Source organism: Medicago truncatula, chromosome 1 (assembly GCF_003473485.1).
Source record: "Medicago truncatula cultivar Jemalong A17 chromosome 1, MtrunA17r5.0-ANR, whole genome shotgun sequence".
In the NCBI taxonomy this organism is placed as follows: Eukaryota; Viridiplantae; Streptophyta; class Magnoliopsida; order Fabales; family Fabaceae; genus Medicago; species Medicago truncatula.
Window position 1 is genome coordinate 3,901,382 of NC_053042.1, and position 72,089 is coordinate 3,973,470.

The 72,089-nt window shown below is 31.7% G+C and overlaps 5 protein-coding genes, 1 long non-coding RNA gene and 1 pseudogene across 6 annotated transcripts in view; 4 read left to right on the top strand and 3 right to left on the bottom strand.

The window, feature by feature from the left end:
* The first annotated feature begins 4,568 nt into the window (after nt 1–4,568).
* LOC11431926 (cytokinin dehydrogenase 7) lies at nt 4,569–10,037 on the top strand. The gene is made up of 4 exons (XM_003588883.4): nt 4,569–5,381; nt 5,624–5,899; nt 6,943–7,205; nt 9,525–10,037. Exons 1-4 carry the CDS (start codon nt 4,707–4,709, stop codon nt 9,838–9,840), a joined length of 1,530 nt encoding a protein of 509 aa, XP_003588931.1. The 5' UTR covers nt 4,569–4,706; the 3' UTR covers nt 9,841–10,037.
* Nucleotides 10,038–25,923: 15,886 nt separating this feature from the next.
* LOC11432407 (F-box/LRR-repeat protein 15) lies at nt 25,924–34,417 on the top strand. Its single transcript, XM_003588886.4, has 17 exons — nt 25,924–26,565; nt 27,624–27,861; nt 27,988–28,120; nt 28,308–28,404; nt 28,478–28,675; nt 28,758–29,028; nt 29,128–29,226; nt 29,315–29,403; nt 29,554–29,653; nt 29,739–29,909; nt 30,536–30,688; nt 31,260–31,420; nt 31,498–31,696; nt 32,538–33,004; nt 33,084–33,147; nt 33,794–33,880; nt 34,005–34,417. The coding sequence occupies exons 1-17, from the start codon at nt 26,219–26,221 to the stop codon at nt 34,089–34,091; spliced, it is 2,961 nt and encodes a 986-aa protein (XP_003588934.3). The 5' UTR covers nt 25,924–26,218; the 3' UTR covers nt 34,092–34,417.
* A 3,234-nt stretch (nt 34,418–37,651) lies between these two features.
* Nucleotides 37,652–38,341, bottom strand: LOC11436017 (uncharacterized). The gene has a single exon (XM_003588888.4). The coding sequence runs from the start codon at nt 38,235–38,237 to the stop codon at nt 37,902–37,904; it is 336 nt and encodes a 111-aa protein (XP_003588936.1). The 5' UTR covers nt 38,238–38,341; the 3' UTR covers nt 37,652–37,901.
* A 2,908-nt stretch (nt 38,342–41,249) lies between these two features.
* LOC11436018 (F-box/LRR-repeat protein 15-like) lies at nt 41,250–47,683 on the top strand (annotated as a pseudogene).
* Nucleotides 47,684–48,426: 743 nt separating this feature from the next.
* On the bottom strand, nt 48,427–48,765 carry LOC120578041 (uncharacterized). The gene has a single exon (XM_039830127.1). It carries the CDS (start codon nt 48,763–48,765, stop codon nt 48,427–48,429), a length of 339 nt encoding a protein of 112 aa, XP_039686061.1.
* A 1,954-nt stretch (nt 48,766–50,719) lies between these two features.
* LOC11436020 (50S ribosomal protein L33) lies at nt 50,720–53,617 on the top strand. The gene is made up of 2 exons (XM_003588891.4): nt 50,720–50,889; nt 53,243–53,617. Exon 2 carries the CDS (start codon nt 53,251–53,253, stop codon nt 53,422–53,424), a length of 174 nt encoding a protein of 57 aa, XP_003588939.1. The 5' UTR covers nt 50,720–50,889; nt 53,243–53,250; the 3' UTR covers nt 53,425–53,617.
* An 18,425-nt stretch (nt 53,618–72,042) lies between these two features.
* The window catches only part of LOC11432408 (uncharacterized), a 692-nt gene continuing 645 nt past the window's right edge, over nt 72,043–72,089 (bottom strand). The window contains exon 2 of the long non-coding RNA XR_003010337.2: nt 72,043–72,089. This exon is cut by the window's right edge and continues 249 nt beyond it. This is a non-coding gene — a long non-coding RNA (uncharacterized lncRNA).

Sequence of the window (72,089 nt, forward strand, 5' to 3'; positions counted from 1 at the left end):
TAACTCACACTTCATACATTAACGTATTTTAATCAAGTGTGTGATTTTATGCATTCATAATTATGTGACGTAGTCATAAAAAGTAAAATAGAGACACAAACATGTTCAAAAATATGGGTTAGTGGTGATTTCATGGATGTAGGTTGATGTTCCTTTCTTTCATGAGAAGGGATAAATGAAATTAGAAGCAAAATGAGTACGAAAAAGGACATTGAATATGAGAGAAATGATAAGAGAAAGAGATATGTAATGTGTTTTCTATCATGAGTTAGAACCTCTAAATCCAAAGTTTGTCTTTTTACCACTAGATTAAACCCTTAGAGTCGAAAAATCACAATGAACTAGAAAATGCATTTTTAATTCAAATTAATCATGATAAATAGAATATTCATTGTACATGAACCATCTCTCATCTTGATTTTTTACTGAAAATTTTTTACTGGTTTAATTGTTCTTGATTATTAGAATTACACGATCAAACACATTTTTCAAAAGTTGTTGGTAATTTTATGAGTTTCTTGAAAGGGTTGAGAATTTCTCGATAATTAATTTACCAAAACATTTGACTCAATTAAAAACACACCGCATCATTTAAAAACGTATAATAAACATGTAGGTTGTCAACTTAGCATAACATAAAAGTGCTTTTCCAAGGTTAAATCGTACCAAGGACCAAAAATAAAAGAATTTGAAATAATACAAGTTGAATGAAATAAATACTATGAAAGAGAACGACATGGAAAGACTTAAATTTAATATTTTCCAGAAGAAAAATTAGAGTAAACCAAAAAAGCGTCGCATCATTTTAAATTTTTTAATAAGCATGTATTTTATCAATTTAACATAATACATATGCATTTTTCTAATGTAAAATTCCATCAAATGCCAAAAGTAAATGAATTTTAAAAAAAAAATTAAGGTTGAATAACCAAAAATATAGCATTAAAGCGAATGACATCTAATAACTAATATTTAAGATAAAAAAAATCAAACAAATGACATTCAAAAACTAACAAATCAGTTTATCATAATGTTAGGCTTTCCAATATAGCCTACATTAAGTAGGATAATCACGTTATGCCAGTAGCAACCAAACAAGTTAGATTGACACAACGTCTTCACATAAAACCTTAAGGCACTAGGTAAATGGGTCATCTCATTTCTATCTTGATCAAAATCTACTCTTTCATCCAATATGTAGAATGTTAACACACACATGAAAATGTTACCATATTTTAACCAATTGTGTGATTACATGTGTTCTTAATTATGTGACACAGTCATGGAAAGTAAAATAGAGACACAACATGTTCAAAAATTTGGGTTGATGATGTTTTTGTGGATGTATATTTATGTTCCTTTCTTTCACGAGGAGAGATAAAGAAAATGAGAAGAAACAAAATGAATACGAAAAAGGACATTGGATATGAGAGTCAGAGAAATGATAAGAGAAAAAAATATGCAGTGTGTTTTGTCCATAAGAGAACAGTGAATAATACGAGTTGTCGTTAATTTTATAAATTTGTTGAAGGATATGAGGAATCTTGTGTAATTATTTTACCAACAAATTAGACTTAATTAAAAAAAACTCTATCATTTTAAAATGTTTAATAATCATGTATTTTGTAAACTCAGCATAACACATCTGCATTTTTCCATTGTTGCATCCCACCAAATACCAAAATTAAAGGAATTTAAAAATAATAGAGGTTGAATAAAAATATAGCATGAAAATAAATTTTAACATAAGAGAAATGATAAGGGGGAAAATAAGAAGTGTGTGCTTTGTCTGTGAAAATATACGAAATATATTGAGTTGTTGGCGGACTACCGGGGATCCAAAAACTAACAAAAAAATTCATCATAATTTTGGAACTACCGGGGAATGCTACACTGGGTATGATTTCCATATCAGGCTAGAAATCACACGAGTGAGATTGATACCACATCCTTACAAAAAAAATCTTATAACATCAAGTATACGAGTCTTTTTACTGATACCTTCTTCAAAATCTACTATTCCATCCAACATAGAACTTTAAGGAAATAGCTAGGTATATGGGTATATCATTTAAATGTTCTTTAAAATTTATTCTTGCGTTCATGCAAAACTTTAACTTACACTTGACACATTAACATCTCGTCCTCAAGTATGAGACTCTTTGTATCTGTGATCTACCACCTTGAATGACTCCCGCTTTCCCCACAAAATTGAATCGAATAGAGAGGAACCACAAAAATAAGAACGATACCACATTTTCATCCAATATTTTAAGGCGCTAAGTGTATCAATTTTTTCACTTATATGTTGTTCAACCTTCAATCTTCTACTCAATGTTAGACTATAACTTATATTTGATATATCACAATATTATCTTCCTCTAATATGAAGAAATTCTAGCCCGTGCTTGGCACGGGTATCCATACTACTGATATTTTAATTTAATTAGAAATAAAGAGAGAGATAATATTGACATCATTTGTTATGCATATTTTTTAAATGTGTGTAAATTGTAGTAAAAGTTAACTTGTAGTAAAAGTTAACACCAACAAAACATTTAAGGGTGACAATGATTTCATGATTTAGTTCCTAAAAATGATACTATAATTTAATTAGAAATAAAGAGAGAGACAAAATTGACATCAATTTTTATGCATATTTTTTAAAGAGACAAAATTGACATCAATTGTTATGCATATTTTTTAAAGGGTTATGCTAACTGGTGCCCTCGGGGTACTGATTAAGCATACTAAAAAAAGGAAATTATTGCCATAAAAAAAAATTGCTTTTGACATTTTATAAATTAATTACACAATTTTAATGCATTAACTATTATATAATTTCCTTTTTAGTATGCTTAACCAGTGTCGCGGGGGTAGGGATGGGAATAGGCCAGACCGGCCTACAGGGGCCTCGCCTATGACAGTTTTGGTCAGGCTAGACTTTTTTTCTTAAATAGAGAAGGCCTAGGCTTTTGTTTAAGCCTATTTAGCTTAAAAGGCCAGACCACATGTCTCTCAAAAAGCCTTTTAAGCCTATTAGGCCGGCCTATTTAAGTAATATGAATAATATTATTATTATTTGTCAAAAAAAAATTATTATTATTATATTATATTTTGTACTTTGAATTAAAATATAAATTTGTAAACTTTTTCAATAATTTAAGTTTTATTAGTATACATTAATTTTTTGCATATATAAATGTATTATTATAAATTAGAATAGAAATATGATACAATATATATATATATATATATAGTCGAATTTCCTAAAACCTCGCGTTGATTATCAAAAGTGAGTTTAATCTAATTGAACTATTAGTTCGTTAGTTTGTTTAAACTTAGATCACATTGCTTATTTAAAGATGTTCATAAGATATAGGCTTTTAAACAGGCTATCAGGTCGTATCAGGCTTTAAGAAGGTCAGACTTAGGCTTTAGAAAAATATGGCAGGCTAGGCTTAGGCCTTGCAAAGCCTAGCTCGGCTTACCCTATTCCCATCCATACGTGGAGGTACCGGTTAGCATTTCCCTTTTTTAAATGTGTTAAATCGTAGGAAAAGTGAGATAGAAATAAACATGGGATAGTCTTGTATGGTCACAAAATTAATGGTTAGGCGTACACACACTAAAAGGACACTTTTTTTTAAAATGCCGAAATTGTAAGGTCGGATGTCGTGATACGAGTTCGAACTCTGGACCTAAAATATTTTGAGGTGCTTCCTTTAAGTGCGCACACATAATGAGGTGCTTCATCATAGCGTGCACACATTTTATTTTATTTTGTCTTTTACACAAAAAAGAAAAAGAAAAGGACAAGAATTGCTCGATAAACATACAATATTTATATTTTGATGTTTAAATAACAATTCTAAAAACAATTTATTAGAAGTGTTTAAGTTTCCAAATTTTAAATTAGAAATAACTATATAATAACCTTTGTAAGAATATAAATTTGTTAAGATTTATTGAGGAAAAAAACACATCCTTCAAGGAGTAGTTGGTGCCTTAACATGTGTTCATTAAGAGCAAATGTTAGCATTTCTCGATAAATTAGAGGAGAATGTTATCAATGCAAAATTACATTTTTTTTCTTCCTTTAGAGTACACATTAATAAAGACCTTAAATTAAAAAATTATGCTAACAAGTGTCCAAGTTTCATAGGAATATTTGTTAAGAAGACAAAAATAAAAATAATTGATAAGTTTAATGAAGCAAAAATCAATTTAAAGTTTTAATGTAATGAAGGTACAATTTCCAATATAAAGTTTTTTCATTAAACTTTTTATCAAGTTGGGATTTTTTTTTTTGTTGGTTGAAAAAAGATTACACACACAAGAGGAGGTACCGAGATTCGAACCCCATCATGACATCCAGCCTAACAATTTCGACATTTTGCCAGTTGAGCTAGGACTTCTTAAATTAAAGTAAAAATTGAAGAAAAATTAAGAAATTTATTAATTTAATTTAATTTAATAAAAACATACACGTCACATGCTAATATCTTTGATTTGATTATAGAATCTCAACAATTCACAAATTCCCATAATCTCATTAGTCTCTTTTATCATCAGAAAATCCAAAACAGCAGCTATTTAAAGACCAAACCAGTCCTACAGCAAACCACTTCACTTACTTCTCAAACTCAATCTCTTCAACTGAAAAAACGAAACTCTTCTTCATCTTCATTTCACACAACTCAAACATGATAGCTTACCTTGAACACTTCGTTCATGGAAACGACACAGAATCACCACCAAACGACGACGTTTCATCTCTCCAATCTTCTTTCCATTTCGCCCCAAATTCCATCGCTAGTAAAGACTTCGGCGGCATGAAATCCTCCACTCCCCTCGCCGTACTCCGCCCTTACACCACCGCTGATGTTGTAAAAGCCGTTAAAGCAGCAGCAACCACCACAAATTTAACAGTGGCGGCGCGTGGTAACGGTCACTCCATCAACGGCCAAGCCATGGCGGAGAAAGGACTCGTCCTCGACATGCGAGCCACGGCGGCGGAGCCTTTTCAACTTCTCTACGTCGACGGCGTTCCACACGTCGACGTTTCCGGTGGGGCATTATGGGAAGAAGTGTTGAAACGCTGCGTTTCGAATTTTCAGCTTGTTCCGAGGTCGTGGACGGATTATCTTGGGTTGACGGTTGGTGGAACGTTATCTAACGCCGGTGTTAGTGGTCAGACTTTCCGTTATGGTCCTCAAACGGCAAACGTAACGGAATTGGAAGTTGTTACTGGTAAAGGTGATAGTTTTGTTTGTAATGATAATCAAAATTCTGATCTTTTTTTTGCTTCACTTGGTGGTCTTGGTCAGTTTGGTGTCATCACTAGAGCCAGAATCGTTCTTCAACAAGCGCCCGATATGGTAACTCAAATTATAATCATCAATTAATCTAAATAATTTTAGCTCAAGAGACATTTGACATGCTGAGACGCTAGTTATTTGAAATTCTAGCTAGCTGCGAAACTGGTCGAGAATTGCAGTCAAAATGTCTCTGCAACTAAGTTTAAATGAGTTGGACTCCGAGAACATATCTCAAATCTTTCTTATTATTGTATGAAGTAGTTTATGTTTTTGGATTTTAATATTAGGGTGATTAATTATAGGTGAGGTGGATAAGGGTAATTTACTCGGAATTTGAGGACTATACTAGAGATGCAGAGTGGCTGGTGACTCTACCAGAAGGTGACGGTTTTGATTACGTGGAAGGGTTCGTTGTGGCTAACAATGATGACCCATGTAATGGTTGGCCCACAATTCCGATGGGTTCGAACCAAATTTTCAACCCGGTTTGTCTTCCTTCTTCAGCTGGACCGGTTCTCTATTGCTTAGAGCTTGCTCTTCATTATCGAAAAACCGCTCGATCTTCTGAAGTTAATACGGTATTTAACCAACTTAACTAATTAATCAATTTATTTATCCATTTGTTTTTATAACTTTTTCAACAAAAATGAATTTCAAACCACTTCCAGGTTCTTTTGTCTTTTCTAATATTTGGAAATGGTACGGATTAGGTCAGGAATGGAAAACATGTTTGGTGTCTAACATGTGTTGGTTTCCGAAATTTTACTTAACACCGGCATATTATATATTCGACTAATTCATTTTTCCAAACTTTTACCAATATCCGAATGTCTGAATTAGTGTCGTGTTTGTGTGAGTACTTCACTTCGTAGACAATGACTCATTTTTGACCTTGAAAGTTGCTAAGTACAACTTTAATATTGATTGACTTAGCTTGACCATAATTTTTTTTAAGAAAAACTTGGCTTGCCAATTAAGTTGAAGTTAAAAATTGAAACTATTATTGGTGTAGAAAAACAAATTTGGGTGGGACCCAAGTAAAAAAGTCAAATATACGTAGATTTCACCTACACATGTACGAAATTGAGATATGGAAGAGGCTTATTTAATTCTCTTCTGCAACAAGTTCTATCTATAGATAACGTCACATATCATTTGGGTATAAGTGTTGGTTTTGGAGTTAGAGATTTTATTTTTATCAGTTTAGAATTTGAAATTTTTTTGCCAATGGTCGGGGGAAAACTGACTACACGGTCGTAATGTATCTTCCATTGGATTTTCTGACACATTACTTGTTACTAAAAAGCTTGAGTTGTTGGTTTCAAATTACCGAATAAGACACTGTACTTTGCTTAGTTCATACCTTAGCTATTAGCATAAAATAGTAACATTGAATTTGAATTCCTTTATGGTTAAGGTTAAAATAGTCATGTAACATTAGTGAGTGCTCCATTTGCTCTGATCATTGAGATCTTGCTGACGTTTTGGTCCCCACAGTTCCGTAAATGGCCAAAAAACCATCATTTTCTGGAATCTGTAGTATTAATATTTAAAAAAATTATATTAAAAAATATTCATATATGAATTTATTGAATGACGTAAATATCCTTGATATTTGTAGAAAGTGGATAGATTGCTTGGAGGGTTGAGATTTGTTGAGGGAATAAAATTTGAGGATGATGTGAAGTACATGGATTTTTTGCTACGTGTAAAGCGTGTGGAAGAGGATGCTAAAGCCAAAGGTATATGGGATGCACCTCACCCATGGTTGAACATGTTTGTGTCCAAGTCCGACATTGCTGATTTTGATCGTGAAGTGTTCAAGAAAATCCTCAAACATGGGGTTGGTGGTCCCATTCTAGTGTATCCACTATTACGAAGCAAGTAAGTACACTAGACACATTTCTACTTTGCAACTACTTTGATTATCACTATGTTACATAGAAAGGTTTAATCTTAGTAATTTTTTAATAATCGAATAAGCTAGATTTGGCAAGATATATATATTTTTTTACCGTGAAAGAGAAGGAAAGCTATGATTCACAAAATTTTTATAAATGCGTTAGTTGGGTTGGTTGTGTGATTTTGACATGAACTGCTAAGGTTGGCTGTGTGATTTTATCATGATTATGACGAGGTTAATTAATTAAAAACTAGCTACCACTAGTGGTAACATATGAACAATGACAATTTTGTGTGACACACAAAGCAAGAGAGATATGGACCAAGGGGTCCACTAGGAACACCCAACTGTGACCTTGGTTGCAAAGTATATGAATCACCTGAGGCATTTGCCTCTTTCACCCTAATTTGCTTCAAGGACCACCAATTAACGGGGTGGGTAAGATTTGGAGGGTGGGTTTTTATTGATATTGCACTTGTGTTGAACTAGAAAAGGTTAATAAGCCAAAATGGGACCCCATTTCCCATATACTTCACCATCTATCTATTGGTCGTATGGTAACCTCAGCTGTTTCATCACACTGCGGTTGTACCTTGTTTATATCAGTTTGTTGGTACTTTATGGCACCTATATGTTTAGTATTTTTTATCCAATTTTAAAAAATTTCCCTGATTTTTTTTAGTTAAATTGCTTCTAAAATCAGTAGTTTGTAATGGTTAAAAAATTGATTGTTGAGTGTATTTTGTATGCATACAACTTCAACTATTTATTTGTTTATAAGTGTTAATTTTATTATCCTAAAAAGTGTTGCCAAAAAATTACCCTAAAAAGAGTAAGATTTTCACTTTAAAGTAGCCCAATTTTTTAATAAAATCATTTCTCCTTTTCTATCTGTTTTTTTTTTATCACATTAATCATCAAATCATTTTATTCTATTATATATATATATATATATATATATATATATATATACGACAATCTTTGTCATGTACCTATTATTCACTATCACTCCTTGCCTGTGGTTGGCCAATAAGGCAACTGGGAACCTACATTCCTTTCCGGTAGGACAGCCATAAACAAAGCTAATTGCACAATGCACATAAAAATAATTATACTAGTTGATTACTATCAAATGTGAATGAGTGATAGAAAAGTTAAGTTTTCTATTTTTATATTAAAAGGTGCCCCTTTTTCAACTTTATCTATCTTAAATTCTGATTTTTCAACGTCAATTTGAAAATCCTGGAGCCACTTTTTTCTGTGCATGGCACTATGTGCTTATTTTATAAAGCTAGCTATTGTGTACTTCCAAATGTTTTAAAATCTTTTTTTTTGTTAGTGGAAGGAAATCTATAGTAATCAGGTTTTTCTGGAGAGTTTCTTTTTGGTGGAGCTCATTAATCGTAATTTGTTGGTTAAATGTTTAAAAATCTTTTAGTAGTGAGTAATCCTTTGTGATCGATGAAAACGAGATAATGGCATTAATTTTGCATTCCAACAACGTATCTTTCATGGTCAGTTTTGCCAATAAGAATGGACAACGATATTTATTCGCCAACCAGATTACAGTGACACCAGGTTTTGTATTTTCTATTGAAATGGGATTTGATTTCTGACAGACAAAAACAAAATCTCCGTTGTGGTTCCACATACACAGGGATATTGATGCTGCTTTTTCTAAGGATTGGAATTTGGTTCCCTCTTCAAGGGTCCCCTCCCCTCTCCCCCACCTTGCCCAATCTGCAACTGGTTTAAGTCATGCGCGACCCATTAACTGACCTCATGCATTAATTCCCCCATCAACATTAATAGCACATTGCATCGCGTAGGATCGAAACCATAACCTCCTACATAATATTCCTTTAGTGTCTCGACTTAAACCAATAATACTAGTAGCAGGATCGAAACCTGACGTCCTACATAATAGTCCTTCAATGTCTCGACTCAAACCACTAGGTTACTCTTTCGAGGTGTGTGTATGTATTATCAAAATATCAATATTTTAGAGAGCCAATTAAGATAATTACAAAGCTTTATTAAAAAAGACTAATATAAATTGAGTGATATATAGTATCAATGATGAAGCCAGCTCCTTACTGTTTCATTATGTTCCTTAAAATGATGAAAAGTATGTGCAGTATGACTTATTTTACTCTAGGTGGACCAAGATCCTGTTTTATTTTCCCTCTAGAAATTTGTGAAATCAATACTACTATTCTTGTCATGATGTACCATAAATTGTGATTGCAATTTTAATTGATTGATTAATAATTAAGGTTCTTGTTTTTATGATTAATCAGGTGGGATGATAGACACTCGGTAGTGGTGCCAGACAGCAACATTTTCTACATAATAGCATTACTCCGATTTATTCCACCACCACCTAAGGGACCACCTACTGATAAATTGGTGGCACAAAACAATGCAATTATTCAATTGTGCTACAACAAGGGATTTAATTTCAAGTTATATCTTCCTCACTACACGTCTCAGGAGAATTGGATGCGACACTTTGGGGATAGGTGGACTAGATTTGTCCAGAGAAAACAAAATTTTGATCCAATGGCTATTCTTGCACCTGGACAAAAAATATTTTCAAGAAACCAACTTAAATAATATTAATTAGATTATTAGTTTTATTAGCTAGATAGATTGTTTCTCAATTAACCTTGTAATTTTGTTTTGATATTTTTTTTTCCTTATTGATCTTGTTGTTTCTTTCCCCAACCAATTACTACAATGGTTCATCCATATTGTAAATCAATATTTTTGGGGGTAAATCAATGTGAAATCTTAATCCTTTGCGTATCCTATATATAAAATTTCGCATATAAGAAAAGAAGTGTTGTAATTTATTATTCAGAAGAATTTAAGTTCAAATTATGATTTATTATATTTTACTTCATAATCGAACTCCAAATAATGCGAACCCATCCTTAAAAATATGAGATTAAAATAAAAAAAATCTAAATCAAACCCACAAGGAGAAAGTGTATATATGAAAACAATTACTAGTAGAGGTTCCAAGCTCTCTCATTCGCTTGAAAACAAAAAAATTGATCTTGGTGATGAGAAGATGTCGAATCTTTGTTGTTTTGATCTTCAACAAATTATTATGGATGAAATTAAGGGGTCAAGATTATGATGTATAGAGGTTCGAACTAATCTTGGTGATGCATGACACGTATATGGACTAGCTAGTAATTGGATAAAGCCAATTTCATCCTATCAAGCAAACTGGCTAGTGCTTGTCAACCAATCATTTTCTTTTGGTCTCTTTGGATTTTAAGTCTTTATTAGAATCTATCTACGTGCCAATTAGTCATTTGGACCACGCACTAAATTTGTATATATGTCTTACATCTATTAACAGGCTATGATTTCTATGTTGACTCCATCGCAAATAAGATAATCGTGCTAAAAAAAATTTACTGTTGATATTTCTTGTTATGCGGCAATTAACTACTGGATGAGGGTAAAAGTGTAATTTCCCCGTGTTTCATAACAAAGGCTGATGTGGGAACAACAAGTTTCCGCAAATAATCATGTTTGAAGTATTGTTAGACACTACATATTGGTATATCGTAATTGTGAGTGTTTTCCGCTCTATTTTTCTATTCGATTATTGTTGTGAATTCGGACTCAAAATCATACTAATACAAACTATGATGTGTGGAGTAAAGGAAAGTAGTAACCAATATCAAAGTGAACACAAGCAACAACAATAATAATAACAACACCTAGATCTAATATAGTAATCAAAGTGAAAAGCTCAAAACCACAAGCAAAAGATAAAGAGAGAAGAGAGAAACAAACACACCAAAGATTGTTGACCAAGTTCGGTCCAACTTGACCTAATCTGGGGAAGAGATGGATCTCTCCAATCCACTATCAATGAGTTCTTACAAAGGGATACAAATGGGTTACAAAAATTTAGCTTAAACAAACTCACAAAGAACAACCCTAATTTCTACCCATTTTCCCAATCTCACAAATGAACAAGACACTCAATGATTTTCACTCACCCAAGGTGTTTACAATGTTTCCCAACCCAAGAGAACTCTAATCAAAGACCCTCGACCCTAAAGTTACCTCCTTTGATTTCCCAAGTTTTCCTCTCTTGAAGTTCTCTCTCCTCCTTCTTCAAAAATGACAACCTTATCCACAAATCGCGCCACGCCCGCACAAAATCGCGCCATGATTTCCTTCAGCAGAAACTATCCATTCTGCCAGCAAAATCGCGCCATGCCTCTGAAAATCACGCCACGATTTTCAGCTTTCACAACATCACAATTTGAAGACAATTTCAACAATTATTTCAGACTTTCATCATAACAAATTTCAAAACTCAAATAAAAGTTATTGAATCGTAACAATTATCCACAATCGAGATTTTCATGTCGGGTATAAAATTTAAACTCAAATATGAATTTATGACTAAATTCAAATAAACTTAAAAGACTTAATGCATACATTTGATTTGAATGTAAAAGCCACTAGGGTTTGGAGTTAGGTATCACGGACTCTTTATTGCTACTTTTGTACCTTTTTTTTCATATAGAAAGATCAAATCCACATCAATAAAACAAGCTAAAATCTCAAAGGGAAAGCTATCACTTTCTCTTTTTTTTCCCTTCCCCCCTTTGAACTGGTTTCCACACAAATCCTCGGGCTTTGCTAGTTTGACACAAAAATCAAACAAAATCTACTTGGCTTCATGATTCTCCACTTTCATATTGTTTCTTTTGGTAACTTTTGTTTCCTTTCGTCTTGTTCTTTTTCTCACTTCTGTAATTTACTTTTTACTCATCGTATTAAAAGTAGAGAAAATTAAAGTAGATAAAGAATAATAATATTTTGGGGTCCCCTACTTAGCTTTAGAAGGCAATAATAAGATCATGATTTCTTGTAAGAAGCACCAACCAATCACAAAACGTTACGCAATGAGACTCATGCAAAAGTATCATATACGTTCAGCAATGGTAAACGTGTCATGCACGAACGTGCTTTTTTTACAATCTGTATTTTAGGTGTAACATTGTACGGACGCGTAAGCCATGCGCGTGTAACTTGTAAGAGTAATCTTTGTTATTACAAGGTTTTTGTGTGTCCAAATCTTAGTTAAAAGTTGCAACTTCTGTTTCTACTTAGGTAGTGTCTGCTCTTTCAATATGCTTTGTTTGGTTTAATGATTGAAAAACAAAATGAAATTTAAGCGAATCATTGAATAGTCAAACACGGTATGTATGTATGTATGTACACATTATTGTGACCTATTTTAATATATGTTTTTCATTACAGATCGATCAAGAATTGAACCCTAGACAAACGGCTAATGACTTTAATATATGGATTTATTTTGAAATCCAAAATTTTAGTATTTGCTTAAAAAAAATCAGAATTTTTTCCATAACTTATTTTGAGGTTTATTTTTTATATGTCATATTTTATTAGTGGTGTGAAATTATATTTGATGATTTGACATTGTTGATTTGGACTGGAAATCGGGTTACATTTGTTGTTTTGTTTAGTTTCATCGATCAAATGTAAACTTATTTTTGTCAATGTAATTTAACATCATTAATGAATATGGGACATCATAAAATAAAAAATAAAAAAAACTTTAAAATGGGTTGTGCAAAGATCGTAAAATTTGGGAAACAGAGGGACTAAAACCCCCAAATTTAAAAAATGGAGTACTAAATTATTTCAGTTTATATTAAAATAGTGACAAAAATACATTAATTTAAGCCTTAATATTAGTATTATTTTCCTCACATTTAATTTGAGGAAACAACTCCAAATGACCTCGAATAGGGTCCTAAGTGATACATGCAATGATATACTCATAATTTTATAAGTTTGTTCAACAACCATATGAGACAGTTGGGAACATAGTACACAAACACATGATCATAAAATATTGCATTGAAACGTGTGAGTGTTGCTTTTGTGGTGAAAATCTTTTACCAAATAGTTTGTTGACTGTTTTATTTTAAACTAAATTATGGTTCCGTTAAATAAAACATAGTTTTGATGACTTTTATACGAGTTGAACTTTCATATACGTACCCTATGCATGCAATGCAACTTCTTCTCTTAGTATATAAGATTGCTGGATTGAGTAGTTCTAGGTGATCTCTTGCAAAATCAGCCTTCCTTTTTTGATTTTTTTCTTGTGTCTCCATGTTGAAGCACGTGATTATCTTCTTTTGTTGGAAGAAGAATATTATTAATATTTTGTTAATAAAAAATATATATATGAATTGTTTGAAAATATGCTTTTGAGTTATAAAATATACTTCTTTTTCAACCATGCATGGAAGACTATTGGCAATGGCATCAATTCTGATTTTATTCATTTGGTTACAATCCATGCATACTCAATTTTTGATAAGATTGTGTTTGTATGCCAAATGAGATTTAACTTTACGGGACTCTGCTCTATTCATGTTCCCCCCATAAAAGAATATTCTACTTTTCATAACTGAATATAAAAATTACAAATTAAAGAGCAGGTATAGTTAATTTGACTTGAATAGTAGATATTCATGCTTGTTGAATGAAAGAATTGATTCTTTGGTTTTGTACTATTGGGAACATGTGGTTCTTCTGCAAACAACTATTAATGGTTATAGGGATAGTCCAAACGGTAAAGTAGTTTTTTTGAAACATGACTTTGGAAAGAAAATAATAATAATAATAAAATATTTGACTCAACATTGTCATATTTGTGCTTATTAAGCTGAGTAAGAATTTTGAATAGTCCTTTGTTTGTCACATCGCCTTTTTTGAAACGGAACTTGACATTGGAGACTAAAAATAATGAGAATAGACTTTTGGAAGTACAAAATCCAAACAAAAACATTTATAGAGATCAAAATAAAATAAAAAACTTTATATAAACATAAACTCAAATAACTAAATAAAGTGTTTGATATTTGCAGCAAGGGGTGATATTGATGCTTCAAAAAAGAAGGGATGATATTATTTAAGGATTATAATTAGAAATATGGGTTGTGTTATGAAATTAATCAAAAGTGTCACATCATATTATTATTGAATAATATAGAAGAATATAGTGAAAGGAATAACGGGAGAAGAAGAGAGTATATTGCATTACTTCATAAGTGTGTCTTTATATTGCAATATAGATTCTATTTATAGGACACAAATAGGTAAATGAATAATCACATTTCAATCCACTTACTAGTGGGAGTTACATGCATGTGGAAGATTAATGGATGGTCATCCGCTAATTTTTATATTCATAACAGATTGTTTTAATTTTATTACCATTTTTAAGGACTTATGATGTGTGTGTATGAAACAGGTGAATTTTATTTATAATTAGAAGTATTAAAAAGTCATTTTTATTTATTAAATTATTGAGAGTTAGTTAGATATGTTTTTGTTGGTTTTCACAATTTTTCAAAAAAAAATTCGGCTTTCGCACCGGTTTCCGACCCATTAAAGGTGGGCGACTAATCCGCCTCGTGCGTAGAAGGAGAATTGATAAAGGGCAATAAAGGAAAATAATAGGTTGTAATAATCAAAATATAAAATTTATTGGAGAATTGATTCTAGATAACTCAAAAGCTAGAAATTGTAGCTTCATTCATAATTGCCTTTGGAGATGAGAATTGATTTTGAGAAGCTGAACCAAACAGGTTGAAATTGCAAGTTTTTACTTTTGAAGCTACAAGAATTTTTTTTTAGGGTTGTAGATGCTAAACCATTTAAATACATTTAAATCTATTAGAATAATTTTGCTACCTAAAAGTATATTTAAATTTGTCCAATGCATACCAATAAATCTAGTTGTGCCCTTACATCTGACAATCACCTTTTCAATAGTTGTAAGAACATTTTTTCTTTAACGCTCATTTTTTATAACTTTTGTGACAACTTTCTCTCTCATACTCACATTATCTTTTTACTTGATCTCTCTATTGTTTTGGTTTTTCTGTCACTACCTCATTTCCTTTATAAAATTTTGGTTGTCATAAAAGTTGTCACATATATGGATGTTCAAATAACAACTCATTTTTTATATATAACTCAATTCTAAAATATATGACTCACATTGATTTTACATGATAAAAGATAAGTGTTAAAAGTACTAAAAAAAAAAAAAGTGTTCCTAACACTCCCCTCTCACTCTCATCAAAGCGAATATTATTGATAATGATATTTTTCACCACAGATAAGTCTACTTAGGGTTCTTGTGCCAAAAAAAAAAAGTCTGCATGATGCTTAAAGCATACACCGTAGTAATTTGAGAATTTTTAAAAATGTGGGGGTATACTCATTAAGTATGCGTCTACCCTTTAAAATTCATATTTAAGTTACTGTTGATACATAACAGAGCCCACTATAGAGCCCGCTAATGATATTAGAGTGTTTCTTATAATTGTTCTTCTGTCGTCTGTTTTTCCTCATCCCCGTCAAAATAGCCGAGCGTGAGTTAACTCGCAAGTGTATTTTCAGTGTGAGTTAACTCATGTAGGAACTCACGCTGGACAGGAATGAGCAAAAACAGATGAGAGAAGAGCAATTCTCATGTTTCTTTTCATAAATTGTTTAGTATTTCTTTTATTAGCCAATATCAGATTCTTGAAACAAATGATATTGGAGTGTTTCTTTTAATTTTTCTGGTCAACATGCAGCTTAATTATAGTTTGTGTTTCCAGGAAACAAATGTAAACCATTTAACGTTCCATAAGTTTTTCGAGAATAATTTTGAAACCGGAATATTACTCTCTTTTTCTCTTGGAAAATTTGAAAAACTAAAAAAAAAAAAAAAATGTTAAAATGAGACAGGGTTTATAGATGTTGGCATATTTGGAAGTTTTTAAGAAAAAATGTAGGGGTGAAGATATAAATATAGAGGTGTGGGATAGATTTGTCTGGCTTGCATTGCATATAGCATGACTACAACCGGATATTGGGCTTTGCCCATATACAGTATCGCCATGCTTCTTTAAAAGTTTACAATCCACACCCCCTATTTTAAGTAAAACTCAGCATTTTGTTTAAACTGCCCGACAATTTAAAAAACTATAAAAACCCAGAAGCTTTTTTTATATTTCACTTTTTGAATTTTCATGAACATTCTTTTTTAAATTCTAGTAAATTTTATTCATTAATACAACATGTGCGTATTTTATTTCTTTCTGAACATAAAAAGAGAAAATCAAAGCAAATAATTGATTTCGGTTGAATCTTTGTGTTCGTCAAGTCATTGATAACTCTTCGTCATGTATATGTTTTAATACCTTTTCAGTCTTTATTTTTATGTTACTATCATAAGTTTTAGCTAGTTGTAGGCACTAATTAAATAGATTGTTATTTTTAACCAGACAATTCTTGTACTTTTATTTTTGTTCATTTGTGTAGCTAAGCAGCTTGATTGTTTAAAGTGGGACACTTCGATGAAAGTTGCATGCTCGTTGATGTGTAAGTTTGTAACCAATCCGTGGCAAAAACTAATATAAATATAGGGAACGCTAACAAGTGTCTCCTAGGACCATTGTAAGAAATTTAAAAAGAAAATTTTATCTTAGGAATGATGTATTCGGTATATTGAAAGTTTAAAAGGTAAATTTATCTACATAAAACTTTTTTTTTTTTTAAGGAAATCTACATAAAACTTATAAATTACTTCTATAATTATTAACTAGTGCCCTAAGTTAAAAAAGACTTTAAAAATATTTCTTTCGTTTTATAAAAGATGTCGTCTTTCATATATTTTTTTGTCTTAAATTATTACTCCATTTTTTAATACATCTTGCAATAGCTTGTCGAGAATATTTGCTATTAAAAAAAAAAAAAAAAAAACTTGCTCATATCTACCATATGTTTTCTCCGCTGTGCTGCTACTCACTTCTACTCACGTGCATCATTTGCAACTTCCAAGGTTCGAACATTGGTGGATTAACTTGAAGATTTGGTTCAAGTTTGTTAAATTGATTTCCAAAGAAACTAAAAAATTGTAAATTATACATAAATGTGCTGTGAAGAAGTTGCATTTTGAAAAAGTTCAATATAAAAAAAGTTGCATAATTAAATTAAAGAATATTAACATTGGTTATAACATGTTCAATATATTTGTGAGTAAGACGCAATTGATCGTTATAAGAATAAAATCACAATGACTGAGTTTGAACATCGAATCTTCAACTTCTCCACACTTATATGAATCTATCTAACAACTAAACTTGACAAAAAAAAAACACATTCATATTGTTTGTGGTATAAGCTTTGTTTTGGAAAATAAGTGTTGATCGACCTAACCATAGTTTTTTTTTTCTCTTATTTTATAAACATGAAATTATGGTTTGAAGATTTCACCGGTGACGGATGCACCTGTATGGAAATTGGGGTAGCTACCCCCGCACCTTATTTCTTATCTTTGGTAATGATTAAATATTTTACTACTATTCTACTAAATATCATGTGTTGTCTCCCCAAAAATATTAAATAATTTTATATGTAAATAATTAAAAGCAAAATTATATGAAAGATGAAATGTTAATCATTGTTTAATCACATAAATAGAGAGATCCTTTTTATAGTATGAAAAATAAAAACTATACAACAATTATAAAATATAAAGGCACATAAATTTTTTTTTCCTTCGGAAAGATACATAAATGTTGAAGCTTCTTTAATTTCACGTATAATGATATAGTTGTAATCTCCAATTTTTCAACAATAATTTTTTTTAAGAAGCCAAAATAAATTTAGATTAAGCACCGAGAGTAATTCATCTCGCACAAGGTGTGCAGAGAGAGTCACTCCTCACAAAATACAAGATCAGGTATCTGTTACTACACAAAACATAATGAAAAAAAGACAAGAAGACTACTCCCTAACACCCATACAAATTAAAGGGTGTCGCCACCAGTCATTATAACTGAAAGCTGAAGTGAGCTTATTCGCCCTTAACCAAGAAAAAGATACAAACTTTACTTCGTCTAATAATTGAACCAAGTCTAGTGCTTTGTTTTTTAAAATCCTATTGTTTCTTTCCTTCCAAACTGTTCAAACGCAAGCATGCCAGATCACTCTGAAGAAAGAATGCTTAAATTGTGGTAACCCCCCATGTGACCAAACTGAATAAGATGCTCACGAACAGAGTCAGGAGAAATGAATTCTAAACAACAACTATATGAAGCTTGTACTTTTATAAATTTCATAGTTGATATCCTAGCATAACATTTATTCCAAATTACAATATGGATATACTGTACATCAATATGAAAGTCAACATCATTGTAACTCATTTACAATGTTTCTTTCATCTGTGTTCAGGAAACAATCCATAGTCATTTAAGACATCCAAGATATTCTTGAAGGTATTCTAGTGTCGAACACTATAATCAATTTTGGTACATATTGAAAATAATTTTCTAACCATGTCTTACATGTGTAGATAAATTATTTTGGTGACTAGTATGTCATCCACATACTCCACCAAACTAATTTCAATGCTCCCACTAATCTCCTTATGTGCACAAGATTTCTTTATTAATAAAAGTTTTCATAAAACTTCATTTAATAAAATAAAAAAATTCAACTTCGAGAAGTTTTCTCTAATTCGTAAATGAATTTATAATACATCTTCCTTTCTAGTATCCTTTGGATTAACGAAATCTTACATATATCAAATACATATATAAGGTTATTCCAATTAAGGAATACAACCTCGTTATCCATCTTCTAGAACATGTATTATACAACAATGGGAATTGGGATCGTTAGATTTAAGCATTACGATGATGGAATGGTTTCGTCATGATATGCATCATGAATTGCATGAAACCTTCTACAATCAATCACATCTTAAAGGTACCATCCATGTCAGTTTTCTATAAGAAAGCTCACATTCATCTTATGAGTCATACTCATTTGGATGATATAACCAATATCCATATATGGTTTGTGTACATGGATTCTTTATAAGATCCCATGGCATCTAGCCGCTTCTAAAAAATCAGGCCATTTGCGACCTTCTAGTAAGTCAGGTGCTCATCTTCCATGAGCATCATATCACCTTGTTGAGTCATGACAAAATCATATTTCTCATCCTAGTGTTATGACATATCAGACTCATCTAGATCATGTGCTACTCGAACTACCGATTTACCAACAATCCTTTGTTGAATCAGTTCATGTTCCATTCTTAGAGAAACATGTAATTACCCTTTCGCCCTCATGACTATATTGAACACAAGGCATAGACCGTGTCATCCTTGTCTAGTTCAATATTGGGCTCGTAGACATTTCTCCTGTTATGTTGGAGGGGAAAATTTCATCTAGGTCACTCATGTCCCTCAGCATGATTCATGGAGTACCGGTCAACCAACTTTATAGTCATCCTGTTACGGACAACGCTTGAATGGTGACAAAGCGCTCAACTCCAACATCTAGGGTACATAGTGGTTTCGGGTCGAATGGTGGAATACACCACTATCACTGTGAGAATATCTTATGACACTTTTCATAACCTTTACTATGTAGTATTCTCATTGCGGGTCAATCCAATATAAATATTACTCCTAATATTTATACCTATGTGAAGACTTTATAACTCTTTATCCATGATTTGTGAGATGTGATCATCAGTCTACCCACGTAATAGTCTCCATGCTTTAATAATATCCCACTTCACAATAAAGTTTGACTACAAATATTTTAAGAATAATGTCCTTATGTTTAATGGGGTCTCACAATTAAGTTATACTTAATGTTCCATTAAACGGGCTAACTATTCTAGGGACTTTGTTATTTTGAAACAAAACAAAATAAACAAAGAAATGCCTTGTTATTATATATTCACAATATATATATTTATATCAATATCATGATACAAAGTCAAACCCAATCAAGATGGATTGGCTATTAGGGCCTACTCCAACAACATCATCCTCCACCACACCGAACTATTCCCCCTTTCTTCAACCGCCCTCCCACCTCCCCGTACCTAGCCTTTAAGACTCGATACCATAACCCCTCCTTATCCACTAACATACGCCAACACCACTTGTCATGGTAAGGAAGAAGGGGAAACAAGCACACTTGGAGAGAGCAGTACAATGGATAGTTGTATGTTGCGTTCGGGAAGGATGAATCGCTCCCGAATAGGAATTTATTGATTCTCTTCCAATTGGATGGACCGTAGGTGCGATGATTTACTTTACGAGCGAGGTCTCTGGTTCAAGTCCAGGATGGCCCAGCTGTGCCAAGGAAAAGAATAAAAGACTGATTTGACTCCATCATGCGTGCTCCAACTTGACTCGGGGGGATATAACTTAGTTGGTAGAGCTCCGCTCTTGCAATTGGGTCGTTGCGATTACAGGTTGGATGTCTAACTGTCCAGGTGGTAATGATAGTATCTTGTACCTGAACCGGTGGCTCACTTTTTTTAAGTAATGGAAAAGAGGACCGAAACATGCCACCGAAAGACTCTACTAAGACAAAGATGGCTATTTTATGACTTATGCATTGTTATATTTTTCAACAAATATTTGTGATATCTAATCTTGCTCCCCCCACGAGTAAAAATTTATGGATCCATCACAGGTCAATTCACAGTGTAAAAATCCAGGAACATTATTATGCTCATCACATGTCATCTTTAGAGCATTTTCAATAATGCGACATTTACTTAACAAAGACCTATTAAATATCATATTAGAGGAAGAAAAAAATGAGTACTTAATTACTGACAACTATATAAGAATTCTTTTAATCTTCGACAATTACATGTCCCACGATTAAAAAGTGGAAAGGAGATAGATCAAAATTGGTCTCAATATTTCAGATTCGTGTGATTCTTACTCTTTTCGATTTATTTTCTAAATGCAAATTTTAAATTACATATTAATAAATCTATTTAAGAAGTCTTTTTAATTTTCTATCATTCAAGTCATTGAAACTTTATTAAATATTTTTATTAAAAAGTTATAAATAAATATACGAGACTTATTTAAAAACTCATTTTAGTTTTACATTGTGAATAACTTGGGCATAATGCACAAGAGTCTCCCCTCTCATCGTACATGGCAATTAATTCCACACACACAATTAAATTTTATAAAGAAAATTCAATGTCTTTGTATAGTGGGGATTTAAGTGGGACATGATGTTGGATGTTTGTACTCAAATTTATTTCTCAGTCCAACACAAAGTAAGCACACGTGGGAAAGAGAAATGCAAGTTGTAGAAGTTGTTGCCACCACTTTAACTTAGCAAAATCTAATGTCACAGTACTGTCACTTGTGTTCGCCTGTGAATGAAAGAAGGAAACACACATAATCTAAGTGCCATACTAGTACGAGTAAAAATCTTATGATGATGACTTCTTCTAAGTAATTGATTATATAAAAATGAGAGGAGTTATATTCACACTTTCTTTTTAACACATATTCCAATCATTTATTTGATGGAATTCAAATGAAACTCATACTTTGCAAATATATCTTACATAAAATGGTGAAGTATTATTGTCTACACCTAATAAAAAAGTGAATATTAAAGAGAATATATAAAAAAAAAGGTTAATTAAGTTTTTGGTCCTTATAAATATCTGCAGTTTTGTTTTTAGTCCATATAAAAATAAATCACACTTTTTAGTTTCTACAAAAAATTTTGCTAGTGCTTTTAGTCCCTATAAAATTTTCTTTCAACATTTTTAGTCCCTATCAAAAATTTGCATCAACATTTTTGGTCCTTAAAATGCTTGAGGAAAATGTCACAAGAACTAAAAAGTTTGATTTTATTTTGTAGGGATTAAAAACAAAACTATGAATATTTATAGAGATTAAACAATTGATTATATAAAATTGAGAAGAGTTATGTTCACACTTTCTTTTTAATACATTTTCTAACACTCGTTTATTCATTTGATGAAATTCAAATGAATCTCATATAAAATGATGAGATTTATACCAAATAAAAAATATTAATGTTAAATAAAATATTAAAAAAATAGTATTTCTAACATTTCTCTAGAAATTTGCCAAAAAAAATTGTCTATGATAAACATGATTGTACAAACCGTCCAATACTCTTGATATTAATCTTTCAAAATTTAACCTAGAAAACTAAAATCTATAATTTATCAAAACAACATAAATTACAAAATTGTAAGTGATTATTTAAAAAGTAATAAATTTTGATTGAGTGAAAAAGAAAAATATTGTAAATTAAACGGTTTATATAACATTTAAGGTGCTGAAAAAATGTTACCCCAAAGTTTTTCCCTATATACATGCGCGTGTAGGTATTTAAAATAAAAAAATTGATCGAATAAAAAATAGCAAAATTGTAAATTAACTTGAGCTGAATTGTCAAAATTAAATATAACAATGAAACAAAAAAAAAACTACCAATAAACTAAACAATAGACTCAAATGGTTAATGAGCTCGACAAAAAACGTTTTGTTTAGAAGAACTGAGTTTAACTTATAGGTGAAACAATTCTTAGTTAGACTTTATTTACCTCCTGACCGAATTTCAAATTATCAAGCTATCTTTCCCAAAGAACCGAGAGTTAACCAAAAAAAAAAAAAAAAAAACTACCAATACATGGTATCTTTTATATATAGGTATAGATCAAATATTAATATTGGGGATAGGTAACTCACTTGATGAGTTAAGAGAATAAAGGAGTTAATGAGTTAAAAGTTTAGGATTTAAATAAATACTATGAGTTTGATTTTTCAAATAAATCATCTAATACAGAACGAAGGGAGTATGATTTTTGCCTCATAAAATAGGTATGTTTATATCCTAGAACCTCGGACAATTCATTAAATTCGAGTTATAAGCAAATAACTTAGAAATTCTAAGAGTTTGTAACAATTATTTTTTACTGCCGAGAGCGCACGGTCGTGCTTGCCTTCAAAAATGTTGAAATTCTGCAAACTGGGAAGGGCCCACAACCGTGCTAGATAGTCGCACGGACCGTGCTCAACTTTTGACAATTTTGTCTGATTTTTCTTCAAACAAAGCGCACGGTCAATTACCCTTTTCGAGATTTGAAAATTCTTCATTATCTTCATTATTTTTATTCTGAAAATGAAAACTAATGATTTGTAGTAAATTAGCTCTAAAGTAAGACCAGAGTTCCATAAATATTATTGAATTCAAATGCTAAAAACACCATAAACTATAACTTACCATGACGATTTATTCAAGATGCTGAAAAAAAAAATCAGGGTTTTGTGGGTTGGGTTTGATTTAATTTTGCTTTTTGTGTGTGTGTTGGTGTTGTTGTTTCTATTGTTTTTTTTTTTCTTCTGAGGGGTTTGAGTTTATATCTGTTTTAATATCAAAGAAGAAGAAAATTAAGAATTAGGGTGGGCGTGGTGGATCTTAAAAGATGAAGATTATGTTGATAGATTCATGATTTTTAACTTTGAAACGTTTAATAAGCATGGGTCGCGTGTCCAAGTTCTAAACTCCCAGTTTTTTCATTTTTTTTCTTCCGTTTGTATTGAATATCTTGGATTAAAAATCGAAATATATGGATAATGGAACTTGAATCACACACATTAAGCTCAAAATACATGCTGTAAACCAACTGATCAAATAAACAATCTTTCCAATTTTCATAATTAGGATGTTAATAATATAGAAAGCTTAATCTACTAGATGACCTACTTTTTATGTGTTATTGATATTATTTATATTTATAATTTAAATAAACGACGACTCTTATCAATATTTTGTATTTTTTTAATACTCTAATATTACTGGGACGTTCATGGGTTTGATACGATCATGTGAATTTTAACAAAAATAAAGTAAAATTAAAGAGTGTGTTAAAAGTGCATGGTAGACACAAATAATGTCATCACTTCTTATTGTTTAGACTCACATTTAACTATCAAGAAGTGAAGAATTCGAGTCCATACACATCATAGTTAATATATATCAACGTATTTATCAGGTGTGTTCGCAATGCATATTAGTTCAATTTTGAGGATAAAAGTCATCATAACAGCAGGATAAAAAACATGTGTGATTTAGTTTGGTTCAATTGACTTTTAAAATAGAAACCGAATCAAAAAATGCAGTTCAATTGATTAGGTTGTTATGGTTATTTATGATGCATTACAATTTTTTTGTTTTCAACATGAAGTCAAGTTAAAAACAACTTATTTTCAACAATGTTTCAAATTTTAACAATATTGTATTAAATAGACCAAAAAACATGCACAAAAAAACAATCACGATAAGAAGTGCAAAATACTAAAATTTTATCATTATTCACACGTTTTCATCGAGTTTTCTATGAAAAATGGTTCGGATACATCCGATCCAAATTCAATTTTAAACATGTACTCTCTCCGTCCCAAATTGTAAGGAAAAAAAAAAAATCAAATCACACTTATTAAGAAAACTAAAAGGAGCACATTATTCTGGCATGACATTTGGGTGGGGGAAGTTCCTTTAAAATTTAAATTTCCCCGCATTTTTGACTTATCAGTTCATAAGGAGTGTCCGGTGGAGATGATGAGGAGGTTGTTAGGGGCGGTTGATGGGAGGGAGAGGGTGTGGCGACGACGTTTGTTGGCGCGGGAGGAGGAGAGTGTGAGGGAGTGTTCTGTGTTACTTTTGAACATTGTTTTGCAGGATACTGTAGAGGATACTTGGAGGTGACTTTTAGATCCTATTCATGGATATTCGGTGCGGGGGGCTTATTGCTTTCTCACAACTTCAGGTGAGTCGGCGGATAGGTATCAAGTTATCGACGTTTGGCATAAACATATCCCCTCTGAGGTGTTTGTGTTTGTTTGGCGCCTTCTTCGCAACAGACTTTCAACTAAGGATAATCTGGCGCAGCTGAGTATTCTTTCTCACACATATGTGGCGTGCGTGTCTGGTTGCGGGAGTCGTGAAACAACAACACATCTTTTTTGTTCTCATGTTTGGCTTTGGTTGGGTATCTCTTCGGTTTCATTTGGTGATCTTCATCAACATTTTATTCATTTCATTAATATGGCGAGTCTGCCTAGATCCACACATATGTTTTTCAAAATCATTTAGTTTACCTCTGTTTGGGTTATTTGGAAGGAAATGAATGATCGTGCGTTCAACAATAAGGCATATACTTTCTCCATTCTCATTGAAAAGGTTAAACAAACATCTTTTTTGTGGCTGAAATCGAAACATGCAATATTTACTTACAACTATCATGACTGGTGGAATCAACCGCTCCTCTGTATGGGTGTCCACTTGTAATCTTTTTTATTTGCTTTGTTGTTTTGGCGATGCTATGCTCTAAATAACACCTTTTATTGTACATACTCTTTCGTGGTTCCCCTTTGCACGCCTTGTGCGGGGTAAATCACCGTTGTTAATATATATCTTTTTTGTTTGTTCAAAAAAAGAAAACTAAAACATAATAATTTGAAGTATAATTTTTTATGTTTTCTTTAGAATAAGTTTTATTGAAAGATGTAAAAACAATTTTCATTGGCTATTGATTATGAAAAAAATGAAAGGAGAAAAATTAAATATAATTTGCATTTAATTTTATAAGAATAAAAAAAAAAATTCTTAAAAAAGATGATAATTTTTAAAAAACAAGATTAAATAGGATAATTAATTTTTTTCTTACATCTTGGACGGAGGACAATACTTACACTACATCGTAAATCTAGGATGTCTAAACTAAAAGAGTTGAGTGTACTAAAATGATAAAAACGATGTCGTTGAAATGGTCATTCCTCTTCTAACAAAAAAGTAGGAAGTAAATTTCAGATATCTTCTCTAAAACCAAACACAAACCAACATCTCTTCAACACACAAACCATCTTCATCCAAGATCCGATCAGATCCATCCATTTCCACCTTCCATTTCCTCTCACTTTATCTCTCTACCCCCTTTCTCTCTCCAATTCAACTTTCAATTTTACATTTCCACACATCTTCGAAAATTAGGGTTTCATCGAAAAATGCGACGGATCGTCACTCACGCATGAATCTCTGGTGCTGTTTATGGTTCAATCGAGAAGAAGAAGACAAAGAAGCTGTAATTCACGACGAAAGGTGTCAACTTGTTGAACCTGGTATGAACAACAACGACGACGAAGATATTTTCGGAAACGTTAATTCTGATGAAGATGAAGAAATTGAAGCTGGGAATTATGAGGCCAATTTTCGGAGAGAGTTTTTGATTGATGGGTTTGATTCGTGGCCTGCTGTACGGCGCTCGATCGGAGAAAGTAGCTCTGTTAGCGCCGCTGTAATCCCGAATTCCGGTCCGGAAAGTCCTGTTGCTGATGAGAACCGTGATTCGTCTCATAAGCGTGCTAAGTTCTACAAGTGAGTGTAATTTTTTAATAAAAATGCATTTTTTTATTTGGGTATGGGTATTTGTATTGTTATGAAAAATGTTGAATTGTTGTGAAATGAATTGAAAAGTGTTTAATTTTAGTGTATTGTAATGACGTTTGATGAATTTGATTGTGATGATTAATGTTTTTATTTTTTGTACGAATTCTCTTTTTTTTTATATGACAAAAATTCACTGTGTAAATTATTTATGATGGAGCATTATGACATTGTTTGATCCATAGCCGACACCACTTATTGGGATAAGGCTTGGTTGTTTGGTGTTGTTGTGAATTGTGTATGTGCATTGTTACGAGAGAAGGTTGTTTTGTTGAGAAATGAAGTGAAAAGTGGCTAATTTTACTGAGTTTGACTGCGACGATTGATTAAATAAAACTTGTCTTGTGAACTATGATGTTGATGTTTGATTGTGATGATTTATGTTTTTTTTGAGTGATTTTTTTTATATAACAAAAATTCATTTTTTGTGTGAACTATGATAGAGCATTATTATTTGACGTCGAATGTTCCACATAGCCCACACCACCTAGTGGGACAAGGCTTGATTGTTGTTGATATTAATTGTGTACGTGCTTTGGTATGAGAAAAGGTTGTTTTGTTGAGAACTGAAGTGAAAAGTGGTCAATTTTACGAGTTTGATTTTGACAATTGATTAAGTAAAACTTGTTTTGTGAACTATGATGATGATGTTTGATGAGTTTGATTGTGATGATTTATGTTTTTTTTAGTGAATTTTTTTATTTTTTTATTTATAACAAAAATGCATTTTTTGTGTAAATTATGATAGAGCATTTTGATCTATGACTCCGTTTGATCCGTGTAGCCGACACCACTTAGTGGGATTAGGCGTGATTGATGTTGTTGTGAATTTTGTATGTGCTTTGTTGTGAAAAAATATTGTTTTGTTGAGAAATGAAGTGAAAAGTGGCTAATTTTTCTGAGTTTGATTGTGACGACTGATTAAGAAAAACTTTTTTGTGAACCATGAAGATGATGATGTTTGACGAGTTTGATTGCGTTTTTTGCAGTGAGTGTAACTTTGATGATCTGGCGTCTACGAGCAAAGTGAACTACTCTATGGATTATGCAGATTTTGACAGTTCTATTCAGCCTAGTAATAATAGTTGTTATGGCGATTTTGCGTTGGTGTGTAGTGGTGAGGATGGTAACGGTGTAGAAGACGGTGGAGGGAATGATGATGACAATTCAGAACTTGAAGATCAAGAGATTGTTAGGATGGACCTTACAGATGATCTATTGCATATGGTAAGAGACGGTGAAAGAACCGTTTTTTATATGGGTATCATTTATGTGCATCTTAAATCATTTTTGTGTGCTATGATATTTGGGTTTGATAACAAAAGTTTCACTTTCTTTATTTGTGAAATTTAGGTCTTCTCATTTCTGGATCAGAACAATCTCTGCAGAGCTGCCAGAGTTTGTAAGCAGTGGCGGGCTGCCAGTACACATGAAGATTTTTGGAAGAGTTTGAATTTTGAAAATCGGGACATATCTGAAGAACAATGTGAGCTTGAGTATATGTTGTTTTATTTATGAATGTTTTTAGTTTTATGTTTTTTCAGCAAACCTTTTAACATTCAAGTTTTGGGTATTGGAAACTGTGGATTGTTATTAGTAGAACTTCTGCTTTTGTAAAACTGTAAACCTTAAAAAGCAAATGTACTTATTCAAAGTTCAATGTGTAATTACAGTTGAGGACATGTGTAGGCGTTATCCGAATGCTACAGCATTGAGCATATCAGGACCTTCTATTTATTTGCTGGTCATGAAGGCAATCTCTTTGTTAAGGTAGGTATTTTGTGCGACTTCGCATTGAATCAAGCCATCTTAGACTCCAGCTTATTTGTTTCATTCTTTTCAGGAATCTTGAGGTTTTAACATTGGGAAGAGGACAGATAGGGGATGCATTTTTTCTTGCTCTACCTGATTGTACTATGTTGAGAGAATTGCATATCAATGATTCGACACTTGGAAATAGTATTCAAGAGATATCTATCGTCCATGAGAGACTGTGTCATCTTGAATTAACAAAATGTCGTGTCATGCGAATACAAGTCAGGTGAATATGCCTCAAACTTCGACCGACACTTAGTTGTCACTTTATTGATACGATAAAAAGTGATGGTTTATTCTTTTTTCAGGTGCCCGCAACTTAAAACCATGTCATTGAAGCGCAGTAACATGGCACAAGTTGTGCTTAATTGCCCTCTTCTGCTTGAACTTGATATGGGTTCTTGCCACAAACTTCCTGATGCTGCTATTCGTGCTGCTGCAACTTCATGCCCTCAACTAGTGAAACTGGACATGCGTAATTGTTCTTGTGTCAGCGATGAAACACTGCGTGAAATAGCACAACATTGTCCTAATCTTGGTTTTCTTGATGCATCATACTGCCCAAACATATCTTTGGAGGTGTGCTTTAAACTGTATACTTATTTTTTGCATATTTAAGATTGTATTTTGAACAAGAGTTTCTAGCTTTGTCTGACACGGTCACCTTTCTTTTTTAAGTCTGTTCGACTCCCAATGTTGACCATTCTAAGACTTCATAGCTGTGAGGGCATCACTTCTGCGTCAATGGCTGCAATAGCTCACAGTTCTATGTTGGAGGTATGTTATTTGTTCCAGATATTGATATTAACGACTTGTCTGAATTCCCGAGTATTAGGACGAGTACATGACATAACTGCCAATGCAGGTTTTGGAGCTTGACAATTGCAGTCTATTGACTTCGGTGTCGTTGGATCTTCCACGTTTGCAGAATATTAGATTGGTGTACTGTCGCAAGTATGTTTCTGCTTCATTTTCTCTCTCCCCAGAAAAGACAAAATTCCATTATTGATATTTGTCTTACTCTGTTGCTTGTGTACTTAATGTTTAAGAAAATATCCAATCCTTAGTTTATCTGATTAATTTTTTGAATGGTTTCCTTGGCAGATTAGCAGATTTGAATTTGAGAGCTATATCGCTTTCTTCTATACAAGTGTCTAACTGCTCTGTACTCCACCGGATCAATATCACTTCAAATTCACTTCAAGTATGTCGTGTAATAATGTCTTTTTAACTCCACATTCTCATATTGCATAGTATAGCCCTCAATGATGACCTTTGTGGTTATGCAGAAATTAGCACTGCAAAAGCAGGATAGCTTAACTACATTAGCGCTGCAATGCCAATCTTTACAAGAAGTGGACCTCTCTGAGTGTGAATCATTGACAAACACTGTATGTGATGTTTTTAGTGACGGTGGAGGATGTCCCATGTTGAAATCACTAGTTCTTGATAATTGTGAGGTACATGAATATATATATATATATATATATATATATATATATATATTATTTTTGCATTTCTTGGATTCACTTTCTAAAATTTCATTATTCATGAGCTATTTTAGTACTATATTTTGACAATTCAAATGGGTGTTTAATGTTTTCCCACTCTTGATCCTTTCTACACAATTCTAATTGTATTTATAAACGACATCATCAACTAATCTAGTTGTGCCACACTGCCATAACTTACTGATTGAAATTTTGCCCATGGTTTCTATAATACCAAAGTACTTTTTTATGTTATATTGTTAATTTCTCACTTGAAGTTTCTGAAAATGGTATTTTTGGTATTCTGACAGAAGTCGCAATAGCAGTCTAAAGAATTGTTGAAATTCATCAATCATTTAGTTATTACAATATCAGTATTTGAATGAATCAATTTAATACTATTTACTTCATAAAAAATGTTTCAGCAGTGGGAAATAATTGGGATTACGTCTTAACTTTCCTGGTTGTTGTATATATGACAGATTGGGTTTCTTTAAATTCCTGGTATTTTGTCGGTGAAATGTTCTATATTCGTATTAATGGTAACATTTTTTATTTTATTTTATTTTATCATATTTGGTGTTTGCTGCATGTAGAGCTTGACTTCAGTTCGGTTCATCAGCACCTCGTTAGTCAGTCTCTCCCTTGGTGGTTGCCGAGCAGTTACTACTCTTGAGCTAACATGCCCTTATCTTGAGAAGGTCATATTGGATGGTTGTGATCATTTGGAAAATGCATCATTTTGCCCTGTAAGTGATACTGATATATTAGATGCTTCACAGTTCGATTTTTATGAGAGGAAATCTTTTATTTCCTCCCTATTGAGTGCTTCAATTATTATGAGCCGAATTTTTTTTCTTCTTTCCTTTTGAGTTGATCATGTGATGAAATATGCGAGAAATTAAAACTACAGAATAATAGGTTAACATCGTTTGCTTGTATTTATTTAGCTATCTGCATGGTTTAAGTAATAGCTTCATACATTTCATTCCTAGAGGTTGTTGTATTAGGGCTTTGTAATTTGGGACCACGGTTATTATCAGCGTGTTAAGACACATTGGATTCATTTCAATAAAACTTAACCCAATAGATAGAAATCGTTGTTCATATCTAATTTTGACCGTGAAGCTTAACACAAATCTCGATTCATTGTGGCGAGTCCCAACTTGCCCACTGAAATGTGAAACCAACTGCTTTTTACTGGCTGTGTGTAACCAACCACTTTCTTAGTAAAGATTTGATAAGATCCGTAATATAGGATTCATGATTTGAATCTCAATCTGATAGCTAAGCAACTTCCGTTTTTCATCTACTTCTCAGGTTGGTCTTCGATCTCTCAATTTAGGAATATGCCCAAAATTAAACATACTTCGCATTGAAGCGATGTTAATGGTCTCACTTGAGTTGAAAGGATGTGGTGGACTGTCTGAAGCATCCCTTAATTGTCCTCTCTTGACATCACTGGATGCTTCCTTTTGCAGGTGACGCTTTATCTGCTAGTTTCTTGGTTATCCTGCTTATGTATGGAGTATGTACTGATTGTTGTTTTGAATTACAGCCAACTCACTGATGACTGCTTGTCTGCAACAACCCGTGCCTGTCCACTGATTGAGTCATTAATATTAATGTCCTGCCCATCGATTGGGTTAGATGGACTCTGTTCCCTGCATTGGCTCCCAAATTTAGCTCTGCTTGATTTATCATACACTTTCCTGGTGACTCTGCAGCCTGTTTTTGATTCTTGTAAACAACTAAAGGTAAAAAACATTATATTTTAGTTTACATATTTTTTACTGTCTTGCAAATTACAAATAGTATAATAGTAGTGAAGAACCGCTCCTCCCATCCTCAAAACAAATCTACGGAAGTGAGGGTTATTTAGTTAAAAAACCTAGCAAAGTTATGATATTACCATACACGTACGAGTTTTGTGTCAATCTTGTGATTTAAATACTTGTACAAGTGTTTGGATACAGATGGGAATAATGTGAGATGTCCATTAGTTGTTTTTAACATAATAAAGCTCAAATGCTTGGTGAATAAGAGCTTAAATAAAATGTCTATCCAAGTGTACTCATAGCCCTTTACTTTCTCCCCTCTAATCTTTGTGAACATGAATTTGTTTATTTTCCCCTTTATTTGGATTTTATTAAAACATAACGTGGTAATAATGTTAATTGGTTCACTTTTGAATGTACTGATGATAATTTGTTGCTGATGAAATAGATGGATGGACATGTCCATACATCTGTTAGAAGTCTTAATTAATTGTAATTTTTTTATTTTATGTTTTTGGAGTGCAAAAAAACAATTTATTTTATTTTTCATCGGAGCTCAAATATTTTACGTCTTCCTGAAACAATGAAGACACGTCTTCCTGAAACAATGAAGACACAAATTAACAGAGAAATGGAGATAGAAGGGGATGGAAAAGAGTGAGAGGAAAAGTGGGTAAAACGAAGATTATTTTGTTTAAAGAAATAGAATGTTGTTACACACTTGCTTACTCATTTCTTGGTCCACAGATTATGGAATGATGTATGTTTGTATCATTATTCTCTATTCTTTATCTGACGGTAACATTTTTGTTTCTTGAAGGTACTAAAGTTGCAGGCATGCAAATATCTCACCGACTCATCACTTGAACCTCTTTACAAGGGGGGTGCTTTACCAGCTCTTCAGGAGTTGGATTTGTCTTATGGAACTTTGTGTCAGAAAGCCATAGAAGAGCTTCTTTCTTGTTGCACTCACCTTACACGTGTGAGTTTAAACGGATGTGTGAATATGCATGATTTAAACTGGGGGCACAGTCAAGGGAAGTTTCCTGAGTTACCTGGCATAAGCATCCTATCCATCGCAAGTTCCTACGAAAACAATCATGTGTCAAGTGAGCAACCCATCCGATTACTTCAGAACCTCAACTGTGTGGGTTGTCCAAATATTAGGAAGGTTTTCATTCCATCAACAGCACACTGTTCCCATTTATTATTTTTAAACCTTTCACTGTCGGCTAATTTGAAGGAAGTTGATGTAGCTTGTCTCAATCTATGCTGGCTTAATCTAAGGTATTGTTCGCCCCTCAAAAGAATGTGGATTGGTTTCTGACCTCGAAACAAATTATAATGTTTTGACTTATCTCTTCAGCAACTGTTCCTCATTGGAAGTTTTGAAGCTAGAGTGTCCGAGATTGACCAATCTATTCCTTCAGGTTATTATTCTTATCTGCCAATTTAAATTTATCCACACACATCATAATTGTTGTTTCTTGCAAACATATCACACTTAGGAAATGGTTCCCAGTTCCAACCTAATAGAGATTGAGACTTGCATGGTTAATGATTTAGTGAGACTCAACGAGTGAATTTTACCAAATAGGAGTGTCTGTGTGTGTTGGAAAGAATGCGTGAAGATCGAATTGCTAGCATTGCCTTCACTGCATTACAATTTAGAATTCACAACTGTCGGAAAGAATGTGTTAAGATTTTATTGCTAGCATTGCTTTTTTCTGCATTACATTTTATAGCGCTGTCATTGGCTATCATTATCTTTTTAGAAAATTATACGGTAGTGTTTTTGTCCCAATCTTTTGGCTGGTTTATCCCTCTCCTTTTTAAGAATGGGCTGCATACATTTTTCTTAAAAAAATGTTAGGGTATGGGGTTGACCTCTGGTCCTTCACCTAAAATAAATGTGACATTTGATATTCCTCAAATCACTTGAGGAATATTTTTTTTTAAAATTGTAATGACTTAACTTCAGTCATTCTTGCAACCCATCCTTTGATTCATTGTTGTGTTAATAGTTATTTGCTTTCTAATATGTTTGTTCGCGTTTGGACAATTTGGTTTTTTTAGGCGTGCAATATTGATGAGGAGGCTGTTGAAGCTGCTATATCAAAATGTACTATGTTGGAGACTCTTGATGTTCGCTTCTGTCCTAAGGTGAGAGCAAATGCATATAATATTTTTGAAATGTTGATTTCGGCAAATGAACCTTTATTTTGCATATGATTGTTGCATGGGATGTTCTTCAATCATTTATGGGATATTTTATGGTGCTTTGCAGATAAGCTCAGCGAGTATGGGAAAATTTCGTGCAGCATGTTCTGGTTTGAAGCGTATATACAGCAGCTTGTCAACTTCATCAGCATGATTTAGAATCTTTGATGTTTTGTGGTGCTTGTTCACTCGGAGAGAAGGCACACTTGGCAATAAATCGGGTTATTCCTAATGTATTGTAAATTGTTATCTTTTATATTGTTGTTTGTTTGGCATATAGAAATGAGGTTATCTTCATGCATTGCCACAATAAGTTTTTGATGTTTTTTACTTGTTGTAAATTTTATATTTCAATTTGTTGCTGCATATTGTATTCTGAAATGTTCTGAAGAATAGGTGTTTGTTTGATCCTTTTCATATACATTTTATGCTGTAATATTGACATTTACATTTTGAAGAATAGATGCTTGTTTGAACTTACATTTTGCGATGGTTGGACGAATTGCATTTGTAGTTTGATACTGTCTGTTTCTTTACATGATTGCATATTTACAATTATATATTTTGATGAAATTTTAATATATGCACAACATCAAATGGAACATTCGACCTGCCAGTTATTCCCTCAACTCTAAAGTTAGCTGACGTTAAAATATTAACCCAGCCAACATTTTCAAATCCACATTCATCTTTGAATAATGCCTTTAGCGTTCTACCTTATCATAGACATGTCTATCTGCACTTCTATTGAGGTGGAATTTTATAATGTTTGGAAATATTTAGTGTTTGAAATGGTATTATCACTACAGAGAAGAAATTAATGTATGATTCCATTTCATTTACCTGACTACCAAATGAAGATAAAATGTACTCCTTTCCTTAATTTTCAGTAAATTATATTATTAATCTGAAATTCAAATTTAAGTCAGTGCTCTCATGGTCCTAAATAAAGTCCTTTGCATTACTTTATAATAATACAACAAAATTAAACCAAATGTGTAAACTCAAGCTTTGATTTAAAGGATTATTATCGTACAACTGATTTAATTCTTTAGGATCCTATATGTAAAACAAGAAACCTCAGTAGGAAATGAAGCAGAAGAACAGAGGATGGCATTTTGATGGAATTGAAAGAGAGAAACTGCTGATAGGTTTTCTGAGGAATACCACTAACCGCTCTTTTAATTCGCCATTAATTATTTATTTCTTCTTTTTATAAATGTCCCTCCAACAAGCCGGCCTTAGTTTTCTCTCTCTAGGTTTTCTTTTTCAGTGGTGGTTTTGGGTTAATTCTTGATCTGAAATCACCCCCTTTTCATCTTTCTCTCTCAATTTCAATCTAAATAAGTGATTTTCACATAGATCTAAGTTTTTTCTTTGTGATTTCATCATCTAAGTGTGGTGGTTTGTTGTTCGTCGTCTTGTGCAGCGTTGTTTGATTTCCCGTCTTCTTGCGGTGTTCTTTGATTTATATTTGAAAGATCGATTATTCAATCAAAGATTTGGGTGTCAACGTTGCAGATCCAGAGGTCATGTATATTTCGGTCACTATAATTTTAACATATATTTTTGTAGGCATTATGCCGTTATATGCTATTAACTTGGATGTTGTGAGTTTGTTCGTTGATTATCCTTTATGTTTTTAGCGGTGTTTAATGATGTAATCTCTCGATTTGAATGAATGAATATCATTTTATTTTTTTCAAAAAAAGAAAAGAAGAGCATCGAAATGTAACTTCTGAGAGAACTGTGAGTAACTTCCATAAACATATAATAAACGGTCCTTAAATTATTTTTAATGCAAGTCCATGAAATATTGCTTTCTTTTCTATTTTAAAAGTAATTAAGGGACTAACATGTTAAATTAAGTATAATTTATGGACTATTTGTTGCGGTATTGTCTAATGTGCACAAATAAATTACTATTGCATCATGTACAATTTTTTTTTTTTTGGGTACAAATGTACAAGTTTTTTTTACTATTAGAACAATAAGTCTTATCACATCTCATTTGATCCAATAATGAAACTTGTTGATATACTCATGAAAACAAATTTATGCATGATGTAAAACTTGTTTCATTTATGCACCATACACTTGACCATTTATTTGTCGTATATTTATATGAATTCTGCTCTTCCCCCTGCACTTTTCGCTCGCGCCCTGCAGTCTTGCCAAAAATGCCCATGCGTGAGTTAACTCACGCTGGTTTTCTTTCAATATTTACTTTGGCTACTTTTACTACTTTCACGCTTTCTCCAACCTCAGCAACATAATTCAAAAGTTTCAATTCCAAACAAGACATTTTTATATGGTTTCAGTTTCAACACCATCAACTTCACCTATTGGTATGAATGTTAGAAACAATTCAGGATTTAAATGAAAAACTTGGTTCTTGCTCAAATGGGAGAGAAACAATTCTTGCTCAAATGAAGACTTAGAAACAACTTCACCTATTTTTATATAGTTTTGTGGCTCAAATGGGAGAGAAACAATTGTTTTTCCCAAATTTGCTATTGATTTGTCCCGAAGTTGCAGACTAGCAAAATTAAAACCTTCATCTTAAAGTTAATTTAAATGGGATGCATAGGATTATGCGAGCTAGAGAATTTCTCGTCTCTAGGTTAAGAAAAAGAATAATGCTAGCAACACTCTTTTCAACTCTCTCTTTTATTGGTTTGAATCATTGTGGGTCTACACTTTGGAAATTGAACCTACACAAAGTGGTGTGACATATATTGATTTATTTAATAGAAGAGTGAGTGCTAGAGAGAGTGTTGAAAAGTGAGTGTTGCTAGCATTCTTCAAAAAATATTTCTCTCATTTCTTTTAGCCAAATTTGGTTCTTTTTGCAGTACACTATTTTATGTGCTACTACTTTCTCAGTTTTGGTTTTTAATGAAGACTTGGTTCTTGCTCCAGTCTTTATCTCCACACATATTTTGAATGTCTATTATATTGCTTTTGTTTTATCGTAATCACATGTAATTTTTTTAATCGTGGAATTATTGATATTTCAATGATGAATATTCACTAGTCCAAGTTTTTCCTTTTGATGTAGGAGTGGTTCTAATTAGTTCAACCTTAGTGTTTACAAATGTAATGTCATATGTGTGTACGATATTAAATATCAAAAGAATGATTGAAAGATGAAGTCTGATATTAGATCTATAAATGTTAAACAAGAAAAGTAATACATTAAAATGATTTTGGTTCAATTGCGATTTGAAAAGATAATTGCTCTAAATAGATTTTACAAATATTTCTACCAAGAAAATATGAAGTTTATTAGCTTAAATACACATTATTGTACTTTCAAAGAAGACACTAATTAGCTTAAAAAACATTAGTTTATCTTACATTTAAAATTCAACACTCTTAGCTTTCGGAAGATTGATCTTGTTTATAACTAATATTTTAGTTAATCGCAAAAATGAGAGAAAATTGGTAATCAATAAAGAGTTTATATGGTAGCAACATTTTTTATTACGTGATAGAACCGTGCATTTGATGTGACTATCATTTTTTAAGCAAGTTGGTTTGGTATCTTTGTAGAGGAAGTGAATAAGTATCCTACGATGAATAAAAATCTAGTCTTCAATTTTTTTTTTTAAAGGAGTCTTCAAATGTTATAAATAAACTTTTACACAAGTGTACAAATTATAGAGGATGATTGATCACTGAAAATTAATAGGATTAACATGTTCAACTATATTCTTCACAAACAACAGAAAAATAAGTTCATGAATATCTTACAACACACAATGAGCATGCATGCAAGGTTTCTTTTTTTTAACAAACAAAAATGGATTATATTAAAGTGTTATATAGCAGTCCTTTTAGTATAAGGTGTATCGAAAAGACTACTAAAAAAAACAAGCAGTTCACATAAAATACAACAAGTGGTTAGTCAATGCCTAAACACGACAATGGACTCGATGACTCCGCATGCAAGGTTCTTACATTACAAAGATGCTTTACACTTCAAAACAAGAAAGAGAAGAATAAGAATGAAAACAATACCACCAGAAGAACCACCAACTCTATGAATCCAATTACGATCAAACCTTGTGAAGCTCTTATCCAAAAAAGCTGATAAAGATATGACTAAAACCAATACAAAAAGTAACATTGGTAACCATAAAGTAACACTAATTGGTTGTTCATCATCTTCCAACTCACTCTCTGATCTGTGATCTATGTATAGAGGAGAAGCCACAGCTAGAACTACTAAGCTTATGGCTGCTACTCTCTCATAAGATGAAAATTTGTGACCCCTCCTACTAGCTTCAGGTTCCATTCAGAAGATTGATTTAGATGAAAATTGTGTTGTTAATTAAAATGTATGTATATATGATATGATATGATGGAATTGCAACACAAAAATGTTGATATGGTAAGTGGAATATTGCTTTTCAAAGTATGCACTAACTAAAGAGCATCGGATTCTCACTAACTACTATATTCTCATTCATGTACTAATGTGGGACCCGAATAAAAATGAATATCAATGTGCGCAATCTTTTTTAACCATTTTCTTTTTTGAAAGATAGAGAACAATCAACAAAGAACTAGAAACTCCAGAACCATCAGCAACTAACAAGTGATTAATCTAAGCTGGGGCTAGCAAGCTCGTAGAAAATCAAGAAGAATAAGCTATCACAAATCGTTATTGGCCAAAGCATAAGCGAAATTCCAACGGCACTTGACCTTGTGAAAGGGGCTATCCCACGATATGATAAACCAATGTTGGAATCTCAACTATGAGAAGTACTCTCATTAAAGTCCGACACACCTCAAATAGGATTACATCTAGCGAATGAAACCTACGGAAAAAGGAAACATCAACGCAATGATTTGCTTCACAATAATAATGACAAATTTTTACTTCTCAATCCATATGTAAAAGCCTTTGAATCTATAACACCAACCAAATATTTCAAATCCTTTTTAACTTTGATCATACTCCCTCCGTCCTAAATTATAAGCCAAAAAAAAAAATCACACTTATTAAGAAAAGTAAAACATAAGAATTTGAAGTATAGTTTTGTGTTTTTTTTTGAAAAAGTTTTATAGGAATATGTAAAAACAATTTTTATTGGCTATATATTGGTTATGGAAAAAATGAAAGAGAGAGAAAATTGAATGAAATTTGCATTTAATTTTATGAGAATAAACAAAAGTTTTACTTGGAAAAGAGATTTAAAAAAAAAAAACAAGATTAAATAGGATAAAAATTTGTCTTTTTTGCTTATATTATGGGACAGAGGGAGTAATTGTTATGCTCACAACAAATCTGTTAGGTCATGAGGGGAGCTCGGAGGACCGTCCACATCGAGGCTAGAACAACCACACTAGTGAGAGAGACTCCACATTCTTACCTAAAACCTTAAGGCAATGGGTTTATGAGTCCTCTTACTTATAAGGTGTACAACCTTTACTTTTTTATCCGATGTGTGACATATAACTGACTCTTGCACACAACAAAATCGTCCTTAAATTACTCTGTTCTTTCTTAGCTATAACACCTAGTCAACATCCAAGTACGTACGAGAAATCCTACCCACTAGAAAACAAGTGAAAGACACAAATGTGGGACCATAAAGTGTGCTGGCTTGAACTTAACCCAAAACCTACTTAATTCTAATTAACCACCCTAATTACTACTTCGGTTCGAAATTATAAATCGTTTTAAAATATCCGTTAAATATTAATATTACTTTTCCAATTATACTATTAACTATTTATTACTTTATCTTCTTTCAATTCTTTTATTTATCTTTCTCATATCATTAATGAAGGATAATTTTGTAAAATTACTTATAATTTTGTTTTCTTATACAAAATTAATTACATTTATTAATTTGCGTAAAATATCCAAAACAACTAATAATTTTGGACGGAGGAAGTACCTCACAAATCAAGTAAATGACCAATAAATTGAGCTAAATGAAGCCGATAACTCTTATTTCTGAGTTATGAGTGGTTAATGATCTCCCAATTACTAAATGAATGATATACAAGAGATGTGACTCATATACTTAATACGTCAATTTTTTTTAAATTTTTTTTTTATGTTATGTGTTGTTAAAATCTCGTGGGAAACAAGTTGCTTAATAATAGTGGTGTCCAAATGTTGAGAAACTTTTCTTCAACTCCAAATAATATCCTTTTTAAACCATTTATTTATTGAAACGTTTAAAACAACTTCACCCCACACTTGCATGAATATGGTTCGCAAAATGCATTGTTTTGCTTCTGTGTATATACATGATAAATTGATTTCTCAAGCTGCACGATCGTGAACAACTCAACAAAGACATGCACTATGTTGATTCAAACAGCATGGTCATGCATATAAATCGACATCAACATACTATATTCAAAGAGTTAAAAGAAATTGAAATCCATTACATTTATTGATCTTTACATGAAATTGAAATCCATGGAAGATACTCATTCAAACCACCCTTTTACACTATAGATTCTACCACATCACACAAATTCTTATTCTATCACACAACCCAGCTAAATCCTTTCCATTCCTCTCAACACAAAACACACAAATGGATGATTTACTTGCATTCCATATTTTTCAATAACACATTTTTTTCAATGTAAATCCCAATAAATTTTATTACACGGGAAAGATGAAGATGGAATTAGGGATGAATATGGATTTGAGGTAGATGCAGATGAACCCTAATTGCACCAACTTATATTAGTGGCATTTTGTTTCTATTTTTTTAATTTGTAATTTTTAAGCTCGCATTCACGTCTGTATTTCATTGGCCAAGTGTCCCTTTCAAACGACCAACTCACGAAAGGGACGAACTTACCTCAATATTGTTAATGTTTTGGACCAACTTAAAATATTTAAAACATAAGTCAGGAAAAATTTAAAACACAAACGACCAAAATAAAATCTAAAATAAACATAAGAGACCAAAAATACAATATTTTACTATATTATCTAAAATTTCATTTTAACATTTACATTCTATATCTTTAAATAAAATATGAGGAGACGACGCAGCAAGTGAGGAAAAATTCAACACATCTCTATTTCCATGTATTTTTAGAACTTGGTATCGACTTACTTAACGCGTGATGGAGCTATATGAGATGAGCAAAAAAGACTTGCTCTATGTTTTCATTGATTTAAAGAATGCGTATGATATATTGTATGGAAAGCCCTAGAGAAGAAAGGAGTAAGGATTACTTATATTTGAGCTATCAAGGACATCTACTAGGAGGCTTCAACTAGTGTGAGGACGCACGATGAGGTCACCAACGATTTTCCCGTAACAATATGATTGCATCAAGGATCAACCTTAGTCCATATCTTTTTACCTTAGTTTTGGATGTACTTATAGAACACGAGCTAGGATCGAGATGTATGTTTTTTGAAAATGATGCAGTTCTACTTGGAGCATTGAAGGAGGTTGGAGATAAGCTTTAAAAACACACAACTTCTGTTTTAGAGGTAAAAATTGGAGATTATATCATTTCACAAATTACACAATTTAAATATCATGGGTCCATAATATAAAACGATGGAGAAATAGAAGCAAATATAATTCATCAAATTCAATATGGGTGCTTGAAATTAATGAGTTGAACCGAAATATGGTTTATGATTAAACATGGTAACATAAGCCGACCCCATTTAATACGAAAATGTTTGATTCGGTATCTAGTCCATGAACCGACATATCGGGGTTCAATCTCATCGATCATTTGCCGGACCCATTTAAAGTTAAAAGAAGAACATGAGAAGAGGGAGTATAATTTTGCTCGAAGCTACACAGTGTGTATATGGAAGGAAAGAGCAATAATATTTGGGAGAACACTTGCAAAGCAATAATTTTTCTCCTATATGCATGCAAAGGTTCGTACATGGGTTGATGTGAGTTTTTGACCTCGACATAGGCACATAGCAGTGTAGGTTCAATCAAACTAAGATAGCGCCTAAGATAATGGTGATTTATGAAGCAGCCCAAATGGCATTACATATAGTAAGAGATGATGAAACAATCCTTCTTTGTGACATTTACATGTTTTTTTTTTTTAAATGAATTTAGTGTGTTTTGATATCAAAGTCTTTTTTTTTCTAAGATTTTTCTATAACTTTAAATTTCTGTACTTGTGAAATTTAGGTTTTCTCGTATCTGGATCAGACCAATCTCTGCAGAGCTGCTAGAGTTTCTAAGCAGTGGCGAACCGTTAGTACTCATGAAGATTTCTGGATGAATTTGAATTTTGAAAATCGGAACATATCTGAAGAACAATGTGAGCTTGAGTATATGTTGTATTCTTTATAAAAGTTTTTAGTTTTATAAATGTGCTTATTTAAAGTTTTATGTATAATCACAGTTGTGAGCATGTGTAGGCGTTATCCGAATGCTACATCATTGAGCATATCAGGACCTACTATTGATTTGCTGGTCATGAAGGCAATGTCTTTGCTAAGGTAGGTATTTTGTGTGACATTGCACTGAATCAAGTCATGTTGGATTCTGGCTGATTTGTTTCATTATTTTCAGGAAGCTCGAGGTTTTAACATTAGGAAGAGGACAAATAGGGGATGCTTTTTTTGTTGTTCTACCTGATTGTTCCATGTTGAGAGAATTGTATATCGATGATTCTACACTTGGAAATAGTATTCCGGAGATATCTGTTGTTCATGAGAGATTGTGTCATCTTGAATTAATAAAATGTCGTGGGACGCGAATACAAGTCAGGTGAATATGCCTCAAAGTTTGACTGACACCTCCGATGATAAAATAAAAAGTGATGGTTTATTCATTTTTCAGGTGCCCACAACTTAAAACTATGTCTTTGAAGAGCAGTAACATGGCACAGGTTGTACTTGATTGCCCTCTTCTACATGAACTTGATATTGGTTCTTGCAACAAACTTCCTGATGCTGTTATTCGTGCTGTTGCAACTTCATGCCCTCAACTGGTGAAGCTGGACATGCGTAACTGTTCTTGTGTCAGCGATGAAACCCTGCGTGAAATAGCGCAGCATTGTCCTAATCTTGGTTTTCTTGATTCATCATACTGCCCAAGCATATCTTTGGAGGTGTGCTTCAAATTGTATACTCGCTTTTTTGCATATGTAAGCTTGTATTTTGAACTAAAGTATATGGCTTTTCTCTTTTAAGTCGGTTCGGATGACAATGTTGACAATTCTAAGGCTTCATAGCTGCGAGGGCATCACTTCTGCATCAATGGCTGCTATAGCTCATAGCTCTATGTTGGAGGTATTTTATCTGTCCCAGATATTGATATTAATGACATGTCTGAATTCATGAGTATTACGATTAATACATTTAACCACCCCGCCAATGCAGGTTTTGTAACTCCGCAGTTGCAGTCTATTGACTTGAGCGTCGTTGGATCTTCCACATTTGAAGAATATTAGATTGGCGTACTGTCGCAAGTATGTTTCTGCTTCATTTTCTCTCTCCCCAGAAAAGCACTATAATTCTATTATTGATCCGTCTCTCTCTATTGCTTTTCACTTTCTGTTTAAGTCAATACCAAATCCTTTTTTCTATTGTTGCGCCTAATTTATTTTTTTGAATGGTTTCCTTTGCAGATTAGCAGATTTGAACTTGAGGGCTATATCGCTTTCTTCTATACAAGTGTCTGACTGCTCTGTACTTCACCGGATCAATATCACTTCAAATTCACTTCAAGTATGTGTTATACACTTATACTTATGTCTTGTTTCATTCCCCATTCTCATATATTCTAGAGTATATGCAGACATTAGCACTGCAAAAGCAGGATAGCTTAACTTCATTAGCATTGCAATGCCAATCTTTCCAAGAAGTGGATCTCTCTGAGTGTGAATCTTTGACAAATTCTATATGTGATGTTTTTGGTGATGGTGGAGGATGTCCTATGTTGAAATCACTAGTTCTGGATTATTGTGAGGTACATGAACAAATATTTCTTTTGAATTTCTGGATTTATTTTCCAAAATTTGATTATTCATGAGCTATGTTAGTATAGTAGTATATTCTGACAATTCAAATAAGTGTTTTCCTACTCTTGATCCCTTTTACACAATTCTAATTGTTTTTTATATAATCAACTAATCCAGCTGTACCATAACTTATTGATTGAAGTTTTGCTTGTGATTTTTATAATACTGATGTACTTTTTTTGTATGTCATATTGATGAAGTTTATGAAAGGGTATTCTTGGTATTCTCACAAAATCAGTTTAAAGAACTACTGAAATTTGTGACTTTAGTTGAAATAATTGCATGAATCATTATTAGTTGTTACTATCAGTGTTTAGCGGTAGATGATCCTTGGGATAATGTCTCAACTTTTCTGGCTGTTGTATCTGTGAGAGATTAGGTTTCTTTTCATTCCTGGGATTTTGTTGGTCAAATGATCTATACTTGTATGGATGTTAACATTCTTTAGCCTGCTTGTTGTTCGCTGCATGTAGAGCCTGACTTCAGTTCGCTTCATCAGCACCTCGATAATCAGTCTTTCTCTAGGCGGTTGTCGAGCAATCACTACTCTTGAGCTAACCTGCCCTAATCTTGAGAAGGTCATTTTGGACAGCTGTGATCATTTGGAATATGCATCATTTTGCCCTGTAAGTGACATTGATTTATTATACAATTTATACTTGATTTTTGTGAGATGAGTTTTTTTATTTCTTGCCTTTTTTGTGCACTTCGATTTTTATCAGCTGTAATTTTTTATTTCTTCTTTCCTTTTGAGTTGATCATGTGTTGAACTATGTGAAATAAGAACTACAGAATAATAGTATAACATCTTTTGCTTGTATTTATTTAGCTATCTGCATGGTTTAAGTAATAGTTTTATACATTTGCAGTCCAAGAGGTTGCTGTTATGTTAAGGCTTTGTAATTGGGACCACAGTTATTATCAGTGTATTAAGATACCTTGAAGTCATATCTTGATTTTGAATAAATCATGAATCGTAGTAAATATTTGGATAATATTCGGAAAATAGGTCTTCCGATTCATGATTTGAATCTCGATCTGAAAGCTAAGCAACTCCCTTTTTTCATCTACTTCTCAGCTTGCTCTTCGATCTCTCAATTTAGGAATATGCCCAAAATTAAACATACTCCGCATTGAAGCAACGTTAATGGTCTCCATTGAGTTGAAAGGATGTGACGGACTGTCTGAAGCATCCCTTAATTGTCCTCTCTTGACATCTCTGGATGCTTCCTTTTGCAGGTGATGCTTTATTTGCTAGTTTCTTGGCTATCCTGCTTGCGTATGGAGTATGGACTGATGTTTGTTGTTTTGAATTATAGTCAACTCAATGATGACTGCTTGTCTGCAACAACCCGTGCCTGTCGACTAATTGAGTCATTAATATTAATGTCATGCCCATCGATTGGGTTAGATGGACCCTGCTCCTTGTATTGGCTCCCAAATTTAACCCTGCTTGATTTATCATACACTTTCTTGGTGACTCTGCAGCCTGTTTTTGACTCTTGTAAACAACTAAAGGTAAAAAACATTATATTTTAGTTTACATATTTTTTACTGTCTTGCAAATTACAAATAGTATAATAGTAGTGAAGAACCGCTCCTCCCATCCTCAAAACAAATCTCCAGAAGTGGTGGTTATTTAGTTTGATAAACCTAGCGAAGTTGTGATGTTATACTACCATACACACAGAAGTTGTTCAGAAGAGCTTATTTGTGTCTATCTCGTGTTTAAATACTTATATTATTAATGTTTTTGGATTTAAAAAAAAAAACATTTATTTCATTTTTCATCGTTTCCTGCTTCTGCAACAATGAAGACGCAGAAATTGGCTGGAAAATGGAGATAGAAGGGGACTGAAAAGAGAGAGGAAAAAGTGGGCAAAACTCCTAACATTATTTTGTTTAATGAGTTACTCATTCCTTGGTCCACAGGTTATGGAATGATGTATAACATTTGTATAATTATTTTCTTTGCCTTTTTCTGACGGTGACATTCTTGTTTCTTGAAGGTTTTAAAGTTGCAGGCATGCAAATATCTCATCGACTCATCGCTTGAACCTCTTTACAAGGGGGGTGTTTTACCAACTCTTCAGGAGTTGGACTTGTCTTATGGAACTTTGTGTCAGCAAGCCATAGAAGAGCTTCTTTCTTGCTGCAGTCACCTTGCACATGTGAATTTGAATGGCTGTGTGAACATGCATGATTTAAACTGGGGGCAAAGTCGAGGAACTTTTCCTGAGTTACCTGGCATAAGCATCCTATCCATCGCAAGTTCCTACGAAAACAACCATGTGTCAAGTGAGTGACCCACCCGATTACTTCAGAACCTCAACTGCGTGGGTTGTCAAAATATTAGGAAGGTTTTCATTCCATCAACAGCACACTGTTCCCATTTATTGTTTTTAAACCTTTCTCGGTCATCTAATTTGAAGGAGGTTGATGTAGCCTGTCTCAATCTATGATGGCTTAATCTAAGGTATTGTTTGCCTCTCAAATGAATGTGGATTGGTTTCTGTCCTCATAACAGATCGTAATGTTTTGACTTATCTCTTCAGCAACTGTTTCTCATTGGAAGTTCTGAAGCTAGAGTGTCCGAGATTAACCAATCTATTCCTTCAGGTTATTATTCTTATCTACCAATCTAAACTTATTCATGCACATCATGATTATTGTTCTGGATATACTTTAAAATTTATTGTGGTAATATGTTTTTTCATATTTTCTGCATGAAAAATTCTAGCAACACACTATCAGACGCATTCTTTTGTACGCTCTTTGTTATTGAGTGAAATTCATGAGTCCTACCACGTAGGAAATGGTTCCCAGTTCCAACCCAATAGAGATTGAGACTCAACAAGTGTGTAAAGAATGTGTTAAGATTGTATTGCTAGAATGTGTTAAGACTCAACCTGTATGTGGGTGTTGGAAAGAATGTGTTAAGATTGTATCGCTGGAAATGTTTTTACTGCATTACAATTTACAATTGTCATTGACTATCATTATTGTTTTAGAAAATTATTATTCTTTCGTCTTGGGTTATGCGACTCCTTTCAAGAATGGGCGGCATACATTTTCCTTAAAAACTGTTAGGGTATGGAGTTGACCTCTGTCCTTTACTTGAAATAAATCTGACATTTGATATTCATCATTTGAGGAATATTGTTCAATTGTATGACTTAAATTTAGTCATTCTTGCAACCCATTCATTAATTCATTGTTATAGTTATTTGCGTGCTCAAGTTGAGACAATTTGAATATTTTAGGCTTGCAATATTGACGAGGAAGCTGTTGAAGCTGCTATATATGTTGAAGACTCTTGATGTTCGCTTTTGTCCTAAGGTGAGAGCAAATACATAAATTTTTTGAAATGTTGATTTCAGTTAAAATGAAACTTTATCTTGCATGATGCAATGCATGGTTGCTTGAATGTTTGTTTTTATCATGTTCTTCAATCATTTGTGATATTCTATGGTGCTTTGTAGATAAGCTCAACAAGCATGGGAAGATTCCATGCAGCATGCTCTAGTTTGAAGCGTAAATATAGCAGCTTGTCAACTTCATCGGCATGATTTAGGATATTTTAAGTTTCGTGGTGTTTGTTCACTTGGAGAGAACGCATGCCTGACATTAAATCGAGTTATTTCTAATGTATTGTAGATTTTTAACTTTTGTATTTTTGTGTTTGTTTGGCATATAGAAATGAGGTTATCTTCATGCATTGTAACAATAAGTTATCCTTGTTGTAAATTTTACATTTCAATTTGTTGCTGCATATTTTATTCTGAACTGGTCTGAAGAATAGGTGCCTGTTTGATCTTACATTTTACGATGGATGCGGGTATTTACATTTATAGTTTGATATTGCCTGTTTCTTTAACATGAATGCATATTTACAATTATATTTTGATGAAATTTTCATATATGCACGAGATCAAATGGAATCAGTGTGCATGAACTTATTTGAATCAACATTCGATCTGCCAGTCTCAAACCTACACCATCAAACCAACCCTTGCGGGTTAGATTTTTCCAAACTTGTTGATTTGCCATAAAGTGTGCATGAATTTATTGATTTTCCAAACCTACACTATCAATTATATCTTGATTTTAAGTGGACGCATTGGATTATACAAGGAGTCTCTAGGTTAAAAATAAGATATATCTCTCATCTTTTAGCCAAATTTGGTTCTTTTTGCAGTATAATTTTTTATGCGCTGATTTTCTCAGTTATATTGCTTCTGTTTTATTGCAATCACAAGAAAATTAAATCATGACAATAGTTTTAGTTCACTTGAGATTGTAAAAGATAATTGTTCTTAATAGATTTAGCTAATATTTCTACCATGAAAATATCAAGTTTATTAACTTAAATACATTGTACTTTGAGCGCAGACAATAATTAGCTTAAAACATAAATTCATCTTAAGTTCAAGATTCAACACTTAGTTTTATCATAAACCTTCCTTGAGCATGCATGCAAGGTTCTTACATTACAACAGAGATGCTTTACACTTCAAAACAAGAAAGAGAAGAATAAGAATGAAAACAATACCACCAGAAGAACCACCAACTCTATGAATCCAATTACGATCAAACCTTGTGAAGCTCTTATCTAAAAAAGCTGATAAAGATATGACTAAAACCAATACAAAAAGCAACATTGGTAACCATAAAGTAACACTAATAGGTTGTTCATCATCTTCCAATTCACTCTCTGATCTGTGATCTATGTATAGAGGAGAAGCCACAGCTAGAACTACCAAGCTTATGGCTGCTACTCTCTCAAATGAAGAAAATTTGCTTCCCCTCCTATTAGCTTCAAGTTCCATTCAAAAGATTGATTTAGATGATAAAAAATTATGTTCGGGGAAATTTTTTGTGTTGCTAATTAAAATGTATATATGTTTATATGATATGATGAAATTGCAACACAAAAATATTGATATGGTAAGTGGAATATTGCTTTTTCAAAGTAAGCACTAAAGAGCATCGGATTCTCATTCAAAAGAAATACATCAATGTGCGCAATTTTTTTAACCTTTTTCTTTTTTTGAAAGAAAGAGGGTGTAAGCTTGGGAAAAAAAATTATAAAACAGTCATATGAAAACTTAGAATTATCAGCTGACAATGATTAATTTAAGCAGGAGCAAACAAGCTCGTAGAAAAACAAAGAGACTCCATATTATCACAATTTCGATAGGGTTGAGTCATACGGAAGGAACTGAACTTCCACGACGTGACAAATTTATAGTGTGTCTAATTACTTGGTAAAGAAGTTTATTCAATGTGTTTCTCCTTTTCCATTGGAATAGAAGTCTTGTGTATTTTTTTGTTTTGCAAAGTTTGAAGTGTAGGGTTTATTTAATTAGTAACAATAACTAAGTTAATCAAGATCTTATATTATTAAAAAAAACCTTCAAATCTTTTGTACCGCCCAAAGCCTTTGAACTTCAGCATTTTTTTTTAAGATTGATTTTCAATTTTGAAATCCAATAAACCGTTCAGCTAACATGTTTACTAAGCTTACTAATAGAAGAACAAAATCATATATTTTGACCTTATACCATATTCATCTTGGCTTTTTTAATCACAAATTTTGACCCCAAAATATTGTTGGGGAATGTCCCAACATATGATCATTTTAATCGAGTCAAGATCCTCCCCATTTTGTATCTCTTCCATTTCTTCCATTTGAAAAAGATAAGGACACAATTAAATTTAAAAATAATTAATGATGGTGGGACCCACAATCCATTTGTATCTCTTCCATTTCTTCCCTTTGGAAAATAATTAATGATGGTGGGACATGTGCCATATTTTGTGTTTATCCTTTTCTTTTTAGATGACAATCTCCGTTTATTTTTATAAATAGAGAGGATCCTAACTCATTTTAATCGAACTATCTTTATTTTATATTTTGAATAAATTTTATGTTTATGTGAAAAAAATCTTATATTATTTAGTCTATTTAAAAAGTGTTTGATTAAAAATAATTAACGAAACATAATTATTAGGAATAAGAATTGTAACTTAATCAAAGGGAATTCAATGAAGATAAATCATCTTTGGGGTATAGTTGTACTCTTTTTTTTTGAAGCAATGGGTATAGTTTTAATAAAACATGACAACATAACACATACACACAGTTACTTGTCCAAACCCACTCTGATATTGACGGAGAAACTTTGTCTTGATTGAGTTTCGATTCAGATTTTCTCCAATTTCAAAATACAAAGACTAGGCATATAATGAAGACATTGGCGCCTAACTTGAACATGTCCTAGTTACGAGTATAAGTAGTTCACACAAAACCGATAGAATCAAAAAATCAAATAAAAAAATCTTGCGACCCTTTATGGTTCGGTTCAAAAGTTGGATCATAGGAAACATAACATGATTGGTTCGGCTCTTTATTTTCAATTTTGAAATCTCATGAATTGATGAATCAATACGTTTATTAAGTTAGTAAACTCACTTTGATTTTCTAAGAGCCATCATATTACTAATACCCTCACACCAATACAACAAGCAACATTTTTAGACGAACCAATCAACATGATCAAACCAAAGATTATCAATTTAGTTTGATTTTTAGACGAACTAATCAACAAATCAACATAATCAAATCAAATATCATCATATAAGTTTGATTTGGTTTCACTTCTTTTTTCCGGTAGTCGGAGTTCGAACTCCGGATCTTATATATATTATACATTGTCCTTAACAACTGAGCTAATCATTTGGTTTCACTTCTAAGAACGCTAAAAATTAGATTTGGTTGGATTAGATTCTTTTACCAAAAACCGAACCGGTCGAATCCTTGACCGAAAACATAACCGGTCCGAATCCTTAAACCCTAGTGTCTTCTCTCTTCTTTCTCACACTTCAGATCAATTCTTCTCTCTCACGCGAACGGCCCCTTGTTCCCACTCTCTCCCTCTGCTTCGATAAAGGTATGAGAATCTGAACTCTTTCTTCTACCTTTTCGTTTTATACCTAATCATTGTTTTTTTTTTGAGTTTCTTTGTTATTATGCTTTTGTAGTAAGATTTGTGTCAAATTACTTGTTTATTACTTCTCAAATTTATTAATTTAAGAAAAAATTAGTAACCTTTTTGCATCTTGGTACTCTATTCGAATTTACATTTTCAATTTTCCGTATAGTTTAGTTCAGAGCAAAATTCCTGGGGTTTCTTATATAAAAGTGATTATTTTTATTTGTAGGTTTGTTTATTTTGTTATGTTAAGCATTCTGGGTATTTGAAATTTGTAATGGGTTGTCTCATTTTTCTTTTGTGTTAAAATCCCTTGAAATTCTTTCTTAGTGTGTGTTTGGTTCTGCGGTGACTTAAATTTGATTTTGAATGAATTGGTTTTGTAAAATGATTTTAGATAAAGGTGAGTTCAATGTAAAATGTTTTATGTTTGGATGTATTTATGTAAAAGTGGATTTAATAATAAATTTAAGGCTAAAATCAATTGTAGAAGCCAAAAGCTACAAATTCTAGCTTTTAAGTAGAATCAATTCTCCCTTAAGGGTCTGTTTGGATTGACTTATTTGAGCTTTACTATTGGTATAAGTTTTGTAAGGCTGTTTGGAAGAACTTATGAAAACATCTTATGACATTGTTCATAAGCTGTTTTTAACTTATTTTCATAAGTTCTCCTAGCTAGCTTGTAAAATCAGCTTATAGCTCGTAAGAAATTAATTTAACTTTATTTTATCTTTTGCTATTGAAATAGCTTATACATAAGCTGCAAATAAGTTGTTTATCCAAACAGATCCTAAATCATTCAAACATGATAAAATTAATTCTACAACCTTTAAATCAATTTTGACCCCTTCAAAATTTAAATCAAACATGTGGTTGATGAAATAGTGAAGAAAGAAAGGATTTCTGTTACTTTTAATGCTAGGGGTGGGTTTGGGACAATTGGGGCAGGGGTCTATTGTTTTTACAAACTACTGTTTTGCGGGGATGGGGCGGGGCAGGGATACCTGAACCCCCGTCAGGGATCCGGAGGGTTACAAGGAATGATCAGAGACTCGGGTTCGGGGACGGGGAAGGCAAAAACCATCCCTGCCCTGTTGCCATGCCTAGTTCAGAGGGTCTATCTACAAAATACTTCTTGCCATATTATAAATATGAGAGCTGCAGCCTCATAAACCAATTCCAGTTTCTCCCTGCCATTAGTTATCAGTCAGTTTTCTAATTAAACCCACAATTTCTTTTATTACCTTTTAATGTGGAGAGTAATACCCAAGTTTATAACATTTTATACCTTTACACAAGTTTGTAATAATTAGAACTTCCTTGGTAAATTGTGTACAAACTACAAATACCTTGATATACACTAGAACTAGAAATGTTGAGCAAATGGATAGTTCTTTTCGATAAGTAAACATGGTGCAAATTGTGTATTGAAACAATTAGACTTTTCAATGGCAGACTTTGTTTACACGAAGTCATATAGTATGAACTTGTATAACTCACTAAATAAGTTTGTGTTACTTTTATTTTCATTTTTGTTTCAAAAGCTTTGTACTCAGAAAACCTTGATACTCCTTGGAATTAATAGCTGAGGTGAATTTGCTAACAGAACTTATGTTTTTGTGATGTCTGAACTTGCTTCCTTTTCTATCCTGTTGTTGTTGATATTGTGCTTTATTTGGTTTCAGTATTTATTAATGGGAATTGTGTGATAAGCTGAAGATAGTGTATATGAGGGGAACTTCCTTATTTGTGTTGTTGTGATATCTGAACTTACTTCCCTTTTTCGATTTTTGTTATTTTTTCTATTGTGTTCTTGTTAACTTTTTGAGCTAAGATTTTGATTTATTAGTCATCTAAATTCAATCTTTATTTCTGAATTTTTGTACTGTGACCTTACTCTTTGATTGTTTGAATTTAAAGTTTACGACTTTGATGAAAAAAATTCCTTTTTTTTTATTGGGTAAGGAGCTCCATTGTGGTAGAAAATGAATATAACAGTGTGACAGATTATGATTTCTATATATTGTTAAGCTCTTTTTTTACCTTTAAGTTGTTTTTAAATCCTACAGCAGAGCTCGTTTGCATTGTGATTTGATTCTTAAATGTTGAGACTTTAGGTGACAGAACAAAGTAGTCTTAAGATGTGGTTCATTAAACTTGAACTCTCGGGTTATCAGCCTTTTTAATAACTCTATGAAAGCTGTCATTTGTGATTTTCAAAGCTTATTTACGCAGTTATGATAGAAACTGAATTAGTAATCTCAAAATGCACATTGATTTATATAATTCATTTGTCTTTTTTTCCTTCTAGAGTAAGAAATGGGTAACGCTAAGAAGAAGGCTCAGATGTTCGTGAAACTTGTGTCTGCTGCGGGAACTGGATTCTTTTATGTTAAGAGGAAACCAAGACAGTTTACAGAGAAACTTGAGTTTCGAAAGTATGATCCCCGAGTTAATCGTCATGTGCTGTTTACAGAAGCTAAAATGAAGTGATATAGTGCATCTTTCATTGCTTCCTTGTAACAATCTTGTACTTCTTTTTGAGACAATTATCACATTTTATATTACAGGTGGAATAATGCCAATCTTTTAATTGTTTGTTGAGATTGATTGTTAGTATGCAGTATTATTTGGGCTGTTTGTTTGACTCGTCTAAATTCATTTCTAGGACCAACTTTCCAAGAAATATATTGATGAAATCTTATTTCTGGGTAATTTTTTAGAAACGGTTGGACCAATATTGTAAATTATCCCTAATTATTAAAATTTCAGAAATTTTCTCCACCACTAAATTTGGCCTTATTTTGATAATGTGTCAGATTGAATAATGAATGGACAAGTCATTAGATTATCAATAAACTTTGTAAATAAATTATAGAATTATTCAAATTTAATCAATAACTTTTCAATAAATTATTATAAACCGGATGTTGTACCCCTTCCTCTCTGGGTTTTGGGATTCGAACCGAGTTTCTCAAGGTTGAAGAGATAAACTCTCTCAACCAAGTTACTTCTCGGGAGACAGGCTATGTTGTACACCTTCTATGACTCATATATATGGCATATTTCACAATCAATTTATTATTTTTATTTTTTTGAAATAACAATCAATTCATTATTTGAAAAGCTTTTGTTTTGTAATATTGAAGCTTTATTCGGCCATTAAATACCATTGTTCTTATGTTTACTCGTGGAAAAACGGATTCCAGTTTTTTATTGGGCTATTTTTTTTTAGACACACCCATATATAATTTTAATATGCATGTTGTATATTTTTAAATTAAAATTTGAGGAGGTGCAACAAGTGGGGAGAAATTCAACACATCTCTGTCTTCTCTTCGTCATATGAATGAAGAGATGGTGCTAGCCATAGTACAATTTTGCTTGAAATGAAAGAGCAATAATATTTGGGAGAACACTTGCAATGATCTTTCTCCTATATGCATGTGAAGGTATTGGGTTGATGTGAGTTGGTCTCACCACAAAAAAGGGGTTAGATTGAAGGGATTTTAAAGCAATTTGCATGGATTTTCAACCTCGACAGATGAGTGGTTCAATGAAAGGACTTTAGGAGGGCTGGTTGTGGTGGTTTTTGAAGTAACCCATGTTTTAAATGGCTGCCTTATCTTATAGAGAAGAGATGTAGGGAGCTCTATCTTATAGAGACTTTAGGAGAATTCAATGCTAGTATTAGAGGAAGAAATTTGGTTAAGCAAATATTGAAACCTTTTTATGTCAACAATTGTGCTAACATTTTAGACAATATGAGGTGAGTTGGGTTATCAAGATATCATCACATAACATTGAACTTTAATTTGAGCAATTAAGTGAGTTTATCTAAAAGATTCAGACAATAGGCATACAAGTCCTCTCATTTACATATTAACATTTATTTTTCCATGTAATGTAGGATTTTTATTCGTATTTGATATACCAACAATTTTTCTCTCAAGCGTAAGTCCATTTATTCATCTAGGTATATTTTCTCTCAAGCAAAAGCTTTTCATTTGCATACACTTGCCGTTGTTTTTGCTCCATCAACAAGACATGTTGTCAGACAATCCCATTGTCATATGAACTTTTGATACAAAGAGTCGGTCGAACAATCGACTATAAGACAACTCCTAGAGATGCCCTTGTTAAATTATGAGCAACTGGATTAGCTTGTTGATTAATACAGTTTACCCTAAAGGTGTATTGAAGGAAAGGATGAGCCTGCACTGCAAACATTAAATTACTAATTACAAAGTAGAACATTTGTATTAGTTGTTACATGCTTTTACTTTGCATGTAGAAAAGGCATCAAATGAAATACAATGTTACAGATAAACGAGGAAAATACATTTATCCGGGTAACATAGAGTCATAGATGAAGGAAATTTTTTCTAAAACTCAGACAAAAGTACAGCTAAAAAAAGATTTTGTTGAGTAAGGTAATTCTTGTCTTGTTTTTAGATCCTACAAAATCACAAATGTATAAGTTTAGTCCCTATAAAATTTTATTGGTAGTTTTAGTCCTCCGTAATATTGTAATTTGCAAGAATCTCTATTTAAAAAACTTTTTACAAAAATAGACATTTTTAATCTTGCAAAATAGTCTCTATAAAATACAAATAGGGATTAAAAGTAAATAAAATAATTGTAGAGATTAAACTTGAAAACTTGTAATTTTGTGCAAATTAAAAACATATTTAACCATTTTTATTATTAGTGTTAAAATTGCTGAGAACACAATTCTATTTTATATTATTAGCATAAAAAATGCATAAAACTACAAACTCTCCTGAAGTAGGATATTATTCTTTTGGGATTCATTTCCACACTGGGAAAGTAATTTATTATACTAATTTTAAAATACATCTGCAGCTGAAAGGTAGAGTTATGGGACCCCAAAAGCCTTAAATATATTCATTCAATAGGCACGTGACTAGGAACAACTGCTTGTTATTGAGAGAGGTCCTCCTTCTAGCTAAAAAAATGCTTTGCATGTGATTCTTGGGCCACATCCCTCTAATTTTTCTTTTATTTAGTTGAGAGGAAATTATGTATAGTGTACTGTACTCCTACTGTTTAAGGAAAATAAAATTGTGTCACATACAAAAATAATATTTTTGACATACAAAGGAATGTAATACTGACTACTAAAGTATATAGTTTTACTTTATAACATTTTTTAGGGATATTAAATTTTTCTTGACTTATTATACCATATACATGAATGGTAAAAGAAATATAGTTAGCATGTTCATTTTTTAAGTTAGACTTAGACTTACAAAAAAGTTTATCAAGCCTAATAGGTTTGTTTGCAGGTATATATATCTAATGAAAACTATAGACATATTAAAATAATTTTAAACAAATAAATTAGTTCATAGTTTTCTCGTATTCTCTTGAGTCTTAACCCAAGTTCAATCACTGTAAAAATAGAAACCCTAGACTTTCAGCAAGTTGAGTTGCAACTTGCAAGTTGTCTGATCTGTACTTTGAAATTTTTGATAGAAACCTCAATGATTTTCTAGATGTTGATGGACATTTACATAAATTGTTTTAGTGTATCATTGGTTTTTTGTGTCTGGTCTTCCTGATGATTTTGTTGGTATGGTTGATAATGGTATTGTGGTTTTGCATGGTTAGGGTTGTTACCACCCTGGAAATTGTTGTTGTACTAATTTTGATTATGAATTTGGCCTTGTATTTGGTTGTTAACAAAGTTAATCTCTTATTCTTTTAGACATGATGGGCTACACTTGTGTGTTCTTAAATTTCAAAAACTAGTCATTGAACACACTCTTATAAAATGGTCTACGTTGATAGTAAAAATTAAAGCAAATCACGCATTTATAAAAAAAAATTGGAACAAGCTCACACATTTATAATTAAAAGACTCTTTGTAAATTTATAGATACACTTATTATTATTTTTTGGCTAAAATACGTAAATCATCTTTATAAATTAGCGTGTTTTTGATTTTTGTCTCTATATCTTTTTTTGTTCTAAAATAACTCATGTAAGTTATAAACGTTTTGTTTTTTTGTCTTTGCCGCCATCATCTCTTACAAAAGCTCACATGTGGTAAAGAGCGGCTGACGTGGCGACGTGTGACATGGAAAAAGATATTTATGTGTCGTTCCTCGATGTTGAGTCAGAAAGTTAGAGGGACCAAAACAAAACAAAAAAACAAAATTCGAAAAGGGACCAAAACCAAAAAATAAGAAAGACAACGAATAAAAAAAATTCCAGGAAATTCTTCATCTTCTTCCTTCTATTTCTTCTTCATCATCTTTAACACCACCTTCATCAACATTAATAAAAATCTAGAGAAAAATATTCAAAAGCAACAATCATCAACAACATCACCATCATCTAATCACTACACCACCATCAACAACAAGTGAGAACAACACCCAATTTCATCATCAAAATCATTCAAATACTCAACATACATAAAATCATTCAAGAAATCATCTTTAATCCAACACCTAGAATCCTAATTTCTGAGGTAAAATAAGAATTACTTCTAGAACCAAAGCAAAAGCAACAAAGTAGAATGTCAAACACAAAAAACCAAAACAAAACAACTCTTCGACTCTCTCATTCACCTATCATCATCTTCAATGACACCTATGGTTGAAACCTAAATGTTTAAATTCCTTTGTTTCTTTTAAGGTATCAATTTTTGTTTTTTTTTTTCAAAATAATTATCAAAAAATGTTTGTTCTCAAATTTTTGCAATCCGGGAAAATATTTTCTCCTTTTTGGCCTTGGGGTTGTTCAATTCAAAATACAAATGAACATTCATGTATTGAGATTTTTAAATTCTGTTCAAGATTGTCTCTCGTTTTTAAATTCGAAATATAAAGATGAAGAATTTCCTGGATATTTTTTGGATTTGTTGTCTTCTCGTTTTTTGGTTTTGGTCCCTCTGTGAATTTTATTTTTTGGTTTTGGTCCCTTAACTTTCTGACTCATCATCGAGGAACAACACATAAAACTTTCTGACTCATCATCGAGGAACAACACATAAACATCTTTTGCCATGTAACACGTCGCCATTTCAGCCGTTGTTTGTCACATGTGCATTTTTGTAACAGATGATGACAGCAGGGACCAAAAGCAAAATGTTTATTACTTACAAGGGTTATTTTAGAAAGAAAAAAAAAGGGACGAAAACCAACAACACACGAACTTGAATGGACGATTTACATATCTAGCCATAAATAAATTAATGGTAATAGTTATACACAGTTTGTTGTTGAAAAACTCTAAAGCACCTCAAACAACAACAAATAAAACATAAAATTATTTAGATCACTCTTTAATATTTTTTGGACTTTGATCCTCTCCTTTTTTCATTCTCCATTTCATGTCTCATTCTTGATATTTTCTCACTCTTAATCTTATTTTATTTTTATTTTTTTCTTTATGTTGATATTCTCTCTAAAATTTAGAGAGAAAGACACAAAATACAAAACGAGGAAGAAGGAGGGGATCCAACCTCGTATTTTTCATAGAATAAACCATTCTAATGTGATTACTACAAACTTAATGTCTCTTTAGACAAACCACGACCAAAACTTCGGCAATAAAGAGATAAAACTTGTTAACATTTTCTTAAAGAGAATTAATTAAATGGATCTATTAAAGAGAATTAATTAAATGATAAGTAAAAATGAGAGAAATAAAAATAATTTGAGAATAATTTTTTTTAGGGTGTTGTTAACCGGTATTTTCAAAGCAATGATTAAGGAGATTAAAAATACTTTAATTTTGCATTAAAAATTATAATTTTTCAACTTTTTAAAAAGCTAAATTCAACATTTTTCACTATTTTTCTAACAAATTATTTCTATTTATGTTATCTTAACTAAAGTCTCAACGGCACTAATAGCATTTTCCTTTTTTTTTAACGGTGAAAAGAATAAATTATCTTTAATTACTTTCTATTGTTAAGACGAGCTATGACGAGGAACTATGTAGGGAAAGAAACTAGATGGGCTAATGATGGAGAGGTTTTGTTCCTAAATAAGGAACATGACTTAATATGGGGAACAGTAGTAGATTAAGAAAGCTCTCAAATTATATCCCAAAATTAAAACTAAAGATAAAAAAAAGACACAAATGTCATAATAAAGTATAATAATGAAATGTTTGGTTAAAAAGAAGTTGTCGTGTTGTTTGGATAACGAAATTTGTGATATAGTGATTGGTAAAATCGTTGGGTAACAATATTAAAAGAAAGAGAAATATACATGCAGACGTGAAAACGACCTATTTGGATTATTGATAGGAACGTTAACGGCGTCAAAGAAAGATGTGTGTTTAGGGCTGTGGTTGTCAGGCTTTTGATTATAGGGTGGGGGCCATATAGGAATCATGATCATAATAGAGACTGGACACAAATCACCTTCCCGAGGAGTAATAAGTAAGGGTAGTAGTAGTAACTTTTTTGAGTCATTCATTGATGCATGCAAGTTAATCAAAAGAGAGTACCTAAAGTTTGTGGTCTTGTGGGTCCTACTTTTATCTGAAATGTTAACCATTTCTCTTTAAGGTATCAAAATAAATAAGTTTGCATCGAAAAATCGTATAATCATTGATAAGAAAAAAATAAAGTCTTATATTTTTAAGATAAAATTTCTATTAATGAAATTCTTAACAATTGCTTTTAGAACACCGGTTAGCAAAACCCTACTTTATATACTTAAATATTTTCTGTTATGAATAATGTTTTTCAGCACATTAGGTGCTCTACTTTGTTAATGGTCGTGTTAATAAGTGCTAATCTTAATTTATTTTGTTTGGTTAAGCAGTATATGGCTAGAATTTACTTTTTATTTAAAGTGAATGAGTTGATGTTCAGAATTCGAAGTTGATCCATACATATAATAATATAGGTAAATATATTAATTTGTGCCCTCTTAAAGGCACATGTTAAGGTATTCATTATAAAAATATACGTATCAAAAGTTATGTAATCAACTTCTAAAAACTTAAAATATTATATTTTTCAATGTAAAACTCTTTTTGAATTTCTTAACATGGGCACAAGTTAACATGATCCAATAATGTATTATCTATATCAACTAAGTCATGGTTGCTCTAATCTTAATGTTAACAACACACTTTATGATTATATTTTTCAACACATTATTATTGATTGATCAAAATTTATGTGGATACTATAAAATTTAGACGAGACTCGTTTGATTTTGTTAGTTTATGTTAATTTTAATTAGTAAAGAAAATATGTTTTCTTGAAATTGTGTGTTAAGGAGTATGAGAAAGAAGGAAAGAAACCATTCCCTTTCAACCAATGAATCCTAGTCCTAGCTTCTGCTAAATACGAACAAAGTCAATATTACTTCCTTTTTCATGTTTCTATGTCATTATTTGGAACTTTAAAAAATGTCACTGTTTGGATAATTGCTTCATGGTGGCCTGCAGTAAATTTTGTTCCCTCTTTTTCTTCTTTTCTCATCTTTCCCCACTCACTCTCACAAGTTTACTCTTTTTGATTATAAATTTTTATCTTAGTCAAAATATTTTATGAATTTAAATTTTATTTATTAATACTGTTTATTTATGTAAAAACATGATACAGCACTCTAATACTACATATGGTCATTAATCAATTAGTAAGTTTTAGGACTAATAATTTGTTACGGAACTGGTTATAATCGTAGATGATAGTGTGCATGTGTAAATATTTCTATTTCTATATAAAAAAAAATTGTAGAATGTAAATTAATTTATTTTTTATTTTTTTAGTTAATATTGACGGCTTGTAGAGTTTCAAATTTCAACTATACATAACTAATTATAGGTTCTAGGTACTAGTATTAACAAGATCAATTAAAGTTGTGTGGTAAACCAAACTTGTGTACGAACTAGGGTTGCATCTAAGAGAAGGACTAGCACTACCTAGATGTGCCGAACCATTTGAGAGGCATCACATTTATGACTCAAGTTGGAGAAATCAAAAAGTGATTTTATATTCATAAAGTTTTTTTTTAAACAGCAAAAGTAATAAAACTAATACTAGTAGTATAATATAAGCAAGAAGTCGTGCTTAGAAAAAAAATATTACAAACAGTTAATGGTTCGTCTTCGAAAGCTTAGCTCAGTTGATAAAGATAATACAAGATCTGAGGTTTAAACCTCGACCACCAAAAATAAAAATGGTTCCTAAGAAAAATAACATCCAACATTATCAGTGATTTTATATTTGTAAAGTTGATTTTAACATGTTTCAATTATATTGATTAGTGGATTGAGGACTCCTTCCCCTTCTTCGACCCCCAATTCGTATCTAATTAATTTTCATATTTTAATTTAAAATTATATTTTGTTTAACTCTTATATATGAATGCAGCGTATGTTTGATTTCATTTTTGAGAAGGTTAAAATTTATTTTAAAGTTGTAGAATTTATTGCAATATATCTAGATCAAATTTTACACTAATGAATATATTTGAACATAAATCATTTTATCTAGATCAATTTTACATAATATTTTAAATCAAAATTAATTTTTGTCGTAAAACCATACACTAATGTTTCTTTTCCTTTCTATTGTTTAATATTAATTGCTATATTTTCTTCTAATTTTTTAAATTTCTCTATAAAAATTATCACCATTAATGAAGGACAAATTTAATAAAAAAAACAGAGAATGATTTTGTAAAATAATGAACGGCTATTTTTTTTTCATGCAAAATTAGTTACATTTTTAATTTATATAAAATTGTTAAAATGATTTATAATTTAATACGAGATAGAATCTTCCACGTATTGTTGTATGCTTCTTAATATATTTAAATAACATGTAACAAGAGTTGAGTTTTATTTTAGCCTCTTAAAAAAAAAAAATGTAACATTTACCGTAGCTTCTTATGACTGATGTGTGTGTTCTTTTTGTTTGCCTATGCTAACAGGGCCCCGTTTCCGATGGGAGACCTCAATAGGTCTCCTACCATAGGAGACATGCTCTTTTTTTTTTTTTTTTTTTTTTACAAAAATGAATGTGAGGATAAAGGTCAACCAACCCTTAGATCAAAATGCTTACCGTACACCTTCAACATTCAATTGTTTTCTTTTATTTTAAATTAGTAGTGTATTTTTCTTGTGTTGGTCTTATAACTTGCATTTGTAGGTCAAGCCAGTATTAGTTACCTGTTGTTGCAGGTCATCAGTAATATATTAATCACATGTAACTTTAAAAATAATTTGATGTATATATGTATGTGGTTTTTCCAAACTACAAAATTAATAGTTAACTTTAATATTTAACTATTAATTGTTTGTTTTTAAGAAAAAAATAATATAAATTTTTAAGTTTGGGGGGCATTTTGCACATAAGTGCAAAACTTCAGGGGGATATTTGCAAAACGTCATGTTCACTAACAGAAAAATTTGACGGAGGGGGTAAATTGACTAACATTGTGAAATTTCAGGGGGGTAATTGAAGTTTTGTTAATTTCAGGGGGGTAATTGATGAAACTTACAATTTCAGGGGGGAAATTGACTATTTACTCATTACTTTATTAAAGACAAAAATTAAACATTATACTCCCTCCGTCCCTCAATAAATGACCTAGTTGACAATATACATTATTGACTTAATATACTTTGACCATATTTTTCTACTAATTCACAAAGATAAATAATATTATGTAAGATGTTGTTGGAATCGTCTCGATGAATATTTTTAAAATATTAAGTTTTCATAATTTTTTTTAATAGAAAATTGAAGATATCAAAGATAAAACATATGCATTGGTACGTCTGTCGAAGTCAACTAGATCATTTAATATGGGACGGAGGGAGTAATATACATTACTAGTGGGTCAACATGTCTAAAGATCTATGCCATTGAAAACTTCTTTTCAAATCCAATGGCTAAAAAGCATTTTAGAAACCAAAAAAAAAAAAAAATGTAGTCACCTACGGTAGGAGACCCATTGAGGTCTCCTACCGTAGCCTAAGCCATGCTAACAGGTGCCGTTTAAGGTAGGAGACGTGAATAGGTCTCCTACGGTAGGAGACTATATAAAAGGAAGTTTTTTTTTTTTTCCTATTAAAATAATTTGTCTTTGGAGGTGGTTGTACATTGGTAACTTGTTGTTGGAGGTAAATTCTATTTAAATTATTCATTTAAGTGCAGGGCAATCTTGGAATATCCTCTTAAATAAAAAAATTATTTTTCCACCAAATCTGTAATGATTACAACATCGTTGCTATTCCTTTGAACGCCATTTTTTTCTATAATGACTTCATTTTTTTCTTTAGAGAAATATAACGACTTCATATAATGAGGAAGTTGAAAATATATTCACGTTTTTACTATAGATTGAATATTATGATTTTTTTTTTAAATAATTGAATATTATTAATCGAATGGTCGATAGACAACAAGAGTTAAATAAGTTTTTAGTCCCGATAAATATATTGAATATTGTTTTTAGATCTCAAAAAAAAAAAATACATGTTTTAGTCCCTATAAATTAAAATTTGTTTAATTTTACTTAAAGATTTTAATTTTTTAACACTTTTTTACATAAATGTTAAGAGCATTAAAAGGAACTCTTTTATAAAAAATTATATTTTTTTCACATGCAATGAATTAAATTAGAATATTTCTAAACTCACTACCAAAAAAAGAATATTTATAAACAACAAAGTTTTAAGATTAATCTTTGGAAGATTATCATAGAACAAGTGTTAGTCTTTTGAAATATTTGTATAGATAAGAAGTTTGTCATTGAAAGATTCACATAGAACGTGTCTTAGACTTTTGAAAAATTCTTATAGATAAGAAGTTAGTCTTAAGAAGATTATCATAAAACGTATGTTAGTCTTTTAAAAGATTCTCACAAATAAGAAGTTAGTCTTTGAAAGATTCTCATAGAACGGATGTTAGTCTTTTGATAGATTCTTATAGATAAGAAGTTAGTGTTTGGAAGATTTTCATAGAATGAATGTTAGTCTTTTGAAAGATTCTTATAGACAATAAATTAGTGTTTGGAAGACTCTCATAGAACGGATGTTAGTATTTTCAAAGATTCTTATAGATAAGAAATTAGGGTTTCGAAAAATTCTCGTATAACAGATATTAGTCTTTTGAAAGATTCTTATAAATAAGAAGTTAGTCTTTGAAAGTTTTTCATAAAATGTTTGTTAATCTTTTGAAATACTTTTATAGATAAGAAGTTAGTCTTAAGAAGATTCTCATAAAACGTATGTTAGTCTTTTGAAAGATTCTCATAGATAAGAAGTTAGTCTTTGAAAGATTCTCATAGAATGTTTGTTAGTCTTTTGAAAGATTCTTATAGATAAGAAACTAGTGTTTGGGAGATTCTCATAGAACGGATGTTAACCTTTTGAAAGATTCTTATAAATAAGAAGTTAGTATTTGAAAGATTCTCATATAACATGTGTTACTCTTTTGAAATATTCTTATAATAAGAAGTTAGTCTTGAGAAGATTCTTATAGAACGTATGTTAGTCTTTTGAAATATTCTTATAGATAAGAAATTAGTGTTTTGATGATTCTCATAGAACGGGATGTTAGTCGTTTGAAATATTCTTCTAGATAAGAAATTAGTGTTTGGACGGCCATAAATATTTAGAATATTATAAAGATCTCACAAAAAAAAAAAAAAAATTAGAATTTTTAAACAAAACATGAATTAAATATAAATTTTTAACGGTCATAAATGTAATATCATGTTTTGTTAAAAATTCATTTTTAATTCATATTTTAACGACCATAAATGGGAATATTATAATATTTAATTCATAAATGTAAAAGATTCGCATAGAAAAGAAGTTAGTCTTATTAAGATTGTCATAGATAAAAGTCTTACTTCTTAAGAAGATTCACATGAAACGAAGGCTAGTATTAGTAAGACTGTCATAGATAAGAATATTACTCCATCCGTTCCTTTTTAAGTGTCGTTTGAATGTGAATTTAGCGTTCCTATTTAACCGTCATTTTGATATTTTAAGGGTACAATTTATCAATTATACCCTTTGTTGATTACTCTTATCTTTTTCAAAAAACTAATTAATGTTATAAATTTGAAAAACTAAAGTTTTTTTTTAAAACAAAGTTTGTTTCTTGTTATTTTTAAATCGACAACTGTTTGGTGTTAATATTTCAAAACGACACTTAAAAGAAACATAGAGAGTAGTTCTTGGGGAATTGTCATACAACGGAAGCTAATCTTGATAAGATTGTCATGTGTAAGAAAATTATAATTTTTAAATAAAACATGAATTAAATATAATTTTCGTTAAACAAGTTTCAATTCATCGCTTTTTTCTCTTCTTCTTCCCTTCTCATAGACATTTCCAACTTCAAAGTTTATGGGTTTGACAAATTCGTGATTTAAATAAACTGGGGACATGTAAACAATTGAGAATTTCATGATTTAGGGATTTATGGGTTTCAGGATGACTATGTAGTGTGCTTTGAATTCGGGTATGGGGATTTGTGAGATGAAGATAAGTATTGAGTTTGTGGCAGATTCCTTTTCTGGATTTGGGGATTCATTATGGGTTTAGGGATGATTTTCAGGGTGGATAATTGGTTTGTGGATGAATTTATTGGTTTATGGAAGATGAAACTACTTGAATTTCCCAATTTCAACCCATAAAAAGCTATATAGAATTTGTGAAAAATAAATTTAATCATGGTTGGGAATAATAAATTCAATCTTTGCTTCCCATTCAGTGTGGTTTAAATTAGTGAAAATATTTGTGTTTGATTACTAGATAATTTAGTGATTTTCTTTCCTAAAAATTGTTGTAACTGTGAGGTATATACTTTAATGATAAAAATTAAACTGCCATAAATGAGAATCCTGCATTTTTCAATAATAATTTGATTCAATGACTAAATCACCCTTTGTAAATGATACCATCAATTCTATAATATTTTCCAACAATATTAATTTAATCAGGTCACCTAAGGTGTAAATCACTACCATCCAATTAAATAAACTACATCCTAAGGTCCATATCCCTTTCGAAAAGGAAAAAAAAAAAAAAAACAAGCTCTCTCACGGTAAGAGACCTATACAGGTCTCCTACCGTAGCCTAAGCCATGCTAACATGTCTTATTAGCTTTACTCGGTGTCGACTTAGAAGCTAGATCCTTGATGTTTTGTAGAAGAAAAAAAATCTAAGATCTTTGATGATTATGAAAATTAAAAATAGGAGGACCAATTGATTAAGTGATCTGATCATACCGACACTTATACTTACGGAATCCAAATCACCCTTGGAGACACAAATTGCACATTAATTATAGTGCACTGACAGTGTAAAGACATATTACACACTCAACCAATAGCATTTTGCCATGTCATTTTCTCATTTCATTTTTTTTTTAAAAAGTATAGATAGTGGCATCCTTCTCACGTTGACGGTAATCAACATTGAACGATACTGTTACACACCCTCCACACCGAGTGGTCGTTATTGCTTCATTATTCGTTTGAATCATTTTTGCAAATCTAATTACATTTTTATGAAAACTAATTGATTGAAGGTGTGGTTGATTTTCCACATTGAAGAATAGAGAATCAAAAGAGTCATTAGAGATATATATTGGCCATTAAAATGGAGAAATATTCATTGTAGAACCCTCTTGGATGGTGCAATCGTCCCTTTTTTTAGGCACAAACAATCATCCCATTATAATACAGAAGCAATGTTAATTTGGATGCACAAGCAATGCACTAATACGGCTAAAAACAACGTCGGAAGAGAAGACGGTGAAAGAGTTTAATAAATAATTAATTTTATTCAATTAACCAATTTTAAATTAAATCACGTGGCAGAATGCTATTGGTTGAGTGTGTAATATGCTTTTACACTGTCAGTGCACTATAATTAAACTCATTATATTATCATTAGGACTAAATAAATATACTATTAAACATGTTTTTTATACTCATTCCCTCTAACATGTATTTTATATTACTTATTCTTTTAACAAGCTAAATTAGATTATATTAACAAACCATCAGTGGCCTACCTCACACAAGGTGTGTTGAAGTAAGACACTCAAAGTTAATTACAAGATGCCAATGCCCAATGCCATATAACAACGACCCCCGATAAATGGGAGACCAAAACAACAAATTACGAAGCTACACTCATACAAAGGAGAGAGTATCGCCACCAGTCATGATAGCTAAAGCAGAAGTAAACAAATTTATCTTTAACCACACAAAAGACAACAACTTTACTTTGTCTAAAATCATATGTAACTTTGTTGTCGTATTTTTAAAGATTCGATTATTCTTTTGCTTCCAAATAGTCCAAATAAAAGCAAGTCAAATCAGCCTAAAAAAATGAATGAGATGAACGAGGTAGACCAACGTAGTGACCAAATTGAAGAAAGTGATCGCGCAACTCAAACGAGTCAACCGTAGTAATGCCTAATCACTTCCAGATGAGAGACCAAAGGTTGTCGAATAGGTTGCACCCCAAAAACAAATGTACCGCCGCAACCTCCAACACAAACAATATCGTCGTCCTGAAGAACCCTCTGCCGCACGAGATCATCTCTAGTTGGTAACATGTTGTGCAGAAGACGCCAAGCAAACAGAGAAACCTTTAACCAAACCTGTTTATGCTCAATGTTATCAATTGAATCCCTGTCAATAGAGCTTATGCAGCTGTTAGGAAGTGATACGTCCCACTGACAGAATAGCCATTAACACGGTCAAGAAGCAAACGCCACCTGTCAAGAGTATCAATCTGCAAAACAGTGTTATGTAATAGAAAAACACATTCTCGAACATTCTCCTCCTCCCACGCAAAAAGTCTCATCCTCCACCTCCACGCCTCTCCCCCTTCCTCCCAACCTAACCGCAACATCTCCTCTACCGGCACCCACCTATTCTCGGCTAAATCAAACAGACGCCGAAATCTTGTCACTAACGGAACTCCTTCAACCTAGTTATCCGTCCAAAAGAAAATATCTCTCCCATTACCAACCACCCGACGAATATTATCATGGTACCACTGACCTATATGTGATATACTTATTGAAATCCGGTGAGATACATTATTTGATTACAAAAAATTACTGCTTAGACCGTAAACCTTTTTGTGATCAAAAGATACATTTAAGATAAATAATATAAAAGAAATGAAAAATGAATATGTTTTTTATAAAATAAGAGAAATGATATTTGTATAACTCTTTAACAACCATCTCTCTCATACTCACATGTGTTTTTATTCTCTCTTCCTCTTTCTCTCTCCATTGTTTTTGTCCAATCACAAGAGGAGAAAATTGGTTGTCATCAAAATTGTCTAATTTTAGTTGTACAAATATCACTCCTCTAAAATAAAATGTGACAAAATGTGAATTTTGAACAGTGTTAGTGCTATGCAACTATGCTGGGAACTCATTCATTCAAACATAGGCGGGCCTGTTTAATTTATTGATAGCAAGAGCAAGAGTGCCTAGAGACATAAATTCAATTTCTCATCATGTGAGGTCTATTTGATAAAAAATGAAAAATAAATTATCGATGTCATGTGATATTTGACATATTATTAGCTCAGATAACTCAATTGGTTTGTGGAATAATATTGATAATGTCAGCCTTTACTTCCTTTGTTTATTTTATTTTTCGCTTAAACTTTCTCTATGAATATGAATTTTTAAGCATTAAAGGGATAAAAAAATTATATTTAATTGTTTTTTTGAAAAAATCAATTTTTTTTTGAGAGATTGTCATAATATTATATTCATTTTTGGTAAATTTCATTAAAAAATATAAAGACTAAATATGAGTTGAATAAAAAGTGGGAACCCAAAGTGATACTGGAAAACTTTTGGGGGACTAAAAGTTTAACCAAAATTTTAACAGGACTATTGATTATAGAGGCTAAAAATATATTTAACTATTAAAATAAAGTTCAATAACTTATAATTCTTCGCAAATATTCCAAGTCCTACCACCACCTCGGCATGATAGAGAGTTTGGATTTAGGGCTTGATTGAGATATGGAGAGAAACTTACACTTTCTTGTGTGGAATGAAAGTTAAGATCGTGGGTGAGAAATTGTGGAAACACTAATTTATTGTCTGGGTATCGTTTTGCAAAAGTGGGACAAAACTTACATTTTTTTAATAATATTCTTCGTACAATTAGTAATAACTTAAATCTACATGATATAAAAATCTAATCTAAAATAGGGAATTGGTTTAAAAAAAAAAAAAAAAAAAAAAAAAGATAAAGAGGGATAGATGTGGTGCTTCAAACATCAGGTGAGCCTAAGCAGCATTACTATCGAATTTATTGATTATCACAATCGTGGTGCTTGGCTCCATCTTGTTTCGACGTCGATGAATAACCAACCAAATTCATACCTCCCAAAAGCAAAGAAAGATATCACATTCCACTATTCCATTTCATTAAGCAGATATATATGTTGTATATTTTTTTGACATAAACAAATTTTAAAAAATAGGAGCAACACATTTTGGAAAGAAATCAAATACTTAAGGATTAGCCATATCTAATTCATGGGCTATCATATTGATTACCTTATAGAGAGATCGACCAACGAGTTTGAACATAAATTTTAAAAGTAGTGGAGGAAACAATCTCTAATGATGAAACCAAAAGGAGACAAATCCAGATTTAAGTCGTTGAAACTTTGCTGTTGTATCCAAATTACATTTTAACATTGCTGTTGTAAATTTTCTCATTGCCATTGATTGATGGAGGAAGCGACACGATGATATATCGTTGCGACATTTTTATCCGCTTCATCCCACAATTTCAAATTACGGCTTTTCCATAAACCCCGTTAAGTTATACACTACGTGCTACGTCTCACTGAGACATTTTTTGGGCAACTTTAAAAAATAAATCAACAATTTTGTCGGCAAGTAACATATGTGGTTCTATCAAATCCGATATTTTTATAGATTTCCAAGTATTGATAGTATACACAAAGAGTGAAAGACAAATGAAAGACTTTGATTGGTTCTAATCCAGTTTGAATAATTGTACTCACCCTTTCTTGATAGGTTAATAATGAAAATTTACTTTTGTTCGATATCTAGATGTTGTAAAGAAACAAACACAATCGAAACAAAACTAGAAATACGATCAATAGCCAATAAGTTTTGGCACGCTGTTTCCAAATGACATCTTCTTTATCAACAATATATTGAGATGGTTCGTAAGCATATTAAAGTATTGGTGCATATCAACCAAATTCTTCTTCATTTTGTTTGTTTAATTATTGGTTCAAATAAGGTTTTTGTCTTGATTTTCACTCATGTCCCTTTTTTGCAACTACTCTTATATTACTTTTCTCGTTATTAATAAATTTATTGAGCAATTGCAAATCTTTTGTCAGTTTATCATATATTTTTTCTAAACTCAAAAAAAAAACAACAAAATTTTATATTAAAACTATACTCTAAAGAAGACACTTTAAGGATTATACTAGATCGTAGACCCGTGCATTCTGACAATCACCAATAAGACATACCATATTATAAGAATGTAATAAGGCATATGATAATAATGTATGACATTAATCATATCATGATAATGATCATATTTTTGGAAAATCATCCACACAACATTGTAGTTTTTAGCTTCAACCATTTTTTTTATCTCTAATTAATATCTTTGACCATTCTATTGAAGTCATCTTTGATGTTGCAACGTGCAACCGACCATGAGTGGCACAAATGTTGGTAAATATACCATCTGATCACAGTTATAAGTAAAAATATATATATTTATAGATGCATTCAATAAATGAAGTATGTGACATATTTTATATACTACATACACCATTTATTAAATGAATCTAAAAAATAAATTTTTGTTTATAATAGTGACCAGATGGTATATATCTAAACATATTCTAGTGATTGACCTTGTCATTTATTAATAGTCATTGCAAATGAAACAACTAAATGAAATTGTCTTCGTTGAAATTCGAAATAAATTTTTACGTTAGACGGTATCAAAGATAGTCTAGATATAAAATCTCTATCGTTGATATTACTTTCAGATATCACCTTTCTTTCGGGCACAAATTTTCAACTGCATAATCACATTTTCTCTAACCAAAAAGATGTATAACTAATGATCTGTTATATATGTATCATACATGCATGTGACTATATAATTTATGCATAAGGAGGCGCATGAGAAGCTTTAATCATACATTTCAATTTCCTAAATGCAATTAATAGCTTTATGCTGGCCCCGACTTTGGAGGAATGCAAGGTGCTCAACTAAGTCCGACCTCCAAAAATTTTGGGCCACAAAAAAATATGTCTAATATCCACCCTCCACTTAAATTAAAAAAAAAAATATGTTACTTCTTTTTCTTTTTTTAGTACACGTTTAAGTTTTTTTTAGACTTTATTTTTTCTTTATGAACATAAATACGATGGTATCAAACCACTCCAATTTGTATAATCATTTAATCAATCAATTTGAAAAATTATTTCATTGAAAGAATCATAAAAATAATTTCTTTTATACTATTTTTTTTATAGATATATATACTTATTTATTTTTATTAGAATGATAGAAAGAATCATGCAGATCCAAAATTACCGTTGCCTTACTTTGCGATGGATACTCTTCCCAATTTAAAAAGTGACAGCATGGTGATATAAAAAAATAACTATTCGTCTTCATAATATAAAAAATCGAATTTGTGTTCAATACTGCTTTAGGGAAACTTGAAAAAAGCACAGGTCAATCTTGTGACTCTACACCTTCTTCTAGGAAGAAGATGGTAGGATTACACGACCCCATGGCTCAAACTAATAAATGTGTATTGTGGAAAGTTGCTTATATTTAGACCATCAAATATTAGTTTTCTTCATATATTTAAAATTGGAGGAAATTTAATTTTCTCATATATAAATCCATTGTTTCCATACAAATACATTATTTTACAATAAATTTAATAATGACATTATCATACACTATTAGGAATCCAGATAGCGTGTGTTTCATAACAGTAGCCAATACGTTACATCAAAACTAAGTTCAACACATCTAACAGTTCAACTTGGCATAATTAACTAACAAAAACTGTAAAGCATTGCAAAATAATTAAACACAACTTGATATGGAATTCAAAGA

What these genes read in the sequence shown, in the direction of transcription:
- LOC11431926 (XM_003588883.4), top strand. Translation starts at nt 4,707, where the DNA reads ATGATAGCTTACCTTGAACACTTCGTTCATGGAAACGACACAGAATCA. An exon ending in TTCAACAAGCGCCCGATATG is followed by an intron (nt 5,382 to 5,623) that starts GTAACTCAAATT and finishes GATTAATTATAG; the next exon opens with GTGAGGTGGATAAGGGTAAT. An exon ending in TATCCACTATTACGAAGCAA is followed by an intron (nt 7,206 to 9,524) that starts GTAAGTACACTA and finishes ATGATTAATCAG; the next exon opens with GTGGGATGATAGACACTCGG.
- LOC11432407 (XM_003588886.4), top strand. Translation starts at nt 26,219, where the DNA reads ATGAATCTCTGGTGCTGTTTATGGTTCAATCGAGAAGAAGAAGACAAA. An exon ending in AAGCGTGCTAAGTTCTACAA is followed by an intron (nt 26,566 to 27,623) that starts GTGAGTGTAATT and finishes CGTTTTTTGCAG; the next exon opens with TGAGTGTAACTTTGATGATC. An exon ending in CTCACAGTTCTATGTTGGAG is followed by an intron (nt 29,227 to 29,314) that starts GTATGTTATTTG and finishes CTGCCAATGCAG; the next exon opens with GTTTTGGAGCTTGACAATTG.
- LOC11436017 (XM_003588888.4), bottom strand. Translation starts at nt 38,237, where the DNA reads ATGGAACCTGAAGCTAGTAGGAGGGGTCACAAATTTTCATCTTATGAG.
- LOC120578041 (XM_039830127.1), bottom strand. Translation starts at nt 48,765, where the DNA reads ATGGAACTTGAAGCTAATAGGAGGGGAAGCAAATTTTCTTCATTTGAG.
- LOC11436020 (XM_003588891.4), top strand. Translation starts at nt 53,251, where the DNA reads ATGGGTAACGCTAAGAAGAAGGCTCAGATGTTCGTGAAACTTGTGTCT.